Below are 60,056 nucleotides of genomic sequence, written 5' to 3'. Positions count from 1 at the left end.
AAGCAGTGTGTGTGGGCTTTATCCTCAGGGTATTGGGGAGCCACAGAAGGTTTGTGTGCAAGAGAGTGATATGGTTTCTTTCAGCAGGATCCCCTTGACTGCCATGTAGAGGATGGATTGCAGAAAAACAAGGAGAGCCAGGGAGGAGGCTGGAGGCCTAGAATAAGGGACAGTGGGGATAGAGAATGGGGACGTATTTGAGGGGGAGTTAAGGAGGGGAAGAAACTGACAGGATGTAGGGGTGGGGAGCAAGGGTCATGGCTCTGGCTGGTGGGAGGTCACAAAGTGGAAAGCCCAGGAACACGGGTTATTGGGGGTACCCGAAGTGTCTGGGCTTCAGAGCAGCAGTGGACATGGGGCTGGTGATCGGGGGAGAAGTTGGGCCTGTGGGGCTCTGAGCCCCTGGAGTGGGAGGTGTGTGACTGGAGGAGCAGAGACTTCGCAGTAGCCCCGGGGACCCCCATGAAAATGGTGAGGGAGCAGCCAGGAGCACTGGATGCAGAGGTTGCTGGACTCTGTAGGAAGAGCACTTAACTGGAAGCGGGTGGCTAACTGGTGGGAAGGGTGCAAATACCACAGGAACTGGCTTGGGGCTAGGGGAAGCCATGCCTCCCAGTGGCCCTGTCCTGCCTTGCCTCCATTGACTGGGGTCTGTGTCTACCTACCTCTGGTGAGCCTGGCCTCCAAGGGGCGGACAGGTTCTCCCTGTTGCCTGGCAACTGCTAGAGCTGTAGCCTGTTGCTAGGAGCAGGCTGGGGAGGCCCAAGGAGGGAGGATCAGCTCTCAAGCGAGGGGCAGGGCTGACAGGGGAAGAGGCCCGCCTTGGAGCTGGGTTTGTAGTCTGTGTGGACAGACTGTGTTCTTGGCTGTGTGCACCCATTTTTACAGTGTGTTCTGTGGATTTGAAGCATTTTGGAGGCTGAGCCTATGTATGGATGTATAGAGCATATCTCTGAATGTCTGTGTCCCTGGGTGGGCATTGTGTGTTTTCAACAGTTGCGCTGAGTGCTTATGGCAGGGCCTGCCTGAGCTTTGGCTCCAGGCAGGAGGGAGCCCTGCGGGAACCATTTGAGGACTTACAGGCCAATGCCCCCTCAACAAGGGAGCCATTCAGAGAGGGACACATGGACATTCCAGGGAGAGCAGACTGAGGATTGGGAGTGGAAACAAGGTGTGTATCAAGGTGGTAAGGAGGGAGTCTGTGCTGAACAGGGGACTGTGGGTGGCTAAGCATTGATGACCAAGCATTGGTGGCCAGCTCCCTTCCCAGCTTTGTGGACCTTCCTTGTCTTTGGACTGGGGCCTCCCCAACTCATGGCACTAGGGCCACACAGGACACCTTCCTGGGTAACCCTTGGCAGACTTTTTAAATGTCCATCGGAGGTCAGGGCTGTGGCCTCCTCCTGGAGAACAGGATCAGAAAGACTGAAATGTCCCCCTAAAAATGCTGCTGCCTCCACCCCACCTTTGTCCAGCCATGGGGTTGCAGCCACTGTCCAGGGGTGACAGGCCATAAGATCATGGCCACTTATGTTCCCAGAAGTCAGGGGGCACCTCTCTCTCTCTCTCTTTCTCTCCCTTGGGTCATGGTTGCTGGGTCCCATGATGGAGTCCAGGATGACTACCTGCAGGAGAATACCTCCTAGAAGATCAGAGAAGGATGGATAAGGCTTGGATGATTAGAGAAGGTACCCCAGCTGAGGGAGACAGCCTGGGCAAAGGTGTTGAGGTGGCAATAAACCTTTTTTTTAACTGCAACCTAGAGAGAGAAGGGGCCAACCCTGCTTTAAGACTAAGAAAGCCGCAGTCCAGAGAGTCTCCGGGGCTCTGTGGATCCTGAAACAAGTTTATTGGGTTCATTAACTTTAACAAGTGACGAAGACACGCCCCCTCTGCTCTGCTCGCCCAACTCAGAGGACTGGTTCCTGCTCGGCCCCTGAGGTGCACAGGATCCCCATCCTCAAGGCTACGAGATCAGCCCGCCCCCGCCGTCGGGCCGCGGAGCTCCAGACGCCCTGCACCCAATCGGAGCCCGGCCCCGCCTACAGCCCGTCCTGCGCTCAATCCTTCTGGGCTAGGCTCTACCCCTACCGCTCTCCCTTGGCGTGGCTCCGCCTCCAGCCCGAGCCGAGCTTGGGCCGCACCTAACTTCGCCTTCGCTCCGCCCTAACTTCGCCTTCGCCAATCACCGGCCCCGAATCTCCTATGGCCCCACCTCCGGCCCCGCCCCGGCCCAGTCCCGGGCCTGACTCGCTCCGGCCCCACCCCCTGCCCGCCCTGCGGTCGGTGCGCGGCGGCCTGGAAGGCACCGCCCGCAGACGCTCGGAACTGTCGACCTGGGAGCTACCCGTAGAGGGCCGGCGGCGGGAGCGGAGTGGGTCGGGCGGGGCCGAGCCGGGCCGGGGCCGTGTGGGGGCCGGGCAGCGGCCGGGCCGGCGGACGGCGGGATGGGCTGCACCGTGAGCGCCGAGGACAAGGCGGCGGCCGAGCGCTCCAAGATGATCGACAAGAACCTGCGGGAAGACGGCGAGAAGGCGGCGCGGGAGGTGAAGTTGCTGCTGTTGGGTGAGGCCGCACCCTGCGCTGGGACCCCCGATTCCCCGCCCAAATCCCCGACTTTGACCTGAGCACTAGGGCTTCGAACTCTCAGACTCGGCCTGGACCCCCACACCTGGACTTGAATCCCCCCAAACCCGCCTGGCAAGGACATACAAATAATGGATCAAAACTCTGGGTTGGCCTAGACCTGTGATCCATAGCCCAGACTCTTAGATCACATCCTCAACTCATCCCAGACCCCAAACCCCCAAATACAGCCACCAGTGCCCCAACACCCGCTGCCCAGAACTCTGCTTCACCATCCACCCTTGCTGACCAACCTCACAGATCCTCAGAGCCCCTGCCTGTCCTTCCATACTTCCCTAGACTTTACCCAACCCCCCAGAATCCCACTCGGCCCCCACCTTCAGGCACCACCTGTTCCCTCACCTGCTACCCCTATTCCTATTGGGCATGAGTATCTCCAGGGCCCCTCCCAAGCCCCCACTCACTCCCTCCTTCCCCCTCTGTGCCCCATCCCTACTCTGGACCTTATATCCTCCATCTGTGCACCTTGACCCCAAGGGACCTCTCAAGTGGGATGACTGCTTATAATCTCTCTCTCCAGCCAGAACCCCCAAACCTTTAGAGACCCCTGCTCCCTGCATCTGGCCCAGTAGCTCCCTGTCTGCACACGTCTCTCCTCAAACCCTCTGCTCCCCTGCTCCCCTGCTCTTAAGTCCTCTCCCACACTCTGGCCTTCTCCAGGTTCCCCCACCCCTCCTACACCAGGTGGGCCGGGCTGAGAGGACTGGTCCCAGACCTCTAAGGGGCTGGACTGAGGCTCCACTGGTCATGTTGGGGGAGGGGACCTGGCCTCAAGCTTCCCAGGGAGTTCTGCTGGCTATCTGTTTCCCAGTTTCTAAACCCTGTCTGGGCCAGTGAGGGGGGCGTCTGGGAGTAGGAGGGAGTGTGGAGGAGTTTGGGTTGCGTTGCCTCCAAGGCCAGGGAAGATGGTGGCTGCTTGAGGGGTGGGGGGAAGTGGAAGTGGTGAGACAGCCGACATATTGCTGCCCCCGGCGGGCGGGCCAAGGAGATCTGCTGATGGGTGCTAGTCTTCCTGCACCCTTTCTGGGCCCAAAGGCCTGGGACGTGGCCTCCGGGGGTGGGTGGGCCTGTCGGATCTTGAGGCCCTGTGAGGGGGGAGTGGTGGACCTGCTGGTTGAGTAGTTGGGGGCCTGCTGGGGGTGGGCTTCTGAAATGGATTTGTGCAAAGGCTGCGGGCCTGGTAGTTGTCCCTGTCCAACCTCACCCTGGGAGCAGGTGTGGTGCCCAGTGGCGGCCTGATTTGGGGGGGTTTCAGGCATGGGGGTGAGGGAGGCCCTCGCGACAGCGTTGGAGGCTGGACCTGTATGTGGGGGGGGTGTGGCCCTCAGCCCCAGAGCCGCGTGGGGTCCCCAGGCTGTGAAAATAGGGGCTTTTCATGCTGAGCGTTTGGCCGAGGGACAGCGTGTCTTCCATCCCGGGCCCATCTGTTGACTGTCCCTGGGGGCCTGGCCTCAGGGGCACAGCCCCGGAGGTTTCAAAATGGCATCCGCTCCTCTGCCACTGCGGGGAGGAAGAGAAGGGGCGGGAAGGGGCGGCGGCCCAGCCTCCTGGGCTGTTTTGCGTTGGGCGCTTGCCTCTTCCTGTCTCTGCTGCGAGTGCGGCAGCGGCAGCGAGTGGGTGTCGTCGACGCGGCGGAATGCCCATCGCTGCTGCCCGCTGGGCCTGGGGAGGGTGCTTCCGGTACTGCTGCCTCCCAGTGCCCGGCCAGGGGGTCTCTAGCCAGCCCCTTCCCAGGCCGATTGCAGTTATGGCAGTGCCCGAGAAGATGTGGGACTAGGCCATGGGGCTCCTGGCCTGTTCTGTGTCCTGACCCCATCCCACCAGACTTGCTCCTTGGAGCCCCACTCAGGTTTTAGGCCTGGCCACCCCTCCCATGCTGGGCCGGCAGCAACCAGGGGTGCAGGGTCCCCTAGAAATGCTCAGCATTTTCTAGACTGGGGAGTCCATCTCAGCATTCTGCCCTTCTGGCCTTTGCTTCCTCTGTGAAATGGGCTTCCTGGGTTTGGGCCAGAGGAGTGCTGTGCCCAGGATGGGGGGAACAGGGACCTCGTGGAGGTTCCTGTTGGGAGTGGGAAGTGGGGGCTAAAACCCTGCAGAGGATGCACTGTAAGGGGCTGGGAGACCAAACTTTGCCTGAAATTGAGGACTCAATCTGCCAGGACTGCCTGGAGGAGGATCCTGGCTGGCCATCCCTTTCCTATCCAGGTACAAGGAGGTGATGGGAGCCTAGGTGAGGCAGCTTCAGAGAGCTGGGTGCCTGTCCCACGTAGCGGAAAGACTCTGTCCAGGCAACGGAACTCAGGCTGGGCAATTGCCAGCCTTGCCTCCCAGCCAGAACCACGCCTGCTGCCCCACCCGCATACTGGCTCCTTCCCGTCCTGGGTTGCCCCGCCAGCAAGCAGGCATAGTCACTGTCACCGTCACCAAGGCAAAGGCAGATGTGGTACACACTAACTGGTGAGAGGGTTTTTTCTGGCAGCTTGGTAGGGGGAGCAGAGTTGCTGATACCACCCCTACTTCAGCGATACCCCCGCCTCTACCCAGTTCAACTTGACTGACCAGCTATCCCCAGGTAGAATTTGGGGACTCAGGCTGGGCACTTAGGGGAAAGTAAACCAGAGTGTATGTGTTTAGGGAGTGACTCTGATTTGTTTGGGCTCGTGTGGGCAGTCTACAGAGAAAGGAGAGACAGTGCCCATCGCTGGCCCCAGGAAGGCTTCAGGGTATAAATACAGCAGTTCTCTCTTGCCCCTGGGACTTTGTATCTGTTCCCTTCACTTGATGTACTTTTCCACCTTTTCACTCCTACTTGATTGTTCTTCAAGACTCTGCTCAGGGATCGCCTCCCAGGATCCTTCTTTGACAGACCCCCTTCTCCAAGGCTCCTCTGCCCCCCGCCACCACCCCCCCCCAGCGCTACCCCCATCAGAGAGTGGTATTTGTCCGTGTCACAGCTGCCCTCCCTTGCGACAGGGGCAGGGCCGCGTCCTGTTCATTTCTGAGCCTTCTGTGCCAGCATGGAGCCTGGTACCTGTTGGGTGCTTCTTGTCTGTTTGTTGAATGAAAGAAGTGCTACTGGTGTGAACTTGGTCTTGGGGATGGGTAGATGGAGGTGCAAGATGGCGGTCACTGAGCCATCGCCTGCCATATCATGGGCAGGTGGCAAGGGCTCAGTGTAGGGCCAATGACCAGGACTGGGTGGGGGGGAGACTGAGGGAAAAGTTCTTCAGGCTGTTTCCTCCTGGTCTCATCAGGCTATGCTGGCACCTCGGAGACAGCCCTTATCCCACTCCATGCAGATCTCTTGCTGACGAGTGTGCAGCCTGTCACAGGGCACAGCACACAGTAGGGACTTCAACTGTTCATATGGGAGACTGGCTTTACATTCTTCCTTTCAGCTCAGGCTGTTTGGGGACTGTTGCAGGCCCGCCATCTCTGCCACTCCAATAGAGCCTGTCTAGCTCTTAGGGCTGGAGCTGCCCCATAGTCATGTGGCTCAGACCAGAGTAATGCTGCAGGAGTTCTTGGCCTGGCCAGTGCGGAGACTGCACATACAGGGGCTCAATTAGGTTTATCAAATGAAAAGGAGGGGAGTTTTGTGACCTTTGTCCTGTCTGTGTCTCTCACAAGGGGCCTGGCACACTGTAGGTGCCTATTCAGTGTGTATGAAAAGAGTGAAACTATTGCGAACATCCGTGAACAGGGATAAATAATTCTGGGGCTGCTGCTTGGAGCTTGGTGTAGCTGGAGTTAGTGGGAAGGGCTAGCCCAGGATCCTGGCTGGCTGGGTAATGGGTAGAGGCTAATGATGCCTATGAGTGCAGGGGGGTTGCTTCCTGGAGAAGGGGTCCTCTGGGTAGCCTTGAAAAATTAGCAACATTTGCCAGGCTCAGGCATTGGGGGCAGAGGGACCAACTCGGTTCCCAAGCCTTTGGGTGGGTGTTTCCTGGCCTGTGGCGAGGAGGGCTCACCCTCCTTAGACTGGCTCTTGGGGTCACACAGACCTAGGTTCAAATCCCAGCTCCACCTAGTGTACTGGCTGAGAAACCCAGTGACAGGTGAAATCCTAGTAGGTGACCTGCTCTCCATCCATAACCTGGGACGTGGTGCCTGCCTATAGCCACAGGTGTTGTGGGGACAGTACACCAAAGTCTGGGGGTGTGAAAACAGGTGGGGGACCCTCTGCTGACTCACGCAGAGCTGAGAGTTTGGTGGGGAGGGATCTCCCCAGCCTGGAGGCTGCCTGGCCACAATATGGAGCCCCTGGGAACCCCCTCCCTTTCCCTTAGGCAGCTGCTCACAGCAAGTGGGAGACTGAGGCTTGCAGACATTGGGTGCCATCTGGAGTGACACACTGTCCTGGGGACCTTAGGCCCAACCTCTGGGGACTGAGCCACCTTCCTGGGGGTCTAGGGTTGGGGGTGTGGCAGGACCCTGGGTACCACGTGGGCTGGTACCCAGGCCAGCCTCCAGCCTCCCTATTCTCCCCATAGCCTTCACCATCCCACCATCCCGCTATCCCGCTATCCCGCCGTTGGGCTGGAGCTCATTAGCACTTGAATGGGGGGCGGGGCAGCTTGGGCCTCTGAGTCTCTTCTTCCCACCCCTCCCCCAGGCTAAGCCAGGCTTTGTCTTCCTGAGTCGGTAGTGCAGTGCTGGGGCTCCCAAGTTAGGGAGTGAGTAGGGGTCTAAGCCATTTCTGACCCCCTCTGCCTGGGTCCTGCTCAGGCCTCCTGGGCTCAGCCCCTGCCCATGACTCCAGTGTTGGTGCAGCCAACATGAAAAGTTGTACCTCTAGGATAGGAGTGAAACTGGGTCCTTCAAGTGATACCCCTGAGCTGGGAGACTGGGTGAATAAGGGCAGTTTTGCAAATGAAGTGACGCTGGAGCTCAGCTGAGGGTATCCCAGGAGGGTTGGGGGTTGGAGAACCCCAGACAGAGGTCAGAGCGGGTGGTAAGGACAGAGGGAATGCCTGCCACTGTGGCCGGAGGTGGAAGTCAAGCCAGTTGGGGAGCTCAGGCTTCCATGCCAGGCCCTGAGGCAGCGTTAAGCCACCCACTGTGCTTGAGTTGGAGCCTAGGCTGCCAGATGGGGACTGGCATGGTCAAGGACCTCTTTGGGTTGGCCCAGGGTTGGCCCTGGGCTGGCCTGAGCTGCAGGATCCCTGGGTAGCATCATCGATACCCAGGCCTGCAAACGTTGCCCAGTTGCCCAGCAAGTGACAGCAGGTAGCACTGGGGGTGGGGCCTGATGGGATCCCAGTGAGGTCCCTAGGCTCCAGCAGAGCAGGGACTGGCAGTTGGGACAGCTTGGGCCAGAGGCAGGCACACTGGTCCTGTACACCCTGCGCTCGATCTAAGTCCCTAGATGTGTCTCTCTCGGTCTCTATCACTAGAAGCCACCCATTCTTTTGGCAGGAACAGGATGGAGGAAGCTTTGTCCACATAAGCCCTTAGCCTCTGAGGGACCAGGGACTTGCCTCACTTGCCCCAGCAGAGGACGAGACAGTCCGACCCAGAGCCTAAGTGCTGTCTCCCCAGTAGGATGGGGGCAGGGTGCAGGCCAGCTTCTGTCTCACCTTCCCTGTATCTCAGGGCAGGAGTCCTAACCTAAAAGTTCAGTGAGGGAAAGGAGTTAACAGGTTCTGGCCAGGCCACAGCTGATGGGCCTGCCTAAGAATGCCCTGGGGAGGGCAAGGACTAGGTCCTTTGATGGTGGCCCTACTACCTGCTGCTCTCAGGCAGCCCCTCCCTCAGCCACAGGTGCAGGGTGGGGCCCCCTCTGCCCAGCCCCACCCAGCCTCTCTAGCCTGTAGCTCTTGTTCTTACTAAACCCCAAACACTCCACCCTCACCCCGATGCTGCTTTTGGGGCTATGATCATCTTGGTGGTTGCAGGAATAATCTCCCTGGAATAACCACACATTCCCTAAACTGGGCTGGACCTTCAGTGTTGGCCTTCTGGGTACACTTCCAAGGCTTGGCAGTAAATGCCAGGCCAGTTTGAGCCAAAGCCTAGAGGTGGGATCACATAAGGCTTGTTGAGAAGGTGTCCTTATGGCTCGGAGGATTCCGGGGTGCCAAGGCTGCTACAGCCTCAGAATATCCAGAGGGGGTGTTGATGGCAGCACCTACTGTGCCCCAGGCTGGAGGAGGGGCAGTGAAGTCTGCATGGCAGGGCTGGGCCTTTCAGGGAAGTGGTGTCCACACCAGAGGAAAAGGAGGAAGCAGCTGGAGGAGGAGGAGCCCAAAAGGGGAAGAGGCTAGAGAGCCGCTCACACTCTGCACTGGGGTGCGGAGTGTGAGCCAGGTCAACTGGGGGATTTAGAAGGTGAGCCCCACCTGTGCAGGCTCATCTGCATATCCCTATGGTCGACCCTACTGGTAGTCACTGGGTTGGAGTCAATCTAGACAGCTCTGTCCCTCGTCCTGTCCCAGCAACCACTGGGCCCAAGATCTCAGAGAAGGTGGCGCCTCTGAGAAGGATTCCAGGCCCCTCCTTTGACCACAGGAAGTGGTGGATGGGAGAGGGATGCCGGCAGGGGGGCTAGCAGGAAAGCAGAGGGCTGCTCCTGTGTTCCCGAGCAGCCATTGCCCTCCAAAGCCGGAAGGCCGGCTGCAGGCCCAGATGAATACCCGGAAATGGAGCAGCAGCCCGGGGATTAGCTCACTCTGGGTTTCCCCTGCCTGGGGGTAGACAGAGGGGCCCTTGATCCAGCCTAAGGATTCCCCCCACCCCACTACTCACTGGGCCTGGGGGTGCCTTCACTGGGCCTCAGTTTCCCCTCTGGTGATCACAGCAGCTGCCTCTGATTGATGACTATCGTGTAGGGCTGGTCTCATCGTATTTAACCCTGCAAGGCTGGGACTGACATTACATCCATTTCACTGATGCAGAAACGGAGGGTCTGGGACATCATGTGACTTACCCAATAAGTGGAGACACCAAAATGCGACCCACGTAGTGACCCTGAGCACCTGCCCCCAACTATTGTCGCCCCTCAGGAGCCTGTGCCCAGTTGGCAAGAACTGCTCAGTCAGGATGACAGGCAGATGCTCTGGGTGCTCGTGTGTTCTGCATATGCCTGGAGGGGGGACCTCAATTCTTCTTTTAGGAGATTGAAAGGGGACCATCTGCCCAGGAGGATGGGACCCAAGACTCTGTGCGTGAATCTTTCTCCTGCTTAAAGCCAGAAATCTGCTGTGTGGCCATGGGGTGACCTCGTCCTAATATATCTGGCCCGTGTCCCCTCACAGGAATACTTAGGTCACAGTCAGGCAGCTTAGCGCTTTGCTCTTCCCCTAACATTACGCTTGTGCTTCCCACAACCCCCAGGCTTGGACTGAGACCAGGCCTGAGGAAAGCTCAGAGGCTGTCAGAGTCCAGCATGGGGGCCCCTGAGCCTGGTCTGAAGACTGGGAGTTGTCCAGATGAGGAGCAGGGAAGAGTGTTTCAGCAGAGGGTCCCCACTAAGAGCAAAGCCCGTGTACGGTACTGTGTGGCGACTGATACGTCTGTGGTGTGGGCTGGCTACAGCATGAGACGTGGTGAGGCCGGTCCTCATGCTACTTGGCCTCCAAAATCCAAGTTTTCTTGCCTTGCCTTCCCCCACGGAGGTTCCCAGGGTTTTGCTCTGGGTTGTCAGGCCAGGCCCTAGGGAACTGAGGAGCCTAAAAAGACTTAGGAGGGCTAGGGCAGAAGCAGCAGAAGCATCAAGGTGTCAGTGGGCCGTGAGGCCACACACAAAGCTGAGAACATGCATCCTCATGGCCAGTTAAGACTTCGGGGCCCAGAGCGCCCACTCCCCCGTCTTCCTCACTGTGTGACCTCAGGCTGTCCTCTCCTCTCTCTGTGCCCAGTGCTGGGACCTGCGATGTCTTGATTCTCAGCACGGTCCATGGCTTGTGAGCACATAGGCAAACTGCCCGCTTGGGCTGGACAGTTTGGGGTGGGTGTGAGGACCCAAGGGAGGCTGCTCAGGGCAGGCGTTGGGCTTGGCACACTCCCCTGAGGGGTACATTTCATAGATGGGGACACTGAGGCCCAGGCATGGGCATCTCACCCAGGGTCTACCACAGGGAATCAGGAAGAAAGGTAGGGGTTATTCAGATTCTTTGAAAATAGCAAAGCGATTCCTTAAATGAAGAAGCCTCAAGAAGAGGGGTGTGCCAGTGGCCTGGCTCCTTGTATGACCTGGGCCCTGTCCAGCACCGCCTGGCTCCTGTGGAGGGTGAGACCTGTAGCCTGAGTGGCCAACAGTGCACAGGTCTCAGGGCCTCCTCTCCTCCAGGGTGGCCTTCCTTACACGGTGCCTCAGTTTCCCTCTGTACAGTGGGCAGGGCCCCACTGAGGGAGACACAGCCCTGCCCTGGAAAGCCCTCTCCATGTCTGGCAGAACCCGAGGCCTGTTTCCCTTGCACAGAGAGCTCTGACTTGGCAGTAGCAGGCCAGGCCCTGGTTGTTGGTGCTTCCCTGATGGGCATCATGAAGCCATGGAAGCCGCTGGAGGCTTCCCAAGTGGCAGAGACTGGAGGGAGGGAGGTTCCGGGTTTGTTGGGGCACCTGGAGGAAGCCAAGGCCACGCACGTGGGTGGGGGTGTCACAGGGTCCATCCAAGACCCACTGCCCAACCCCTCACAGTGCCAGACCCCAGCTGAGCCTCCTTGGCGGGAGTGAGGGGGCCAAAGAGCAGCACCTGGAGGAAGGAAGAGACGCCAGGGGCGGGGCTTGGAGGGCCTTTGTCTGGCGGGGCCCTCTCCCCCTCCCTGCCGTCTCCATTGTTCCCTGGCGTGCCGCGTCTCTGCGGGCCGAGGGCTTCCCAGGCTCGGGAGGGGGCCGTGGCTGCGGCACCTCCCCCAGCTGCCCCTAGCCGCGGCTGCTTTCCAGAAACCAACGCTCCTCTGCGCCGCCCAGCCCCCACCTCCTCCACCGGGCCTCTGGCTGACGGGCTCCCCCTGGTGGTGGCGGGGCGGGACCCTAAGGCTGCAGGGGAGGGGCGGGAGCTATGGGGCCCCAGAACCGCAGGCTGCGGTGGAGACGTGGCACCTTCCTGGGATGACCGTGGGAGGTGCTGCCAGGGCTGCCTTAGGAGTGGGCTTCCCAGGGCTCACCCCTACCTTCCCCCAGTGCCCCCCCCCCAGGGTAGGCCAGTGGAGGGGGTTGGGAGGGGGGCGGTGGGGGCGAGGGGGCGGGCCCGTGCTGTGGGTTTGAGCTGGGCTGCTGCCCAAGTCTACCCTGTGGTCCCAGCCACTGCCGCTTCTGAGAATCTCTGCCCTCAGGCCTGCCACGTCAGTTGGCTGCTCTCCCAAGCCCCACATGTTCCAGGGGAGCCCACCAGCACAAAAGCCTCTGCAGGGAGGCCTGTTACCCAGCCTGCCCAGCCTTCTGGGTGAGGAGAGCCAGTGAGCAGTGTCTGCCGTGAGGCTGCTGGGCGGGAAGGAGTACCCCGCTGTGGAGAAGTGCCGGGTTGTGAAGGGAAGTGACAACTAAGAGCAAAAAGCCAGCAAAGGAGTGAGTGGCTCTGACTCTGGTCCCAGGTTACACAAGTCCCGCCAGGGAACCACCGCTGCTGAGTCAGCCTCTTAGCCACTGGTCATTGCCCTGTGCTGTGCTTTGTCTGAAAGCCTCAGAAACTTGCCTTCAAAATGAGATGGTCACAGCAGGCCCCTCTGCAGGCTGCGGTTGTAGTGACCTATGCAGCGTGGTCACTGTGGGTTGTAGGAAATGAGAGGTTTGGGGAAATCTGTCATCTTCCAAAGGGTAAAAGAAATAGTGATAATAACTTTGATCTGAATGCTCACCGTGTGCCGGGCACTCACCCGTCTCCTCGGACGAGATAATGGTGGTATCCTGTTTCACAGATGAGGTGCCAGAGGAAGGGCAGGATAGGGCTGCAGCTCTTGGAGATCTCAGGGAGAATCGGGGTGGACACCAGGGCTCTGGCAGGTCTGGACCTCCCTCTGGGAGAGGATCTGAAAGTGAGAGATGGGCCTGCTGGCCACTCGAGGCTTCACAGCTTCTGCAGAAGGGAAAGTGGGGCCAGAGAGGGAAGTGGCATGTCAGGGCCTCCCTGCAGGACAAAGGCTTGTCTGGGAGGTAGAGGGTTCAAGATAGACCACAGCAGAGACCTGATGTTGGGGCTTGGGATCAGCATCAAGCCATTGGACCAGTGGCCCTGTCTCTGCTGCAGAGGCCCTGCTGGCCTTGTTCAGGCAGGTGGAACCGTTCTTTCTCCCTTCCCCCATCTGTTCCCTCCTCTGTTGGGGCCCAGCGCTCCCAGAGTGGAAGCAGATGTTCTAATGCAGAGCAGCCGCTGTCGCCCAGCACATCTCGGCAATTACTGCCTGCCCGCTGGGGGCCCAGCAGCTGCGCCCCGGGGCAAGGGCTGCAGAGGCTTCTTCCTTGGTGGGAAGAGGTATGGCCCAGTGGGAACACTGAGGGCACCCCAGGGATCCTCTGTGGGTCCCTCTGGTCTCAGCTGGAGAAGGAACGCCTGGTGGGCCCGCTGTGGGTAGGAGACTCCTGGCACCTTCTACTGGCTGAGTTCCCCCCACCCAGCACCTTTGCAGCAATCCGGATCCAGCTAATGAAGACCCCTTCTCTGAAGGGAAGGTGCAGGGCTGGGTGGGGAGAACTGGGTGCCTAGGATTAGCAAGGTACAAGCAAACTCTGCTCCAGGTACCAGCCTATCTAACAGGGGGACATCATCAGGCCCCGATGGAAAAGGAGTTCCTGGGGCATCTAGCTTGTGGGCTGCCCGAGAACCAGGGTGTCCACCTGGATATCATGCTGTGGCCCCACCCACCTCTGTCCCCTGATCTGCTTGCTGTAGCTGCTCCTGGGCCATGCCTCTGATTCTGTCCTGGTGTTCTCCCCTGCTTTCTGCTTGGCTGCCAGCACCACACCCTTGTCCTGCCGCTTAACTCCTTCCCTCTTGAGTCACAGCTGCTGGAAGGACAACGGGACTGCTTTGAGTCCAGGGATGGGGGCTCCATGACCTTGGTTTGTCCACCTGTCAAATGGGAGTTGTTCTGCAATGACCCCTGCTGGGGGCAGAGAATGTCCTCCTAACTCTTTAAAGGGAGAGGAAGGGAGACTGAGGCTCGAAGGGGACAGGGAAGGGAACCTCAGTGTCTGCCAGGTCTGCCGCGGCTAGGAAAATCAGATGCAAAGCAAGTTTGTGCTGTCATCCCCATCTCTGGGCAGGGTCATGGAGTGGCCCACACCCTTTACCAAGAGAGTAATCAAAGGGCCAGACAAGGAGACTGGTGCCTCACGTGGACGGTGGTCCCAAAATCACCCTCACCTGTGGTCCCCTACGCCCTGGAGATCTACCCGCTCTGAATCTCAGTTCGCCTGGCTGGGGACGGCATGATCGATCTGACCCATCACTTTGTATCCTTGGCCTCCACTCTTGCACTGGGCCCCCAGTCCTGGCTGAGATTTGTGGCTCCTGGGTCTTCCTTTGCTCCAGGATGTGTTCCCTCCCTCCTGCTCTGTGGGAGCAAGTGACTAGGTGGGAAGGACAGCCAGGCGGTCACCTGGCCCTCGTGGTTAGCCAGTCCAGTGCTGTCCTCCCTGCCCCGTGGATATTCTGGGCCCTGGGAAAAGGGCCTCAGTGATTAGGCATCACCATCAGGCCTTCCCAGGCCCTCTCCCCATGTCCCCACTCTGCAGGTGGGAAGTGTTAGTGTGAGGGGTCCTAGCTGTTCCCCTGCCATGCACAGCCCAAGGGAAAGGGAGGGATGTTGCCATTGACCAGAGCCCACACCCAGGGGAATGCACTGGGACTGGGGCCACTAGTGCCCAGGGGCCGGACCGATAGAGGGGCTCGTGCCCCAGCCTGCCCAGAGCCTTCCCATTTGTGCCACCCCCAGTGCTCCCCTATCCTGGGAAGCAGGCCTGGGACAGTCAAGCCCAGTGACTCCAGGCAGCTGGTGGTGTTTGTGAGGCCTCCTCAGGGAGGCCCCTGGGTTGTGGACATGCCCAGGCTCACAGCTGTGAGAGCCGCAGCTGCACCTCAGGTTCGTCCTGGTCAATGTGGATCTGGGGTGGGAGGTAGTGGGGATGCAGGCAGGGCCTCAGCAGGGTCTGCTGCTTCTCGGAGGGCACTGCAGAGACTCGGACCTGTGTCTGCCTGGGAAATAAACCCAGTGGCAAGGACTGTGTGGCCCAGCCACAGTACCAGGCATGCAACATTGCGGGGTGGGCCACCTGCAGAGGGGCTATAACCGTGTGACAGCAGCCTCTCTCAGTTTCCTTTTTTTTTTTTTTTTTTAATTTTTTAATTTTACTTTTTGGCCACGCCCTGCGGCTTGCGGGATCTTAGTTCTCCGACCAGGGATCGAACCTGTGCCCCTACATTGGCAGCGCGGGTCTTAACCACTGGCCTACCAGGGAAGTCCCTCAGTTTCCTCATTTTCGAGGTGGTGGTGAGAGTAGAGCTACCCCCGGGGCTTGTTGTGAGGTTACTTAGTGGGCGTGATAGGCGTAGAATAGCATCTGACACGTAGGGAGCACCATTCACAGCTCGGCCATGATCATCATTGCTGATGTTATTGCTTGCTGCTCATGGTAGTTTGTGTGTTAGCACCTTCATCCTCTGAGGTTGTCTTAACCAACCCTGAGGGATATGGGGGCCAGAGTCCTCAAGTGTGACTTCCCCACAGACCCCACCACACACCCTGCTGAGCTGCTCAGAGGGACAGACCCGCCACAGTGATCAGGAGGGTTGGGACACACGTAGGTGGAGCATGGGGCAGGTGTGCCCAGCAAAGAGAACTGCATGGGCAAAGGCCTGGAGTTGGCAAGAGGAGATGCCTGGCGGTGATGGGGCAGAGCAAACAGTCTGGGCAAAGGCTGGGAGGGAAAGCCAGGCCCAGCTGAGGTGCGCTCTACTTGGAGCTCAGGACAGGGAGCGAGCCGCAAAGGGAAGAGGTGAGACCCTGCCTCCAGCCCCTCCATCCCCCAGCCAGGAGTTGAGTGGCCTTTCTGGTCTCACACTTCCCTGCAGACTCCCTGGGGAATGCAGATTTCTGGGCTGCACCCCTCGAGATCTGGCTGTGTGCCTGGGATGGGGCCTGGGAATCTGCTTTTAAAAAGACAAAAAAAAAAAAAAAAAACACCCTCCCAAGGCATCGTCCTGCAGCATCTGAGCCACATTTTGAGAAGGGCTGGGCAGGCCAGGCATCATCGTCGTACATGTCTCCCTGCCTTTCTGAATCCTGGCTACATGATCTTGGGCCAAGACTTTAATTTTCTGAGCCTCAGTGTCCTTGTCTGTAAAATGGGAGAAACAGTACCTATCTCTGGGGCTGCTATGACAGTCACAAGAGAGTGCCAGCAAATCCCTCAGCAATGGCCAAAGAGAAATACAGGATGGGGCTCTGCCAGGGAAGCATCTTGAGTCAGTACAGCTAGGGGTGTGTGTGTGGGTGTGTGTGTTTGTGTGAGTGACACTGCATGTTTCCCAAGTCCTGGTCTCTATCTGCTCAGAGCAGACCTGGGCCCAGTGAGCAGGGCGCTGGGCCTTGGGCCATGTCTGGGAGGCAGGGGTATGACGCCGTGCCCGGATCCAGGCCCCTTGGCAGCTGCGGCTCAGAGTGGAGGGAGAGAGGGCTGCTGCCCTGCTGGAGTGAGCAGGGCTCCTCTGCTAGCTGTGCCTAGGTGCCATGTTGGGGAGCATTAGCCACAGAGTGGCAAGCCTGCATGTGTGAGGATGACAGGGTGACTCCTGAGCCTCAAGTCTCCAGCCGAAGCCCGTGAACTCAGCCAGGGCAGTGGGGAGCCATGGTGGGCAATGGACCTTGTGGGAAGCGAAGGCCTGGAGTGAGTCCACCATGGGGTCCAGGTGGCCGAGGTTGCCTTCACCCCTGTGGCCCTGCCAGCTGCACCCCTGGTAGCTCTGCTGCCCGCCAGGCCCGACTGCCTCCATCTCACTGTGCAATTGATGGGGAGGATGAGTTCTGCCTCCAGGCCACGTGGCTGGCTTACCTCTGTAACCCCACTGGGCCTGCCCCCTGACCAACTGTGCCCTTTGTTCCAGGTGCTGGGGAGTCAGGGAAGAGCACCATTGTCAAGCAGATGAAGTAAGTGCTGTGTGCGGGAGGCAGCCTCCAAACCTTGATTTCCCCTCTTCTTCCTCTGGGCCTGTACTGGGTCCAGTATACCCAGCCCAAGTATAGGCCCAGCCGTGTCAGCCAGGTCCAGGACCTTCCCAGAGGCAGCATCCATCCTCAGGTCCCAGTGGTTTAGAGGCAGTTTCCTCCTTTCTTTTTTTTTTTTAAATTTATTATATTATATTATATATATAAAATATTATATTTTATTTTTGGCTGCATTGGGTCTCCGTTGCTGCACACGGGCTTTCTCTAGTTGCAGCGAGTGGGGGCCACTCTTCATTGCGGTGCGCGGGCTACTCATTGCGGTGGCTTCTCTTGTTGCGGAGCACAGGCTCTAGGCGATGCGGGCTTCAGTAGTTGCAGCACGCAGTCTCAGTAGTTGTGGCGCACGGGCTTAGTTGCTCCGCGGCATGTGGGATCTTCCCGGACCAGGGCTTGAACTCGTGTCCCCTGCATTGGCAGGCGGATTCTTAACCACTGCGCTACCAGGGAAGTCCAGTTTCCTCCTTTCTGAAGTAGGTCTCTCCAGGCCCCAGCAGCCTCAGGCAGCCATGTGAGGTCCCTGTGCCCTGTACACCCTAACCCCTGACTCCTGGCTGCCAGGATCATCCATGAAGATGGCTACTCAGAGGAGGAATGCCGGCAGTACCGGGCAGTCGTCTACAGCAACACCATCCAGTCCATCATGGCCATCGTTAAAGCCATGGGCAATCTGCAGATTGACTTTGCCGACCCCTCCCGCGCGGTACGTGGACTCCCCAACCCTGCCTCCCTCCCATAAGGCTTCAGCGCAAGTCTTGTCCTGGGGAAGCTGAGAACACCCCAATATGGGCCTCATTCCGGAGGCCTCCCTGCCTCTGACAGGTGGGGTGGGGGTGTGCTCCTGCGACTAGCTGACCACTCACTGCTGTGCCCAGGACGATGCCAGGCAGCTGTTTGCACTGTCGTGCACGGCTGAGGAGCAGGGCGTGCTCCCTGAGGATCTGTCCGGTGTCATCCGGAGGCTCTGGGCTGACCATGGTGTGCAGGCCTGCTTTGGCCGCTCGCGCGAGTACCAGCTCAACGACTCTGCCGCCTAGTGAGTACTCCAAGGGGCTGGGCTGGGGGTGCAGTGTGGGGAAACCTGGACTATAGCCTGAACCAGAGGGCCTGAGCACCCTTAAAAAGATACTGCCAGCCTCTGTTCGTGAAGCTGCTGACTGTCAGCCAAGGTCTTGGTGTTCTTGGGTTTGGCCTGGTGCAGGGCTGTGGAGGGACATCCAAACAGATGGTGCCACCCAGATAGGCTGCTGACCCTGTACTCTCATCTCTCCTCTCCTACCTCAGCTTAAGCCAGTCCCTCTGTCTGAACAGCTTTCCCAGTCTCACTGCCCATCCCATCCTGAGCCCACCCAGAGAGGGGCTGGACCTCTGTGAAAGTGGGTGGGAGGCTGGTCTTGCCTGGCCATGGCGCCTGAGCCCTGCCCGTCACATGGACAGCCGCCCCACTCTCCCTGCAGGGGCCTGAATGCACTTGTGAGTGCACGCCCCCCGCAGGAGCTGCAGAGTCACAGCCAAACACTGCGGGGGAACTCCCCAGAGGTCACAGGCTCAGTGCCAGCAGAGCTTTTGGGTCCTGGAGGCAAGGAGGGGTGGGTCCTATCAACCACTGCCATCTCAGTGCCCAGGATACTCAAGGAGGGCAGGGTTAGGGCCACCTTCCGGCTGCTTCCCACTCCTCCATCATCCTCATCCCTATTCTTCATTCACCAGACATTAAGTACCCACCTTGTGCCCAGCACCGTTCTGGGTGTGGGGATTCAGCCGTGAATGTGGGCCCTGCCCTCCCAGGCAGGTTTATGCCATGACAAGATCACCCAGAGGTGGGGAGCAGATTGGAACACTCCAGGGACCAGGCATACTCCAGCCCCTCCTCACAGCAATCCTCCAAGGCTGCTGTGGGGCAGTGGGTCCCTGGGGTGAGCCCACCTGTTGGGGACAAGGGAAAAACTAGTGTGGAACCCACCATGAGGCCTCTGGGCTGGAGGCTCTCAGTAGGGGGCAGGGTACAGTTTGCAGGTCACAGCACATGCGTCATGGTCCCCCATAGCCCTTCCTGTTTTTCTGTTCTGTCTCTGCATCTCTGAGGTCATTTCCCTCTGGCCTAGCTGCTGGTGGGAGCCAAGGGCTGGCCCCAGCAGCCCTGCCCCAAGAGCAAGACACTGGTACTGGGCAGTGGCTGGGAGGCCTGGACCCATCCCCCAGGACGCAGCAAGGATATTGAGGCAGGCAGCAGAGCTGGTCTCAGGGCTTGGCCGGGGCGGCTTGGATTCTAATTAAGAGAGCTGGAAATGAAGAGCCCCTGGGACCCCTGCCAAGCGAGTGTTGATGCCTTCCCCCTGAGGAGCCCAAATTTTACTGGGCACAGAGCCCACTGGGCCTGGCAGGCCCCAACCTGTCCAGCCCTGCATCGAAGGGCACGCCAGGCTGCTCTGTGGCGGGTGCCGTAATTACGCCGATTAGCATCCTGAATTTCTCACTGAAGGACTAATTTGCCCCCTCCCACCGCCCTTGCCTGTAGTTCCACCACCCTGGATCTTGTCTGACGCAGGCCTGCCTCAGACCTGGGTGCTGGGGCTTGGCTGGCTAGCCACAGAGCTGCCCCTCCTCCCAGGCCCATTCCACAGGCGGGAGGCAGGGGTTCTAGTGCAGGTTTCCTCATCTGAGCAGTGAATGCAGTGCAGGCAAGTGTTAAAGAGGCAAGGGCTATGCCTGGGAAATGAGGGGATGGGAGGGAAAGGGGCCTGGTGGCCCCCACTGATCCCCCACCCCCGATCCCAGCTACCTGAATGACCTGGAGCGCATCGCACAGAGTGACTACATCCCCACGCAGCAGGATGTGCTGCGGACTCGCGTGAAGACCACGGGCATTGTGGAGACGCACTTCACCTTCAAAGACCTACACTTCAAGTGAGCGAGCATGTGGGCAGGGTAATGGGGCAGGAGCTGCCAGCCTTGCAGGTGACAGGGTAGAGATCCTCACTCCAGGGCCTGCCAATGGCTGTTGGGAAAGAGGGCTGGTCCAGGATCCGCAGCCCCACTCTGAAGTTTCTCAAGGCTTTGTGGTTGCCAGCAGCTCACAGCCTCTGCTGACCCTGCCCCATGTGGAGGCAGCCTACCCTGCTGACCAGCCTGACCCTGCTGGGCCAGACATGCCCTGGCCTAGAACCCCAGGGGTAAGGTGGGCCAGTGTGGATGATTCCATGGAGGCAGCTGCCATACTCTGAGCAGGCCTCTGTCCTCAGTCGGTCAACCTGTGAAATGGGGCAGGGACCTTCTCCCAGAACTCCCTTCTCTGGAGCTAAGGTGCTGTGTCTGCAGGATGTTTGATGTGGGCGGTCAGCGGTCTGAGCGGAAGAAGTGGATCCACTGCTTTGAGGGCGTCACAGCCATCATCTTCTGCGTAGCTTTAAGCGCCTATGACCTGGTGCTAGCCGAGGACGAGGAGATGGTGAGAGGCCCAGAGGCCACTGGGGGAGGGTGGGGGCCGGGGTGGGGGAAGGGGCTGGTGCTGAAGGCGCTGTCCTGCCCCCAGAACCGCATGCATGAGAGCATGAAGCTGTTTGACAGTATCTGCAACAACAAGTGGTTCACGGACACGTCCATCATCCTCTTCCTCAACAAGAAGGACCTGTTCGAGGAGAAGATCACACACAGCCCCCTGACCATCTGCTTCCCTGAGTATACAGGTGTGGGGTCTGGGCCTCTGGGGAGGAGCTGGTGGTGACCAGGTGGCCCACGGGCGCCCCCTGCTGGACAGAAGGGTAACTGTGGGACACACGCAAGGGCTGGTGCCTCACAGGCTTATATATCGATACTTGTGTCTGTACACCCCAGGGCCCTTTTTAACACACTCAGGCATGTACTCTGTACGTCACTGAGCATCCTCCTTCACACAATCAGGTGCCCCTCTTTGCACACTCAGACGTGCCTGTGCCCTCTCACGATTGTCACACGTTATATGCTTGTCAGTTCACACGCATAGTACCTCGCTGTACCTGTGGGACAGGCCTGCCTGCCGCACATGCAGCACGAGTCCTCACCATTTTGTCTCCCACAGGGGCCAACAAGTACGATGAGGCAGCCAGCTACATCCAGAGCAAGTTCGAGGACCTGAACAAGCGCAAGGACACCAAGGAGATCTACACGCACTTCACGTGCGCCACCGACACCAAGAACGTGCAGTTCGTGTTCGATGCTGTCACCGATGTCATCATCAAGAACAACCTGAAGGACTGCGGCCTCTTCTGAGGGGCAGCGGGGCCTGGCAGGATGGTGAGCCAGAGGGGGCCGGGCAGGGAGGAACAAAGTGGGGCCACTGAGCCCAGAGAAGGGACACGGTTGGGGCTGGGGAAGGTCCAGGTGGGGGTGGTGAACTTGGACACCCACTAGGAGACCAGAGGGCAAGGGGAGGGAGGCACAGGGTGCTAAATCAGGAGGGTGATGGAGTGCAGGGCACTGAGGAGGTGGCACAGGTAAGCTTGGGCTCCGTTCTGCCCATTGGTCCAGACAGCAGAAATGCCTGGTTGTGTCCTAGGACAGAACTAGAGAGCTGTCCCGATTTTCCTTGGAGAAAACTCACTTCTCACCCACCAGGCCACTGGCCTAGCCTGAAGGATCTAGATGACAGAGGGGGCCCAGCTGCCCCAGCTGCCCGCCACTCAGTATGACCAGCTCTGCACTCATCCCTGCTGTATTCCCCTCGGACCTATCTGAGGGCCCTGGTCTGAGGCTGGCCCCACCAGCCCTGGGAGAGGTGGGGAGGATTCTGCCAGTGCTACAGACTCCCCGCCCCCACGTAACCCAGCAACACATACTGGCTTCTGGGTGGCCACTGTGTCCCTGGTAACGAGTGGGTGGGGAAAAAGGAGAAGGGTCATTGTCTAGGGAGGCGGGAGGAGAGACACACACTGGCTACCTCCCTCCCTCCCGACCCATGCCCTGACTGTCCCCCACCTCCAGGGCCACCGCCGACTCTGCTCCCCCCAGCCCCTGAGGAAGATGGGGGCAAGAGGACCACGCTCCCCGCCTGTCCCCCTGGCCGCTTTTCCCCTTCTCTCCTCTCTCTGTTCTTGGCTCCCCCTCTCCCCTCCCTCAGCTCCAGAGACTTGGGGGAAGGGTTGCCACAGGCCTCCCTGTTTGAAGCCTGCCCTTATCCCAGGTGCAGGGAATGGCCGCTGTACCCCCTCCTGGCATCTGTTCTGGTTTTAACTGTTGTCTTGTTCTGTGATGGGGGAGGGGAGCACATGCTGAGTCTCCCAAGGCCTGTGTTTGGAGGGGCACCCACTTCTCCAGCCTGGGACCCCTGGCTTCTCCCAGCACCAGCCCATGGCCCAACCCAAGTCCAAATGTTTACAGGGAGCCTCCTGCCCCCACCAACCCCCCCGCCCCCCCCGCCCCCAAGACACTCGGAGGCCCCAAAGGAAAAAGCACAAGAAGCGTGAGACGCCACCACTCCTGGAGACCACAGTCCACCGGCTCATTCTCGTAGCTTTTTTTTAAAAAAAAGAAAGGCAAAGGGAAAAAAAAAAAAAGAGAGAAAACTGCAAACCTAGAACACTTTTTAGAAAAAAAACTATTTAAAACTGTCAGGTCCTGACCAGCACCCACCCAACACCTTTCCCGTGATTCCGTGCCTTGAGTGTGTCTGCGTGTTTACACCCATCCCTCTGCTGGTTGCCCCCTGTGCGGGCGGCGCCCCTGCCCTGCCCTCTACAGAATTGGGTTTCAAGGGCTGTTCCAGACAACTGCCAACGTCACTGAGGGCCCCGCCCCAGCGGCCCTGGGCCCTGGCTCCATTAACCTAAATGTAGCTCCTTAGCGCTAACCTAGGAACCGCCGCTGCCTGCTGAGGGGCCATGCCCCTCATGCCCTCACCCCAGGCCCGGGTCCTTCAGCGTTGAACACTTCCTTGCTTTTTTCACATGTTTTATGGAATTGTTCACCTGGTTTGAAATAATAAAATGTAGAAAGAAAAAATACCAAGAACTGCTCAGCATTCTTCTCTCCAGGGGGCAGAGACCCAGGCTAAGATGTGCCAAGGTGATGGTAGTCTGGACCTGGATCCTCACTTGTGGCAGGGCCCTGGGCACTCAGCTCGCAAGTCATACTCAGGCCCAGTACTCATCACTTTAGTTTTCCCCCTTGGACTAGTCATCTTACATGTTGGGGCCTCTGTGTCTCCCCCTCTTCCCTCAGCACCTCTGCAGTCTTGGGTCTGGGGCAGCCTTCTGGAACAGTGGGGCAGATTTCTTAAGGAGCTCTTCTCCTAAGGGATTCTTCCACATTGGGAGCAGGAGGAGTGTCCAGTGAGTCTAGTGCAGAAGGAAATGTGACTTCTGACCTCCCAGGCCCAGGGCCCAGGGACAGTGTGTGTTGCTGAGGCCACACAGCCAGGTGGGCTGCAGCCCCCTGCATACCCTCCCTTCTTCCTGTCTGAGACATTGCCCAGAGCCCTGCCCAGAACTGAGGCCCCTTGGGCTTGACTAAACAGAAAGTTGAGGACAGCAGGGGCCTTGAGACATGTTCAGAAAGGTCTCTGACCCAGAGGTCCCCCTCCAAACCTGAGGAGGGCAGGGACAGGCAGGTGGCTACACTTCAGTGTGACCGTAGCCACCGGCAGGGCAGCTGGATAGCTGCAGGGCTATGGCTATGTTGGGACCAGGGCTCTCAGAGTGCAGAGCCTTCCATGAGGCTATGGGAAGTGCTCGTGCATTGCTGGAGGAGGGAGCAGCAGATGACAGGGCCGAGGTGCCTGTGGGGTGAGCCCCTAGCTCCAGGCAAGGCACCTGGACCTAGGGATCTGCAGCCCTCTGAGCCTGTGGGAAGGGCTCGGTAAAAGGCCCTCCTCTGCTGGGCGGGGCTCCTAGGCGAGCTCTTCCGCCTTCGGCCGCCAGAGGGCGCAGCAGTCCGTGCTCGGCCCCGCCGGGCCGGTCGCGGAGGCTGACGTCATCGAGTCCTGCGGAGGCCGCCGGGCACAAAGGCAGCTTTGTAGGGCGGCGGCGGTCCCGCGCCCTCGGCGGGACAAAGCGGCCTGGGCCGGGGTCGGCGCCGCGGAGGCGGAGAGGGCGGGGCGGGTGGGAGGGTAGGGCCGGGGACCTGGGACCCCTCCTCCGCACACCTGCCAGTCCCCCTTCGGCCTCGGGGCCCCGAGTCCTGGCGAGAGATGAGAGGCTGTGGCCACCCCCTCGGAAGGAGTTGAACGGTCCCCACCCCCGTCCCCGCCCCAGTCCCTCGGGCCTTTCCTGCTACCCCTGCCACTGAGGGCTGAGGATCGCCGACTGACAAGGAGAACAGAATCCCACGCCCAAGCCAGGATCCCTTCCTGCCCTCAGCGGTCAGCCCTGGATCGCGCTGAACCCCAGATATGCGGGCGGGGTGGGAGCTCCGGTGCCCTGATATCCGCCCAGCAGGAAGCGGGAGACACAGATGGTTCCTTCCTTCCGTCCTGAGGGAGAACCCCGCCCCCGCCGCACAGAGGGACCATTGAGGAGCTGGCATTGTCTGCCTGATGAACCCAGTGTCTCCCTCCCTGAGTGGGCCACGCAGGATTCTGGCCAGGATCCCCTTGTACCCGGCGTGGCAGTGGGTCTGGGTGGGGTCCTGGCAAGCAGTACTTCCCTGGGGGCAGACAGCTAGGCCCCCACCTGCCCTTGGCCTTCCTACCCCTGCTCTGATTTTGAGAGCATAAAGCTTCATTGTCCCAGCACTGGCTGGGGCGGCCTCTCAATTCATCCTTGTCTTTCTTGGTTGGGAAATTCCCAGCCATGGGGGGCGGTAGGCAGGGGGGTGCATCCCAGGTGTCCTGCACCCCAACAGGAGGGACTCAATGAAAGTGACACCTGGGGATCCCCCCATTGCCTAGAACTGTTCAGGGCTGTACCTCAGCCATCCCACATCCCTGGGTGAGGAGAGCCAGAGATTCAGTGCTCCTTGGCTGTGTGTCCCCCAGCGTTCTCCCAGCCTAAGAAGGCCCATCTTCCTGGCCCCACCCATGGGTAGCTGCAACTATGAGGCTCAGGACCCTTAGACAGGCAGAGCCAGGCAAAGGACCCAGGCTCCTGCTCCCAGACCAAGCCGTGGATCCCAGTTTGAGGTAGGCTGTCTCCAGCCAGTGGGGACCACCACAAGGCTGATCCATCTCCCAGAGGGCCCGCCCCACTCCAAATAGTTGCTCAGGCTACTGATGTGGTAGCAGCCTTGCTATTTTTAACCCATTTGGGAGGGTGGGGTGGGTGGGGAAATGGCTGGGAAGAGAGAAAGAGACAAGCTCTGAGAGAGAGTTCTGAAGAGGGAAGGATGTAGGGAGACCCTGTGGGGAGAAGCCAGTCCTGGCCTGCAGCCACTTTCCAGCTCCCCTGGGCCAGACCTCCCACCCCCAGCAGGGGGGTGGAGACCCAGATGCCAGGTGCAGAAGGGGAGGGGGCCCCATTAGGACTGGAGCCTCTGAGGCTGCGGGAGATTCCAAGACCTAGAATAACCCCTTACCATGTTTCAGGGCAGCCCCATAGCTCCTCCTGAGGTCAGGAAATCCTCCCACTCCCCTCAGAGCCCCTCAGAATCATCCCCCCCTACCCCAGAGTGCCAAGCCAGCCATGAAGGCTGTAGAATACAAGTCCTGACTCCAGCCACCTGGCCTGTGGCATGGCCAGCCAGGTCCTACTTGTCCTGGGAGTCAGGGACGGGACTGCAGCTTCTCTTGGCTGAGTTCTGGGTCCAGGCCCACTCCCAAACCACTGACCCCAATCCTTGGGTCTGTTTCCCTAAAAGAGATCCTAGGCGACCTCATCCCTGCCGTGAGGCTGTGCATTCCCCCAAGTCCGTCCACCCCCCCCCCCCCCCCGCCTTTTAAAAAGATTAATTTTATTTATTTATTTTTGGCTGCGTTGGGTCTTAGTTGCTGTGCGCGGGCTTCTCATTGCGGTGGCTTCTCTTGTTGCGGAGCATGGGCTCTAGGCACGCAGGCTTCCGTAGTTGTGGTTCGCGGGCTCTAGAGCGCAGGCTCAGTAGCTGTGGCACACGGGCTTAGTTGTTCTACGGCATGTGGGATCTTCCCGGACCAGGGCTCGAACCTGTGTCCCCTGCATTTGCAGGCGGATTCTTAACCACTGCACCACCAGGGAAGCCCCCCAAGTCCCCCTTGAACCCCCAAAGTGGAAGCCAGCTCCCAGCACACCCCCAAGGAGAGCCTCAAGCCAGCTGAGGTCTGCGTGCAGCTGTGTGACCCCAAGTATGTCCATGCCTGCCAGCCAATCAGCTCCTCAGTTAACCACACAGCGACGACGGGCACTGGTATCCAAGGGGGCAGGGGTCAAGGCCATGGATCTCTTTCTTTTCCCTGCTTTGGTTTCCCCCCTTACAGGAGACTTGACCTCACAGGTGATCTTATTTAGGAGAAAAATCGGTTTGACATTCTTTGGCATTTACTCTGTTTTCTGACCTCATTGTGGGTGCAGGGAGTCAAGGCCTGAGTGACTGAAGCCTGAAGGGGCCTGAAGTCTCTCTTCTCCATCAACCCCCCATCCTCACCCAGGTTCAGCAGGCCCAGGAAGGTGGCAGGGCTTCCTGCGGGCACTCTATCTCTTGCTTCCATGTGCCTGGGGCCCCCAAGGGATTGTGGCTGCTGGGGAACCCAGAGCCCTGCAGAGAGGCTTGGACCTGGTGTTATAAGCACCTGGGGCTTCACAGAGAAAAGTGGGTAGTGGGTGATGAGGAAAAGTCCAGCAGGTGGCAAAAGGGCAGAGGGCACAGCCCAAGCTAAGTCCTAGCAAAGGAACAGATGCCACCTCCCAGAGATGGGGTAGCTGGAGCGCTGTCAGGGTTAGCCAGGGCCGAGCCAGGGAGGGGTGTGTGAATGCCTGGCTAAGAGCCTGGGATGTCCCCGGGCTTCAGCAAGTTCTCTGAGTGAGGAGCTGGGGAGGCAGGGTACTGCAGTGGGGAGGCACTGGGAGGAGAACTGGCAGAAGGACCACGGGGACCCCCAGGCTGGGTACCTGGGGAAGGGGTCAGGCTTCAAGCTGCAGGGAAAGGAGCTGGGGACTTGTTCTATCTTAAAGGAGACAGAAGTCCTCCCTGAGTTGGGGGCTCTCTGGAGGGAGGAGGGTGTGGGCTTGGGCACTGCTGGGGGTGGGTTGGAGACCTGTGGAGTAAGAAGACTGAGGAATCCGCAGCAGCTGGGGAGAGAAGGAGGTTCAGGTGGAAGGTCAGGGTGTTGTGCTGGGGGCTGGACTTGTGGCCGGGGGTGGGGGGGGCGGGGGGGGGGAGGGAAGGGGGCAGGAGGGGAGTCAAGCCTGAGAAAGGGCCCCATGAAGCTGGGCTGGAAGAGGCAGCAGTGACTCCCTCGAGGCCTCCAGGCCTGCATGCCACAGGATGCCCAGCGCTGAGATGGCAACTGGAGTGCACACCTGTGTACCCCACGGTGTGCCAGACCTGCCTGGCCCACCATTTTCAACGGCGGGGCAAGTGAGGAGAGTGATCTGAGAGGTTCAGTCTCCCCCTAGGGACACACAGCTAGCTGGTGAGCAGCAGAGTCAGGATTCAGCCCCACCCCTTTCTGGCTACTGGGGAGAGGATTCTTGGGGCGGGCTCTGGTCTGCCCTCCCAGAGCATCCCGAGCCCCCAGCCAGTACTCCTGGGAGTCTCTCCCCCTGACTAGTAAGGGATTGTAGCATTTATGTTAATGTATGTTAATGAGTACAGGGTGCCTCCGGAGTCTACTTTGCTGCATTCCTGACACCTCCTCCCCCCCTCCCCCAGGCAATGGAGAAGGAGGGGAGAGGGAGGCCCCACCCCCAGGCCCCTCTTCCCCCCGCCCCGCTGGGCAACGAAGAAAACAGAAGTGAGTGAAGAGCTGTGATGTGGCTGGTGGGGGGGGCTCCCCCATCCCGGAGGGGCTGACCTCAGCCAGGGAGGAATGTGCAGGAGGCGGAGGGCAGGGGCGGAGCGGGTGGGGGTAGGGCCCCAGCTAGAGGCCCAGGGTTCTGGGTGGCCCCTCCCTCAGCCCCTCCACCTCAGCTCTGACTTGGCCCTCAGAAGGGAACAGGCAAGGAAGGAGGGGAGGAGCTCATCTTTCCGAAAAGGTGGGCTGGGGGTCCTCGGGGAGCCTGGAAACCAGGTGGGGGGTGGATGGGGGAAATGCCAGAAAGACCCTTCCCGGGAGATCCCCTGGAGTGGGTAGCAGATTGTCAGGGAAGTTAGGCCTCAGCTGGGCTTTCCAGGGCCCACTTTCCACCGCTTCCCTCCCCCCATGCCTAAGTCCTCAGGGTAGCACGTCCTAGTACCCACGTGACCGGAAGAGGGAACGGTCGAGACTTTGGAGCCACCAGCCCTGATGGCTAAAGCAGGTGTGAGTGGGGAGCCAAGGCCCAACCCAGCCCAGGCTGGGCACTGGGAGTGTTGGCTGTAGCCTTCCTCAAATGGATGTCTCACCCCAGCCCAGTCGCACCACCCAGAGTCCAGGCAGGGTGCAAGGGGCAGGCCCAGCTGGCGATGAGGCCTGGGGAGGCAGGTGCTGGGACTTGGCACAATCCACTTATTTCCAGAAGGAAAAACCAAGGCCTTGGCAGGCTGTGCCACTGATAGGCAGCACCAGAGACCCAAGCTGCCTCCCCTGGTTTGTTCCATTCTGTCGAGACCCAGGCCCAGGCTGCATGATTCCAGAATCCTTGGGGACTTCCAGAGCCCAGTGTGACCCACAGTCAGTGACCCTGCCCCTAGAGGGCTGCCTCCGTAAGTTTCCTACCCGGGGTCTGCATACACTGGGACCTGGGGCTGAGGAGCAGAAAGGAGACCTTGTGGGATGGGGACAACTTGAGCTCCCACTCCTGGGGATCTCCCTTCCTGCTCCAGGGAGGGGGACACATCTGGAAGTGGGAAGGCAATGCCAAGGGCTCAGGTGGGCCAGGAACAGCCCAGTCCCTTCGGCTGGGGGTTGAGTCCCAGGGTGTTGGACAGATGGGGTGGGGGGTCCTGGTCCCATTTTCCAGTATGGACACTGGGATGGGGGTGGGGATGAAACAGAGGCTGGGACCCTGGGCCTGAAGAACTAAAAGCAGTGGGGGCAAGTAGGGGGTACCGTGCAGTTGGGTAGGGACCTCAAAGGCACTTGCTGATCTTGGCTGCTTGGGTGGAAAATTGTAAACAGCCAAAGAATTTTGTTTGCTTGCATGAGGCCAGGGGACGCTGCCCAGGTCCAAGGCAAAAGAGCCTGGGAGGAGGGAGAGGCCACATCCTGGAAGCCCAGGAGCTCAGGCAGGGGTATGTCATCCCCACTCCCCCTCCTGAAGGCCCCTGGTCCTCCCACTAACCCCCACCCTTCACCTGCCCATCAGCCAGCCAGGCAGGGCCAGAAACACCAGGCCTGAAGTTCAGGAAAGAGGGGCATGGCCCCACCCTGGATGGGCACAGACACTTCTACTCCAGGGACTTGGCAGGAGATGGGCAGCAGAACCATGCACACTTGAAGTGCCCACATGGCCTCCCTCACAGACCCCTGAGGAGCTGCTGATAGCCTTGGGGAGGATGTAGGAGGATGCATTTTGGGGGGATCGAGGGGTGGAAGCCCACCTTCAAGCCCTGGTATGTTCACCCAGGTGGACCTGAGGGCCCCCCTTGACCATTGTCAACATTCAGTCCCTCCAAGGAAGTAGCCCTGGCAGTACAAACAGGGTGTGTCCACCAGACTCACCTTTAGGCCAAGACCCCAGACCCTTCCCAAATGAGGCGCTGAGGTGTAGGAGCCCCATCCTCTTGAAGCCCCCTTGGGTACCTCACTCTGTATTTGGTGGGGCAGTTCCTCCCACCTTCAACCTTGGAAGAACGACTGGAGTTCATGGAGATGGCATAGAATGCCCCTCACCTCCCAGCAGAGACATGGGACCACCGGTCAGGACGGGTCTCTGGATGGTCCCACACCCTGCAGTGCAGAAGTGAGACTTGCCGCCTGCCTCCCTGCCCTGCCTGCCCCTCTGGCCCTCTTCTCCCGCCCCAGACTGGCTGTCATCAAAGCCACTGCCAGCCAGGTGACAGAAGTACTAAGTGGCCCAAGCCCTAAGGAAGGACTGGGGCAGGGTCTTGGGGGCCCATCAAACCTCCACTTGAGAACCCCCTCTCCGACCTCTGACCGGCCCTTCCCAGCTGGCTCCTGGGGACTGAGGTGGCAGCTGAGCCCCTCATTACCCACCTCCAGCTCCCCAGCTATGGAGGGACAAGTGAAGAAACGAGTCCCTGGGGGTGCCCCGTCTGACCAATCCCTCTGCCGGAGCTGCCTGGGGCTAGGGGGTCTCTATTGCTTCTTCCTTATTTGCCTTGACTGCCGGCCCCACTTCCAGGACCGCTGCGTGGGGCATCTTGCTCTGAAGCCCTACGGGGGAGGGGTCGGCCCTACCCGCCCCTCCCTTGTGCCCGCTCCGCTCTGGCCACCAACTCCAGCCGGTCCGGCTGCCTGCCCAGTCACCCGATCCGCCCCGTAAACTTGACGGCGGGGCGCGGCTGGCTTGGTGGGGGCGGGGGCTGCTCCTTAAAGGAGCCGTCAGAGGGTGCCCTGGGGCCCCTCGGCTTCTCCCCTTCTGCAGGGTGAGAAGGGGCCAGGGTGAGGAGCCGCTGCTGCCGGAGCTCTCGGTGGAGTGTGGGAAGGCAATCTGGTGTTTTGTGACGTCGCAGACCTCACGGGCCTAGAAGAGGCAGCGGCAAGTGTCAGTGGAAGGAAGGAGGGAGGTGGGAGTCCTAGTGTGGGAGGGGTCTGGAAGCGGCGGAGCTAGGCGGGGGTTTGGGGAGAGCAGTCTGGAACGTGCCCCGGCAGCTGTGCCCCTTGCTTGAATGCACCCCAGGACCTAGCCCCACGCCAGGGCTACTCTGCCCGGCACCTGCCCAGCTAACTTCTGGGAAGGAGGGTGGGCATTGCAGCCAGAGCCTGGCCCCATCTGAGAGGTCCAGGGAAGGGCTCTGGCTCAGAGAAGTGGAGGGTCTCAAAGATGGGGAAACCCTGAGGGCGAAGACGGGATGGAGAGGCTCAGGGAGACTCTGGAGGCTGGAGAGGGAGGGGCAGCTCACCCGAGCTGGGGGTGAGAATCTGCTTCAGGACCTTGGCTCTCCCCACTTGATTCCTCTTGGGTCTGAAGTCTGAGCTCACAGAATTTCTGTGTGTGACCAGCCCCTCCCACCCTCTGGGGTGGGGAGAGAGAGGTCAAGCACAAAGCTGGGGCTGCTGGATCCAAGTGGGAGCAGCTCCCAAATCAGAAACTGAGGCGTCTGCCCAGCCCTGGGTCTCCCGGCTGCACTTCTCCCTCTGAGAAGTGGGTTTCTGGAGTGTCTCAGAGTTGAAGGCAGTGATTGACGCTGCAGTTATAATTTGCTCACCTGCATGTCCAGAGAGACTTGTACACTTGTGCACAAACACATACACACATGTGCAACACAAACACGTATATTCTTACAAAGTGTACACACCCCCAGACATGTACACACTGTGTAGACATGCATACAATGCCGTGTGTGCACACATGCATGCCACACCTACGTGTGTAATACAACGCACACGCCACATGGTTTCACATAGATATGTACACATATGCCTGCATACACACTACACACACACATACATACACACTGCGGAATACAGATACACAAAGGGATCCTTAGAAGCACATTCACACTCAAAGACGCCCACACCATTGGCTCCAGCTCCAAATGTGCTTCTGTTCCTCTGTGGGCCCGTGGGTGCACAGCTACCTCCAGAGGCCTGACCCCCCTCCTGTTACCCTCACGCCCGTGACTGTCTTGTTTTGCTCATTACACTTGGCACCACTGCAATGACTACACCAATCTGAGTCCTTGTTGGTACTCTGCCCCCTCCTGCAGGAGGACCTTGTCTGTGTGCCCCACTGCCCCCAGCCCCAGTCCCAGGCTGGCATGACGTAGGCACGCAGAGTTTGTGAATTAATGTCTGTGAGTGTGTGTACAGGAGGGCGGGTTACTGGGGAGGGTGACGTGGTGGGGCAGGCGCCTGCCAGTGTGGGGTTGACCCCGAGGGTGTGCCCAGCGTGGGTGTGTCTGTGATTATGGCCAGGCAGGGCACCCTCCAAGGGAGAGGAGGGCTTGCAAGTGGAATGCGACCCCCCAGCCTCTTTCCCCTAGGGGCTGTAATCTGATCCCTGGGGACTCCCCCCAGCCTCCCTCCCTCGCCCTCGCCCTCGCTGCAGCTCCTTCTCTTCCAGATCCTGGGGCAGAGTCCAGGGTGGCTCAAGGCTCCTCCACACACGCCCGCTGAACCCTGAGCTCCCTGAGCTGCAGGGATGGGGCGGGCTGAGGCCGCCGCCATGATCCCAGGCCTGGCCCTGCTCTGGGTGGCAGTGCTGGGGGGTGCTGCCCCCAGCATGCCACGCCTTCGCCTCTCCTTCCAAGGTAGGTGCACCTGGCAGGCGGGAGGGCCCACCTCAGCGTGGGCAGGAAAGGGGCCCAGTGTGGGTAGGGGGCATTGTGTTTGCTGTTGCACTGTGTGTGTGCCACCGGCTGGGTTGGATTGGGGGCACGCTCAGGCCATCTCCAATTAACCCTTTCCTGGCCTCAGTCCCCAAGCTCCCTGCCCACATTCTCCTCATGCTTTCCCAGGAAGCATGGCAACAGATCCTGCCTCTGTTCCATCCCCTGCTCCCAGGGAAGTTGAGATGTGGGGACCATTAGAGCCCCCTTCCCACACCCCCTACACAGGGTGGTTACTAGGCAGTGGCATCATACTGAACCTAGGCTGGTGGCAGAGAACCCTCAGCCTGACTTTGGGGTTGGGGTTCTGGCTGTCCCAACATGCAGGCCTACCCCAGAACCCTTGCCTCCTCGTGCGCTTGCCTGGAGACACTACTTGTCTGAGGTTGCCCTAGAAGCTCCACCTGCTTCCCCCCTGGGGGCAGGGGTGGGCTGCACTGCCCACCCTGGAAGCTCTGCCCCTGGGTGGGCCTGTCCCGAGTGTAAACTCACACGCGTGTAAATTCACATGTGTGTGGGCCAGGTCACATGTACAACCTTGGCCTGTGAGAGAGACAACAGGCAGGGCCTGGGAGAAGCTTCTAGCATGACTGGCGAATCCTCAGTGGTGTCCCCACCCCACAGAGCTCCAGGCCCAGCACGGTCTCCGGACCTTCAGGCTGGAGAGGACGTGCTGCTACGAAGCTTTGCTGCTGGATGAGGAGCGTGGGCGCCTGTTTGTGGGCGCCGAGAACCATGTGGCCTCCCTCAGCCTGGACAACATTAGCAAGCGGGCCAAGAAGGTGCCAGGGACCCCCAGCCTCAGCACTGCCCTGGGACCCCACTCCAGGCTTCCTGGAGGAAGGGCCCCCTGAGTGGACACCCTCAGCATAGAGAACATCCCGAGTCCCTGACCTGTGTTCTCCCTCCCCCACCCTCCCCATAGCTGGCCTGGCCGGCCCCTGTGGAATGGCGAGAGGAGTGCAACTGGGCAGGGAAGGACATTGGCGTGAGTGTTGGCTGCCTGGGTGGGAGTGGGGAGGGTCAGCCCCTCACTCTAGAGATGGGCAATGCTAAAACAGAGGCCTGCCTGTTCTGGCTATGATGGGGGCAGGAGGGTTGAGGTGGCTGAGGTCCAGAGGTAGTGAGTCAGGGTGGGGGCTATGTGATTCTTCTTGGAGGCCTCTGCGTCATGGGGAGCAATGCAGGCATGCTTCCCAATGAACCCATTCTGGTGAGAGGTGAGCCGGGCTGGTCACCAAGGGCACCTGAGTCCCTAGAGCCCATGTTAGTACTTGCCTGGACTAATGCAGAAAAGAAGAAGGGGTGGGAGTGCCACTGGTGAGCTGGGAGCCCTTAAGGCCACCTCCCTGGGGGAGGCCTCATTGTTCCTGCCCCTGCCCGCGTGCACGCTAGACTGAGTGCATGAACTTCGTGAAGTTGCTGCACGCCTACAACCGCACCCACTTGCTGGCCTGTGGCACAGGGGCCTTCCACCCAACCTGTGCATTTGTGGAGGTGGGCCAGCGGCTGGAGGTAAGGCCAGGTCTGGTCAGGGAGGGAGGTTGGGAGGGTAAGGAAGGGCCTGCAGTAACAACTGCCCCCTGCCTCCCAGGAGCCCATGCTTCGGCTGGACCTTCGAAGGCTAGATGATGGCAAGGGCAAGAGTCCTTATGACCCCAGGCATCGGGCTGCCTCCGTGCTGGTGGGTGAGTCCAAAGGCTGGGGCCCCAAGAGAGCTCCTGGAACCCCTCAGAGACTCTAGTATCTCACAAAGTCCCAAGACCCTCCCTAGAGCCCCAGGGATCCCCCATAGCCTCACTGGCTCCCCAAGAGCCCCCAGAGCTCCATAGTGCCCCCAACCCACCACAAGAGCCTTTGGTTTCACTAAGCAGCCTTGCCATGTCTACAGGGGAAGAGTTGTACTCGGGAGTAGCCGCAGACCTCATGGGCCGGGATTTTACCATCTTCCGCAGCTTGGGTCAGCGTCCAAGTCTCCGAACAGAACCACACGATTCCCGCTGGCTCAACGGTGAAAGGCTGGTGGGACTGTTGGGAGGGGGCCCTCATCTCCAACAGAGCAGGTGCTGAGTAAGGCTCATAAAGGGAGTGAGCAATGAGTGCTCACCAGGTAGCTACCCTGGGTCAAGCCCTGCACTAGGCACTGGGTCGCAGGGCGGACAAGATAGGTATGGCCCGTGCCCTCTTTGAGTTCACAGACCTCAGAATGAATACACAATAAGATCAGTTCCAATGGCCAGGAGATATAATGACAGAATGGAGAGGAAGGGAAAAGGAGACGAGGCAGCTGTGGTGGTGGTGGGAGGGTTGGGGAAAGGAAGCCACCCTGCTGAGAAAAGGTATGCGCTAATGCCCAAAACACAGCAGGATTGCGGGACGAGCATAAGACTATTCCAAGCAGAGGGAATAATTAGTGCAAAGACCCTGGGGGCGGGAACAAGCCAAGGAACAGACTCATGAAGGGAGCAATGATAAGGGGTCCGGACTGTCAGCACAGGGTAGGGCCAGGGTAGATTATTCTAAGAGTGATGAGACCCAGCAGAGTATTTGAAGCAGGAGTGGGGGCATCTACTTCCTGCAGAGAGAGGAAGATTCATGAGTGAAGGTAAAACCAGATACCCCATATCCCTCCTTTCTTGGCCCACTGGCATAGAGAACTGCCAGGGGAGAGGCGAGAGGCCCACCACTGGCCAGGGTCGGCCTGCCTGTGGGGCCAGGTAGCCATGGTCTCTGCTGCCCTCTCGTGGCTGCTTCTTGACTCGCAGGCCCTCTTCCTTTCAATTGTGTCCTCCGGGAGCACCATCTGAACTTGGTCCTAGAGGCTGGGTGGTCAGCTGCTGCCCTGAGGGCTTCTGCTGGCACGAAAGGAAGGGGAGGCAGTGCCTGGGCCTCCTAGCAGGGGGCAGGGCCAGGACCTTGCTCACCCCACGCCTCCGGCTGTGGCCAGAGCCCAAGTTTGTCAAGGTCTTTTGGATCCCGGAGAGTGAGAACCCGGACGACGACAAGATCTACTTCTTCTTCCGTGAGTCGGCAGTGGAGGCCACGCCGGCCCTGGGACGCCTGTCTGTGTCCCGCGTTGGCCAGATCTGCAGGGTGAGGAGTCCCTGGGCCACATTTGGTGATCTTGCCACCGCCCCTTTGCCTGTCTGTCGGGGCCTCGCCCTCATCCCCTCCTACTGACCCCGCAGAACGACGTGGGTGGCCAGCGCAGCCTGGTCAACAAGTGGACTACGTTCCTGAAGGCGCGGCTGGTGTGCTCAGTGCCCGGTGCTGAGGGCGATACGAACTTTGACCAGCTCCGTAAGTGCCAGGAGTGGAGGATGGGGGTGTGGGGAGGGGATGCAGGGGCGCAGACCCTGAGCCTGGCTGTGCACCCTCCCCCAACTCGGTCCCTTCCCTGCAGAGGACGTGTTCCTGCTGTCCTCACGGGATCGCTGGACCCCGCTGCTCTATGCTGTCTTCTCCACGACCAGGTGAGGTGTGGGAGGTAGTGGGGCAAGGCTGGCTAGGCCCCACTTGAGCCCCTTACTCCACTTACATCTTCACCTGCAGCAGCATCTTCCAGGGCTCCGCAGTGTGCGTGTACAGCATGAATGATGTGCGCCGGGCCTTCCTGGGACCCTTTGCACACAAGGAGGGGCCCGTGCACCAGTGGGTGTCCTACCAGGGCCGTGTCCCCTACCCCCGACCTGGCATGGTGCGTAGCCCAGGGACTCCCACCACAACCCACTTAAAGCTTCAGGGGTGGAGAACTTGGCCTGGGGTTTTCTTGGTGAATGTTGTGTCTTCTTTTTTTTATGGGTGGGAAAACATCATCTTCATTAGACAGGGCTCCTCAGGGGAAGGCCATGTTTCCCCCTCAGACCCCCAAAGGCAAGGCTGGAGTTCCTCTTCAGATTCCCAGGGCAGGGTTCTGTCCAACACCCGCCCCCTGTGCGCGCGTGCGCACACACACACTCACACATGCTCCAGGTTCCGGGAGGTGTCCTGTGGACGGCTGCCCACCAGGCCTTCACATCCACATCCTTGTCATGCCTCCTTCCCACCCCCCAGTGCCCCAGCAAGACCTTTGGCACCTTCAGTTCCACCAAGGACTTTCCTGATGATGTCATCCAGTTTGCCCGGAACCACCCCCTCATGTACAATTCGGTCCTGCCCATGGGGGGGCGCCCCCTCTTCCAACAAGTGGGTGCCGGGTACACCTTCACCCAGATCACCGCGGACCGTGTAGCAGCTGTTGACGGATACTACGACGTCCTCTTCATTGGCACAGGTCAGTGTCCTGCCATGACCACCCACAAGACCCAGCCCAGGCTCTTTGGCCTGTTAGTGGAAGCTCCCCCTGTTCAGTCCCATCTCCATATTTTTCCGGGGGCTACGCCCCCATCTCCTTCTGGATGCTGCTCTGATTGCTCCAACCCACATTCTTCACCATCCCAACCATGCAGAGGGTGGAGGCCTCAGAGGTGAGGAGACCCCTGGCCCTGGCTCTCAGGGAACACAAGGAGTCACTCACCCTTCTCATCCCTGCAGATACTGGCACCGTGCTGAAGGTGATCTCCGTCCCCAAGGGTGGCCGGCCTAATGCTGAGGGGCTGCTCCTGGAGGAGCTGCACATGTTTGAGGTGAGGCCTAGCCCCCGTTGCCTGGGGTACCCCCACCCCACGGAGCCCTGATCCCAGCACCCCTCCTCCCTCTCAGGACTCAGCTGCTGTCACCAGCATGCAAATCTCCTCCAAGAGGGTAAGTGACCAGAAGGCTTGGGGGTGGAATGGACCCAGCCTGTTCCCAGGTGCCCCCACCCCCATTCTTCTCTTGGTAATTACAAGCCCCAGTTTCCAGTACAGGCTCTGCCCTCACTAGACTGTGGGACCTGAGACCTCAGTGTTCCCTTTTGTCAAATGGGGGAAGGGATCCCTGACCTATGGGAGGCGGGCACGGGGCCACCCTCGGTCAGCCTGGAGCCCCCTGTACCCCTAGCACCAACTGTACGTAGCCTCTCGGAGCGGGGTGGCCCAGATCCCGTTGCACCGCTGCGCTGCCCACGGCCGCGCCTGTGCCGAATGCTGTCTGGCACGTGACCCTTACTGTGCCTGGGATGGGGCCGCGTGCACGCGCTTCCAGGCCAGTGGCAAGAGGTGGGTAGGATCAGGGGCGGGCTGCCTGGAGGGAGTCTTTATCCGCCCCTGGCTAAAAGAAGGGCTCACGGAGGCTCTAATGTCCCCCCTCCCCAGGAGGTTCCGACGGCAGGATGTAAGGAACGGCGACCCCAGCACACTGTGCACCGGGGGTGAGTGTCCCAGCTGCTCCCACCCCCCAACCCTTAAAGATTGCCCCACCCTGCCCTGCCTTGTCTGAATCTGACATTCCCTTTGCCCCCAGACTCATCCCATCCTGCGCTGCTGGAGCGGAAGGTGTTCGGTGTGGAGGGAGGTAGCGCCTTCCTGGAGTGTGAGCCCCGCTCGCTGCAGGCGCGCGTGGAGTGGACCTTCCAGCGCGCGGGGGAGGCGGCCTACACTCAGGTGAGCCTCCCGTCACTCCCCTCCCAACCAGGCCCTTGTTCCGACTCCTACGTCCAGGAAGTGCCCGCCCTGATTAATGAGGCCCTTGGCCTGCTCCGCACATCTAGATGCGATCCAGCTCCGCCCAGTGAGTCTCCGCCCAACCAGACCCCTAACGCCTAGTTTGGCCCCTTGCCTGCACTCCGCATCCTGGTGAGGCCCCATTCCTCTAACTAGGCTCCTGACGCCCGCGCCCCAGCCCAGTCCGAAGGAAGCCCCGCCCTTGCCCCGCCCACTGGGGGGGGTCTCTGACGCGCCCCCACGATAAGGCGAGCCCCGCCCCGTTTCCTAACGCCCCGCCTCACGCTGATCCGGCCCGCAGGTACCCGCAGAGGAGCGAGCAGAACGCACGACGCGGGGCTTGCTGCTTCGCTGGTTGCGGCGTGGGGACTCAGGCGTGTACCTGTGCGCAGCCGTGGAGCAGGGCTTTTCGCAGCCAGTGCGTCGCCTGGCGCTGCACGTGCTGAGTGCTGCGCAGGCTGAAAGGCTGGCCCGTACCGAGGAGGCTGCGCCCGTCGCGCCGCCGGGCCCCAAGCTCTGGTACCGGGACTTCCTGCAGCTGGTGGAGCCGGGCGGCGGTGGTACGAACTCCCTGCGAATGTGTCGTCCGCAGCCCGCGCTGCGCCCACCGCCTCCCGAGTCGCGGAGGAAGGGCCGCAACCGGAGGACACACGCCCCAGAACCGCGTGCTGAGCGGGGGCCGCGCAGCGCAGCGCACTGGTGACTCGGCCGTCCTCACGCTGGGGACTGGAGAGGTGGCAGCAGCAGGGAGAGGGGGCGGTCAGACCCTGGGAAGCAGCAAGGGGCCCGGCACACAGCGGTTCCTGGTGGAGGGAAGACACCGACCCGACAGGCCCTGGCCAAGAGGCAGCCATGCCGGCTTATTTATTAACAGAGAATAATCCTTGAATGTAACCCCGATAGGGGCGGCCCAGGCTGCGCAAAGGGTCCAGCTGGTCAGGAGGAGGCAGAGAATCAGGGTCCCCGAGCAACGACCTGGGTGGGGGAGGTGCCCAGAATGCCCACCCTGGGGTAAGGGCCACCTCTTTGGGCAGTGAGCAGAAAGCTGTGAACAGGCTGGGGGGGTGGGGGTGGGGCAGGCCGACTGTACTAATGCAATAAACATGTTATCAGCTGAAGCTGGAACGGCCCCATCAGACAGCCGCTGGTCTTAGTGTTACTGACCCAGGTTCTTGGACTCTTTAATCAATAGAAGTTGGTAAGAGGTCAGGTGAGAAATTCGGGCAAGGCTTTATTGGGGCTCATGCTGCAGCACAAGGGAGTGAAAATAAGAAACAGGTGCCCAACAAGCAACAGGTGCCCTTGCTTGCTTGCTGGGGGAACAAGGGTTTGGGGGAGGGTGGCTCCGAGCTGGTTCCTTGAGTGAGAGTAGGGGCACATCCATGGGTCAGGCCAGAGGGGTGGCTTAGGTTGTCTACCCACCGTCTTGGTGGTGTCGTGTGCAGGAATCATGAGTAGTCCCCTGCTTTTCTCCCAACACCTCAGAAGTGGCAGTTGGGTTTTTGGTTTTTTTGCGTCTTGCTCATAATTTGCCTCAGTTGCAGGTGTGTGTGGTTATTTTTAGTCCCTTATAGTTTCTTGTATTCTGTTGCTCCAGGAGATGTTTGTCCAGGTGTAAGCACTGCAGCAAAGGGACCCAGGTCCCAGCCTGTCTCATTCCCCCCTGAGGGATTCTACACCCTTTATTTTTAAGGATTAAGGGACCGAAGGTCTCTTCTTCTGAAATGTCTTCCTGCTGGACAGGGGCTGCAGATCCTAACATGCCCTAGAGGTATAGAAGTCCCTTGCTGACTGTTTTAGGGACCTGGGTTACCCTTGTCTGGAATGGGTTGAAATCCTTGAGCCATCATGAGCCTTCCTTGAAACTGTTGGAGCCTAGAAAACACAAACAACCAAAAGCTTAAACAGACAAGGGCCAAAAAGGAGAAGAACAATAATAGCCACAAGAGAGCCTAGGAAGGGAAGGAATCATGTTAACTTTGGGAGGGCTTCCCTAACTGCTGACGAGACAACGGAGGCGATATCACCCCTGCCAAAATTGTGAAGCCATTCTGCTTGGGTGTATATTTCTTTAATATTAACTTCTGTCTGTCCTGTGACACTGATTTAGGTGCAGCAGGAAGTAATAGTTATACCACAGATTGTGCCTTGTTCTGTCAGAAGGTAATCAAGAGCTAGATGATTATCAAGAGCTGCATTAACCAAAGTAACGGGAGGTCTTAAGTCCTGTTAAGGCTTGCCCTGTCTGTGTTATCACATAACCAAGCTGTCTGGTGAGATTTCTCAGTGTTGCTTCATGATAAGGGAAGCCTCCCCATGGAGCTGCCAGTCCTGTGGCCAGCGCTGCCCCTGCTAAGATCATTCCTAGTGCTCTCCGGGTTTGGTGGTGAGCTAGAGTGGTCCTGTTATAGATCACAATCCCTCTTAGCCCTGTAGTTCCTAGAGGGCACTCTCCTATGAAGTGGACATTATCAGTGCACTTATAGGCCAGAGCTTGGTTGGAGAAGGACAGGGTCTGGCCATAAATTTTCTAACATATGATGGTTTGGATGTCCACAGAGGAAAACGAACCCTTCAGGGGTGCAGGCCTGAACGTCTGTCTCACAGGGGTTAAGATTTGATAGTCCTTGAAGGACATAGCTGTTGCTACTACCTGTTCGACTAGGGGGGGACAGCAAACTGTTGTTGGTAATTTAGATCATATGATGTTATAAGAATCTCTCTCTCTCTTTTATTTTTATCTTTGGCTGTGTGGGATCTCAGTTCCCCGACCAGATATTGAACCCGGGCCACAGCAGTGAAAGCCTGGAATCCTAACCACTAGGCCACCAGAGAACTCCTGCAAAGGTCTTGTTAATGCAGTTAGCTCAGCATTCTGGGCCAATGTCTGTGGTGGCAGGGCCTTGGTTTCTCTGACTTCATCTAGACCAACTATGGCATACCCTGCCTTCCGAGTTCCCATCTCTATAACACTGCTCCCGTCAGTAAACCATTTGACCTCAGGGCTGTCAAGAGGTTCATGTAGAAGATCAGACCTGCTGGAGTAAGTTTGTTCTATGATCTCTATACAGTGATGCAGTAAATCTCTACTCCCGACAACTGGAAGGAAGGTTGCCGGGTTCAGGGTTTGGCACACCTTTATGTCAAGGGTGTCCATGAGGAGAGCCTGATATCTTGTCAGTCTTCCTCCAGTCAACCAATGATGTCCTTTGACGTCCAGTACAGATTGTACTTGATGCCGGGTTAATACATCTAAGTGTTGTCCCAGGTTGAGCTTGGAAGCCTCATTAACTAAGAGACCTGTGGCTGGTATTGCCCGTGAAAATAAGAAACAGGTGCCCAACAAGCAACAGGTGCCCTGGCTTGCTTGCTGGGGGAACAAGGGTTTGGGGGAGGGTGGCTCCGAGCTGGTCCCTTAAATGGAGTGAGAGTAGGGGCACATCCAGGTTGCTGGGCCATCCCAGGGTTATTGAGTCCAGTTGTTTTGAAAAGTAAGCCACTGGTCTCTGATCTGGTCCCACATCTGATCCCAGCTTTTGGGTCAGGACTCCTAGCGCTATCCCTGACTTCTCATGAGCATATTGGTTGTTGAGCATATTTGGCTTGTCCAAATTTGGAAGTCCCAGTGCTAGTGTTCTGTTTAACTCAGCCTTTAGAGTCTCAAAGTCCCATTGGTGGTCCCTATTCTGGTGAAGGAGTTCCCTTTCTTTTCCCTTTAGAGCCTTATAGGGACTTTGCTGGTGGTCCAGTAGTTAAGACTCTGTGCTTCCACTGCAGGGGGTACGGTTCTATCCCTGGTTAGGGAACTAAGATCCCACATGCTCTGCGGTGAGGCCAAAACACACACACACACAAAACACAAAAACAATTATCTAGAGCCTTATATAGGGGTTTGGCTATAATGCCATAATTTGGAATTCAGATATGACAGAACCCAGCCATCCGGAGAAAGCCTTGGAGTTGCCTCTATGTGGTTGGAGATGGTAATGCACTAATTGCTATTCTTTTTTTTAAAAAATTTATTTATTTTTATTTATTTATGGCTGTGTTGGGTCTTTGTTTCTGTGCGAGGGCTTTCTCTAGTTGTGGCAAGCGGGGGCCACTCTTCATCGCGGTGCACGGGCCTTTCACTATCGTGGCCTTTCTTGTTGCGGAGCACAGGCTCCAGACGTGCAGGCTCAGTAGTTGTGGCTCACGGGCCTAGTTGCTCCGCGACATGTGGGATCTTCCCAGACCAGGGCTTGAACCCGTGTCCCCTGCATTGGCAGGCAGATTCTCAACCACTGCACCACCAGGGAAGCCCCTGTCCCTAAGCTTTTCAGGGTTCTCTGAGAACCTGCCAAATCACTCCTTACAGATTTCTAGGTCCCCCAGTGAGAAGGGATCACACACTCTAGTAATTCCTCTGTTTTCCTGGAGCGGGTAAAAGCCTGGTGGGGCAAAAGTGCGGGCAACTTTGAACCTGATCAGAGCCCCGTTGGGGAAAGCACCGCGGGTACTGATTTTGAGGTTTCTGATTTGACAGGGTAAGGTGTGGGGCTGGGGGCTGAGGGAGATGGTGAAGGGGAAGAAATGGGGGCCTGACAATGAGGCTCGGTGTGCTGACGGCTACTTGGCGGTTGAAAGAGGGGATCCGTGAGAAGGTCTGGCTTCACACCTTTTGGGGGAAACCTGGAAATAGAGACTAAACACACATGACAAGAATCCCTCAGACCTTAATCTTGATAAAGTTTTATAAAGGCCTGTACATATGGGACTTCTCCCCATTTGGGGGACTGTTAACAAAACAAGTCCAGTAGTAAAATGGTGTTAAAGATAAGGGATTCATTCTCTGACCACTTCTGATGGTCATCCAAAGCATTTTGGGGCCAGGCTGTGTTGCAAGAAAAAATCAGCTTATTCCTTTTTTTTCCCTTAATTTTAAAAAATTTTGTACTGGAGTATAGTTGATGTATAATGTTGTGTTAGTTTCAGTTGTACAGTTAAGTGATTCAGTTATATATATATATATATATATATATATATGTATATATATATATATATATATATAAGTATCCACTCTTTTTCAGATTCTTTTGCCATATAAGTGAATAATTACAGAATATTGAGTAGAGTTCCTTGTGCTATATATTAGTAGGTCTCTGTAGATTATTTTTTTTAACAATGGAAGACACTTTATTATTTTTTTAAAATCATCTCTCAACATTTCAACTCTGGGTAGAAATCAAACACATAGATCATCTTTTTGATAAAAAGTAGTGTGTATACTTAAATCCCAAACTCCAAATTTATCCCTCACCTGCATGTTTCTTCCTGACTCATCCCCAGCAAGCATAAGTTGGCTTTCCTTTTTTTTTTAAATTAATTAATTAATTATTTTATGGCTGCGTTGGGTCTTAGTTGCGGCTCGGGGGCTTAGTGGCCCCTCGGATGTGGAAACTTAGATCCCCGTCTAGGGATGAAAACAACGTCCCCTGCATTGGAAGGCGGATTCTTAACTACTGGATCACCAGGGAAATCCCACAGGTTGGCTTTCACGTCTGTGCTTCTGTTTGTGTTCTGCAAATAAGTTCATTTGTATCGTGCTTTTTTTCTTAAGCCACACTTAAGTGATATCCTATGATATTTGTCGATCTCTGTGAGTCTGTCACTGTTTGGTGAATCAGTTCATTTGTATCAATTTTTAGATTCCACACATAAGTCATATCCCATGATATATGTCAGCCTCCTTCCGACTTTACTTCACTTAGTTAGATCGTCTCGAGGTCCTTCCATGTTGCTGCAAATGGCAGTATTTCCTTCTTTTGTATGGCTGAGTAGGCTTCCATCATAGATATGTACCACATCTTCTGTATCCAGTCATCTGTCGGGGGACATTTTGCTTGCTTTGGTGTCTTGGTTATCGTATATAGTGCTGTCATGCACGTTGGGGTGTGTGTAGGTTTTTTTTTATTTTTAAATTAATAGCTACTCTATTTATTTATTTATTTATTTTTGACTGTGTTGGGTCTTCGTTTCATGCGTGGGTTTTTTCTAGTTGCGGCAAGCGGGGGCCACGCTTCATTGCGTTGAGCGGGCCTCTCACTATCGCGGCCCCTCCCGTTGCGGTGCACAGGCTCCAAACGCGCAGGCTCAGCAGTTGTGGCTCACGGGCCCAACCGCTCCGCGGCATGCGGGATCTTCCCACACCAGGGCCCAAACCCGTGTCCCCTGCATTAGCATTCAGACTCGCGACCACTGCGCCACCTGGGAAGCCCTGCGTGTAGGTTTTTGAACTATGGTTTTCTCTGGGTGTTTGCCCAGAAGTGTGATTGGGGATCAGATGGTAGTTCTATGTTTCGTTTTTGAAGGAACCTCCCAAGTGTACTTCCCAGTGGCTGTACCAGTTACATTCCCCTCAGCAGTGGAGGAGGGTTTGATTTCTCCATGCCCTCTCTGGAATTTATTGTTTGGAGACATTTTCATGATGGCCGTTTTGACTGGTGTCAGATGATACCTCGTTGCTCTTTTGATTTGCAGTGCTCCAGTAATTGGTGATCTTCAGCATCTTTTCATGTTTTTTTTTCTTCTTTCCCAACAGTGTGAGTGAAATGTACCTCTTGAAATTGTCTTCTGAGAAATCCGGCCTGTTCTGAAGTCTCTTCAATTACGTATCCTAGGACATTTCTTGAGCGCAGGTGTTATTTTTTTAAAGCCCTGCAGGCCTTGAGAATTGTAGTGCCCAGAAGCACCGGTTTCCAAGTTGTTGTTCCAGGAATCGTCCACAAGGCGGCAGGTTTCTTCGTGCCCATCTCTGGTCCCTCTGTCAACCAGAGCCTTAGGGAAAGAAAGCGGTGTTCCTGGGTTGTAACTTGGAGGGGCACGTGCAGAACCAACACCCAAGGGCTTGTGTCTCCTTCCTTTCTGCCTGTTACCCTTCACCCCCACACAAGTCGCAACCCTTGCCAAAGTGCTACACTGAGGGAGGGTGCCGAGGGTACTGTAGTTGGTACGACAGGAAGGCAGGAGGCTGGAGGTGGGAACCCCAGCACCAGGAGATGTGAAGATCAGGTGACGTTTGAAAGCTCTTGCAGCCCAGAGGATCCACCCTCCTTTGGGTGCACTATTCTTGGTTGAGCTATAGGAGGGCCTGCCCTGATTGGAGATTGTGGTTCCATTTTGAGTGGCCCAGACACTGCAGGTCCCAGGGGGGCTCATTTGCTGGCATATCCTCCCCAGTCCCCTCAGCCCCACGACAACCAGCCTTGAGACACAGCCTGCTGAGGCTCCAGGAATTTGACACCAGCCCAGGTCCCTGAGGCTGCAAAAAATCGAGTCCACGTCTTTTATTTTCTTCCTTTCTTTTTCTTTAACTGCATTTTTCTTTCATTTTCCAGCAACTTGACGGAACATGTTGTGTCTCTTGCAGGTGTAAAGCGTTGTGATTTCGTCGTACATATGCATATGTCTATTTTGTTTGGATCCTTTTCTTATATAGGTTGTGACAAAGTGTTGAACAGAGTCCCCTGTGTTGTAGAGTAGGTCTTTGTGGAGTGTGTATTGTATATATGTTCATGGATACATGTTAATGCCAACCTCCTACTGTATCCCTCTCCCCCATCTTTCGCCTTTGGTAAGCATAAGTTTGTTTTCTAAGTCTCTGAGTCTGTCGCTGTTTTGTGAATCAGTTGATCTGTATCAGTTTTTAGATTCCACATGTAAGTCATATCCCATGCTATTTATCGACCTCCACATGATTTACTTCACTTAGTTAGATCATCTCGAGGTCCTTCCGTGTTGCTGCAAATGGCAGTATTTCCGTCTTTTGTATGGCTGAGTAGTATTCCATTGTAGATATGTACCACATCTTCTGTATCCAGTCATCTGTCGGGGGACATTTTGCCTGCTTCAGTGTCTCGGTTGTTGTATATAGTGCTGTCATGCACGTTGGGGTGTGTGTAGGTTTTTTTTGATTTTTAAATTAATAGCTACTCTATTTATTTATTTATTTATTTTTGGCTGTGTTGGGTCTTCGTTTCGTGCGTGGCTTTTTTCTAGTTGCGGCAAGCGGGGGCCACTCTTCATCGCGGTGCGCGGGCCTCTCACTATCGCGGCCCCTCCCGTTGCGGGGCACAGGCTCCAAACGCGCAGGCTCAGCAGTTGTGGCTCACGGGCCCAACCGCTCCACGGCATGCGGGATCTTCCCACACCAGGGCCCAAACCCGTGTCCCCTGCATTAGCATTCAGACTCGCGACCACTGCGCCACCAGGGAAGCCCTGCGTGTAGGTTTTTGAACTATGGTTTTCTCTGGGTGTTTGCCCAGAAGTGTGATTGGGGATCAGATGGTAGTTCTATGTTTCGTGTTTGAAGGAACCTCCCAAGTGTACTTCCCAGTGGCTGTACCAGTTATATTCCCCCCAGCAGTGGAGGAGGGTTTGCTTTCTCCATGCCCTCTCTGGAATTAATTGTTTGGAGACATTTTCATGATGGTCATTCTGACTGCTGTCAGATGATACCTCTTTGCTCTTTTGATTTGCAATTCTCAAGTAATTGGTGATCTTCAGCATCTTTTCATGTTGTTTTTCTTTTTCTTCTTTCCCAACAGTGTGAGTGAAATGTACCTCTTGAAATAGTCTTCTGACAAATCTGGCCTGTTCTGAAGTCTTTTCAATTACGTATCCTAGGACATTTCTTGAGCGCAGGTGTTATTTTTTTAAAGCCCTGCAGGCCTTGTGAATGGTAGTACCCAGAAGCACCGGTTTCCAAGTTGTTGTTCCAGGAATCGTCCACAAGGCGGCAGGTTTCTTCGTGCCCATCTCTGGTCCCTCTGGCAACCAGAGGCTTAGCGAAAGAAAGCGGTGTTCCCGGGTTGTAACTTGGAGGGGCACGTGCCAGAACCAGCACCCAAGGGCTTGTGTCTCCTTCCTTTCTGCCTGTTACCCTTCACCCCCACACAAGTCGCAACCCTTGCCAAAGTGCTACACTGAGGGAGGGTGCCGAGGGTACTGTAGTTGGTACGACACGAAGGCAGGAGGCTGGAGGTGGGAACCCCAGCAGCAGGAGATGTGGAGATCAGGTGACGTTTCAAAGCTCTTGTAGCCCAGAGGATAGACTCTCCTTTGGGTGCACTAGGCTTGGTTGAGCTATAGGAGGGCCTGCCTGGATCTGGAGATTGTGGTCCCATTTCGAGTGGGCCAGACACTGCAGGTCCCAGGGGGACTTATTTGCTGGCACATCCTCCCCAGTCCCCTCAGCCCCACGACAACCAGCCTTGAGACACAGCCTGCTGAGGCTCCAGGGATGTGACACCTTCCCAGGTCCCCGAGGCTGCCAAAAATCGAGTACACGTCTTTTATTTTCTTTCTTTCTTTTTCTTTAACTGCATTTTTCTTTCATTTTCAAGCAAGTTGATGGACCATGTTGTGTCTCTTGCAGGTGTAAAGCGTTGTGATTTAGTCGTTCATATGCATATGTCTATTTTTTTAGGATCCTTTTCTTATATAGGTTGTGACAAAGTGTTGAACAGAGTCCCCTGTGTTGTAGAGTAGGTCTTTGTGGAGTATGTATTGTATATATGTTCATGGATACATGTTAATGCGAACCTCCTAATGTATCCCTCTCCCCCATCTTTCCCCTTTGGTAAGCATAAGTTTGTTTTCTAAGTCTCTGAGTCTGTCGCTGTTTTGTGAATCAGTTGATCTGTATCAGTTTTTAGATTCCACATGTAAGTTATATCCTATGCTATTTTTCGACCTCCATCTGATTTACTTCACTTAGTTAGATCATCTCGAGGTCCTTCCGTGTTGCTGCAAATGGCAGTATTTCCGTCTTTTGTATGGCTGAGTAGTATTCCATCGTAGATATGTACCACATCTTCTGTATCCAGTCATCTGTCGGGGGACATTTTGCCTGCTTCGGTGTCTCGATTGTTTTATAGAGTGCTGTCATGGAGGTTGGGGTGCGTGTAGGTGTTTGAACTATGGTTTTCTCTGGGTGTTTGCCCAGAAGTGTGATTGGGGATCAGATGGTAGTTCTGTGTTTCGTTTTTGAAGGAACCTCCCAAGTGTACTTCCCAGTGGCTGTACCAGTTACATTCCCCCCAGCAGTGGAGGAGGGTTTGATTTCTCCATGCCCTCTCTGGAATTTACTGTTTGGAGACATTTTCATGACGGCCATTTCTAACTGGTGTCAAATGATACCTCGTTGCTCCTTTGACTTGCAATTCTCAAGTAATTGGTGATCTTCAGCATCTTTTCATGTTTTTTTTTTCTTCTTTCCCAACAGTGAGAGTGAAATGTACCTCTTGAAATTGTCTTCTGACAAATCTGGCCTGTTCTGAAGTCTTTTCAATTACGTATCCTAGGACATTTCTTCAGCACAGGTGTTTTTTTTTTAAAGCCCTGCAGGCCTTGTGAATCGTAGTTCCCCGAAGCACCGGTTTCCAAGTTGTTGTTCCAGGAATCGTCCACAAGGCGGCAGGCTTCTTCGTGCCCATTTCTGGTCCCCCTAGCAACCAGAGCCTTAGCGAAAGAAAGCGGTGTTCCCGGGTTGTAACTTGGAAGGGCACGTGCCAGAACCAACACCCAAGGGCCTGTGCCTCCTTCCTTTCTGCCTGTTACCCTTCACCCCCACACAAGTCGCAAACCTTGCCAAAGTGCTACACTGAGGGAGGGTGCCGAGGGTACTGTAGTTGGTACGACACGAAGGCAGGAGGCTGGAGGTGGGAACCGCAGCTGCAGGAGATGTGGAGATCAGGTGACGTTTCAAAGCTCTTGCAGCCCAGAGGATAGACTCTCCTTTGGGTGCACTAGGCTTGGTTGAGCTATAGGAGGGCCTCCCTGGATCTGGAGATTGTGGTCCCACTTCGAGTGGGCCAGACACTGCAGGTCCCAGGGGGACTCATTTGCTGGCACATCCTCCCCAGTCTCCTCAGCCCCATGACAACCAGCCTTTGGACACAGCCTGCTGAGACTCCAGGGATGTGACACCATCCCAGGTCCCCGAGGCTGCAAAAAATCGAGTACACGTCTTTTCTTTTCTTTCTTTCTTTTTCTTTAACTGCATTTTTCTTTCATTTTCAAGCAACTTGATGGACCATGTTGTGTCTCTTGCAGGTGTAAAGCGTTGTGATATAGTCGTACATATGCATATGTCTGTTTTTTTAGGATCCTTTTCCTATATAGGTTGTGACAAAGTGTTGAACAGAGTCCCCTGTATTGTAGAGTAGGTCTTTGTGGAGTATTTATTGTATATATGTTCATGTATACATGTTAATGCCAACCTGCTAATGTATCCCTCTCCCCCATCTTTCCCCTCTGGTAAGCATAAGTTTGTTTTCTAAGTCTCTGAGTCTGTCGCTGTTTTGTGAATCAGTTGATTTGTATCAGTTTTTAGATTCCACATGTAAGTCATATCCCATGATATTTATCGACCTCCATCTGATTTACTTCACTTAGATCATCTAGAGGGCCTTCTGTGTTGCTGCAAATGGCAGTATTTCCGTCTTTTGTATGGCTGAGTAGTATTCCATCGTAGATATGTACCACATCTTGTGTATCCAGTCATTTGTCGGGGGACATTTTGCCTGCTTCAGTGTCTCGGTTGTTGTATATAGTGCTGTCATGCACGTTGGGGTGTGTGAACGTTTTTTTTATTTTTAAATTAATAGCTACTCTATTTATTTATTTATTTATTTTTAGCTGTGTTGGGTCTTCGTTTCGTGCGTGGGTTTTTTCTAGTTGCTTCAAGCGGGGGCCACTCTTCATCGCGGTGCGGGGGCCTCTCACTATCGTGACCCCTCCCGTTGCGGGGCACAGGCTCCAAACGCGCAGGCTCAGCAGTTGTGGCTCACGGGCCCAACCGCTCCGCGGCATGCGGGATCTTCCCACACCAGGGCCCAAACCGGTGTCCCCTGCATTAGCAGGCAGACTCGCGACCACTGCGCCACCAGGGAAGCCCTGCGTGTAGGTTTTTGAACTATGGTTTTCTCTGGGTGTTTGCCAAGAAGTGTGATTGGGGATCAGATGGTAGTTCTATGTTTCGTTTTTGAAGGAACCTCCCAAGTGTCCTTCCCAGTGGCTGTACCAGTTACATTCCCCCCAGCAGTGGAGGAGGGTTTGATTTCTCCATGCCCTCTCTGGAATTAATTGTTTGGAGACATTTTCATGATGGTCATTCTGACTGCTGTCAGATGATACCTCTTTGCTCTTTTGATTTGCAATTCTCAAGTAATTGGTGATCTTCAGCCTCTTTTCATGTTGTTTTTCTTTTTCTTCTTTCCCAACAGTGTGAGTGAAATGTACCTCTTGAAATTGTCTTCTGACAAATCTGGCCTGTTCTGAAGCCTTTTCAATTACGTATCCTAGGACATTTCTTGAGCGCAGGTGTTATTTTTTTAAAGCCCTGCAGGCCTTGTGAATGGTAGTACCGAGAAGCACCGGTTTCCAAGTTGTTGTTCCAGGAATCGTCCACAAGGCGGCAGGCTTATACGTGACCATCTCTGGTCCCTCTGGCAACCAGAGCCGTAGCGAAAGAAAGCGGTGTTCCCGGGTTGTAACTTGGAGGGGCACGTGCCAGAACCAGCACCCAAGGGCTTGTGTCTCCTTCCTTTCTGCCTGTTACCCTTCACCCCCACACAAGTCTCTACCCTTGACAAAGTGCTACACTGAGGGAGGGTGCCGAGGGTACTGTAGTTGGTACGACACGAAGGCAGGAGGCTGGAGGTGGGAACCGCAGCTGCAGGAGATGTGGAGATCAGGTGACGATTCAAAGCTCTTGCAGCCCAGAGGATAGACTCTCCTTTGGGTGCACTAGGCTTGGTTGAGCTATAGGAGGGCCTCCCTGGATCTGGAGATTGTGGTCCCACTTCGAGTGGGCCAGACACTGCAGGTCCCAGGGGGACTCATTTGCTGGCACATCCTCCCCAGTCTCCTCAGCCCCATGACAACCAGCCTTTGGACACAGCCTGCTGAGACTCCAGGGATGTGACACCATCCCAGGTCCCCGAGGCTGCAAAAAATCGAGTACACGTCTTTTCTTTTCTTTCTTTCTTTTTCTTTAACTGCATTTTTCTTTCATTTTCAAGCAACTTGATGGACCATGTTGTGTCTCTTGCAGGTGTAAAGCGTTGTGATATAGTCGTACATATGCATATGTCTGTTTTTTTAGGATCCTTTTCCTATATAGATTGTGACAAAGTGTTGAACAGAGTCCCCTGTATTGTAGAGTAGGTCTTTGTGGAGTATTTATTGTATATATGTTCATGTATACATGTTAATGCCAACCTGCTAATGTATCCCTCTCCCCCATTTTTCCCCTCTGGTAAGCATAAGTTTGTTTTCTAAGTCTCTGAGTCTGTCGCTGTTTTGTGAATCAGTTGATTTGTATCAGTTTTTAGATTCCACATGTAAGTCATATCCCATGATATTTATCGACCTCCATCTGATTTACTTCACTTAGATCATCTAGAGGGCCTTCTGTGTTTCTGCAAATGGCAGTATTTCCGTCTTTTGTATGGCTGAGTAGTATTCCATCGTAGATATGTACCACATCTTGTGTATCCAGTCATTTGTCGGGGGACATTTTGCCTGCTTCAGTGTCTCGGTTGTTGTATATAGTGCTGTCATGCACGTTGGGGTGTGTGAACGTTTTTTTTATTTTTAAATTAATAGCTACTCTATTTATTTATTTATTTATTTTTGGCTGTGTTGGGTCTTCGTTTCGTGCGTGGGTTTTTTCTAGTTGCTTCAAGCGGGGGCCACTCTTCATCGCGGTGCGGGGGCCTCTCACTATCGTGACCCCTCCCGTTGCGGGGCACAGGCTCCAAACGCGCAGGCTCAGCAGTTGTGGCTCAGGGGCCCAACCGCTCCGTGGCATGCGGGATCTTCCCACACCAGGGCCCAAACCCGTGTCCCCTGCATTAGCAGGCAGACTCGCGACCACTGCGCCACCAGGGAAGCCCTGCGTGTAGGTTTTTGAACTATGGTTTTCTCTAGGTGTTTGCCCAGAAGTGTGATTGGGGATCAGATGGTAGTTCTATGTTTCGTTTTTGAAGGAACCTCCCAAGTGTACTTCCCAGTGGCTGTACCAGTTACATTCCCCCCAGCAGTGGAGGAGGGTTTGATTTCTCCATGCCCTCTCTGGAATTAATTGTTTGGAGACATTTTCATGATGGTCATTCTGACTGCTGTCAGATGATACCTCTTTGCTCTTTTGATTTGCAATTCTCAAGTAATTGGTGATCTTCAGCCTCTTTTCATGTTGTTTTTCTTTTTCTTCTTTCCCAACAGTGTGAGTGAAATGTACCTCTTGAAATAGTCTTCTGACAAATCTGGCCTGTTCTGAAGTCTTTTCAACTACGTATCCTAGGACATTTCTTGAGCGCAGGTGTTATTTTTTTAAAGCCCTGCAGGCCTTGTGAATGGTAGTACCCAGAAGCACCGGTTTCCAAGTTGTTGTTCCAGGAATCGTCCACAAGGCGGCAGGCTTCTACGTGACCATCTCTGGTCCCTCTGGCAACCAGAGCCGTAGCGAAAGAAAGCGGTGTTCCCGGGTTGTAACTTGGAGGGGCATGTGCCAGAACCAGCACCCAAGGGCTTGTGTCTCCTTCCTTTCTGTCTGTTACCCTTCACCCCCACACAAGTCTCTACCCTTGACAAAGTGCTACACTGAGGGAGGGTGCCGAGGGTACTGTAGTTGGTACGACACGAAGGCAGGAGGCTGGAGGTGGGAACCGCAGCTGCAGGAGATGTGGAGATCAGGTGACGTTTCAAAGCTCTTGCAGCCCAGAGGATAGACTCTCCTTTGGGTGCACTAGGCTTGGTCGAGCTATAGGAGGGCCTCCCTGGATCTGGAGATTGTAGTCCCACTTCGAGTGGGCCAGACACTGCAGGTCCCAGGGGGACTCATTTGTTGGCACATCCTCCCCAGTCCCCTCAGCCCCACGACAACCAGCCTTGAGACCCAGCCTGCTGAGGCTCCAGGGATGTGACACCTTCCCAGGTCCCCGAGGCTGCCAAAAATCGAGTACACGTCTTTTATTTTCTTCCTTTCTTTTTCTTTAACTGCATTTTTCTTTCATTTTCAAGCAACTTGATGGACCATGTTGTGTCTCTTGCAGGTGTAAAGCGTTGTGATTTAGTCGTTCATATGCATATGTCTATTTTTTTAGGATCCTTTTCTTATATAGGTTGTGACAAAGTGTTGAACAGAGTCCCCTGTGTTGTAGAGTAGGTCTTTGTGGAGTGTGTATTTTATATATGTTCATGGATACATGTTAATGCCAACCTCCTAATGTATCCCTCTCCCCCATCTTTCCCCTTTGGTAAGCATAAGTTTGTTTTCTAAGTCTCTGAGTCTGTCGCTGTTTTGTGAATCAGTTGATCTGTATCAGTTTTTAGATTCCACATGTAAGTCATATCCTATGCTATTTATCGACCTCCATCTGATTTACTTCACTTAGTTAGATCATCTCGAGGTCCTTCCGTGTTGCTGCCAATGGCAGTATTTCCGTCTTTTGTATGGCTGAGTAGTATTCCATCGTAGATATGTACCACATCTTCTGTATCCAGTCATCTGTCGGGGGACATTTTGCCTGCTTCGGTGTCTCGATTGTTTTATAGAGTGCTGTCATGCAGGTTGGGGTGCGTGTAGGTGTTTGAACTATGGTTTTCTCTGGGTGTTTTCCCAGAAGTGTGATTAGGGATCAGATGGTAGTTCTATGTTTCGTTTTTGAAGGAACCTCCCAAGTGTACTTCCCAGTGGCTGTACCAGTTACATTCCCCTCAGCAGTGGAGGAGGGTTTGATTTCTCCATGCCCTCTCTGGAATTTATTGTTTGGAGACATTTTCGTGATGGCCATTGTGACTGCTGTCAGATGATACCTCGTTGCTCTTTTGATTTGCAATTCTCCAGTAATTGGTGATCTTCAGCATCTTTTCATGTTGTTTTTTTCTTCTTTCCCAACAGTGTGAGTGAAATGTACCTGTTGAAATTGTCTTTTGAGAAATCCTGCCTGTTCTGAAGTCTCTTCAATTACGTATCCTAGGACATTTCTTGAGCGCAGGTGTTATTTTTTTAAAGCCCTGCAGGCCTTGAGAATTGTAGTGCCCAGAAGCACCGGTTTCCAAGTTGTTGTTCCAGGAATCGTCCACAAGGCGGCAGGCTTCTTCGTGCCCATCTCTGGTCCCTCTGTCAACCAGAGCCTTAGGGAAAGAAAGCGGTGTTCCCGGGTTGTAACTTGGAGTGGCACGTGCAGAACCAACACCCAAGGGCTTGTGTCTCCTTCCTTTCTGCCTGTTACCCTTCACCCCCACACAAGTCGCAACCCTTGACAAAGTGCTACACTGAGGGAGGGTGCCGAGGGTACTGTAGTAGGTACGACAGGAAGGCAGGAGGCTGGAGGTGGGAACCCCAGCACCAGGAGATGTGGAGATCAGGTGACGTTTGAAAGCTCTTGCAGCCCAGAGGATCCACCCTCCTTTGGGTGCACTATTCTTGGTTGAGCTATAGGAGGGCCTGCCCTGATTTGGAGATTGTGGTTCCATTTTGAGTGGACCAGACACTGCAGGTCCCAGGGGGGCTCAGTTGCTGGCACATCCTCCGCAGTCCCCTCAGCCCCACGACAACCAGCCTTGAGACACAGCCTGCTGAGGCTCCAGGAATGTGACACCAGCCCAGGTCCCTGAGGCTGCAAAAAATCGAGTACACGTCTTTTATTTTCTTCCTTTCTTTTTCTTTAACTGCATTTTTCTTTCATTTTCAAGCAACTTGATGGACCATGTTGTATCTCTTACAGGTGTAAAGCGTTGTGATTTCGTCGTACATATGCATATGTCTATTTTTTTGGATCCTTTTCTTATATAGGTTGTGACAAAGTGTTGAACAGAGGCCCCTGTGTTGTAGAGTAGGTCTTTGTGGAGTGTGTATTGTATATATGTTCATGTATACATGTTAATGCCAACCTCCTAATGTATCCCTCTCCCCCATCTTTCCAATTTGATAAGCATAAGTTTGTTTTCTAAGTCTCTGAGTCTGTCGCTGTTTTGTGAATCAGTTGATCTGTATCAGTTTTTAGATTCCACATGTAAGTCGTATCCCATGCTATTTATCGACCTCCACGTGATTTACTTCACTTAGTTAGATCATCTCGAGGTCCTTCCGTGTTGCTGCCAATGGCAGTATTTCCGTCTTTTGTATGGCTGAGTAGTATTCCATCGTAGATATGTACCACATCTTCTGTATCCAGTCACCTGTCGGGGGACATTTTGCCTGCTTCAGTGTCTCGGTTGTTGTATATAGTGCTGTCATGCACGTTGGGGTGTGTGAACGTTTTTTTTATTTTTAAATTAATAGCTACTCTATTTATTTATTTATTTATTTTTGGCTGTGTTGGGTCTTCGTTTCGTGCGTGGGTTTTTTCTAGTTGCGGCAAGCGGGGGCCACTCTTCATCGCGGTGCGCGGGCCTCTCACTATCGCGGCCCCTCCCGTTGTGGGGCACAGGCTCCAAACGCGCAGGCTCAGCAGTTGTGGCTCACGGGCCCAACCGCTCCGCGGCATGCGGGATCTTCCCACACCAGGGCCCAAACCCGTGTCCCCTGCATTAGCAGGCAGACTCGCGACCACTGCGCCACCAGGGAAGCCCTGCGTGTAGGTTTTTGAACTATGGTTTTCTCTGGGTGTTTGCCCAGAAGTGTGATTGGGGATCAGATGGTAGTTCTATGTTTCGTTTTTGAAGGAACCTCCCAAGTGTACTTCCCAGTGGCTGTACCAGTTACATTCCCCCCAGCAGTGGAGGAGGGTTTGCTTTCTCCATGCCCTCTCTGGAATTAATTGTTTGGAGACATTTTCATGATGGTCATTCTGACTGCTGTCAGATGATAGCTCTTTGCTCTTTTGATTTGCAATTCTCAAGTAATTGGTGATCTTCAGCATCTTTTCATGTTGTTTTTCTTTTTCTTCTTTCCCAACAGTGTGAGTGAAATGTACCTCTTGAAATTGTCTTCTGACAAATCTGGCCTGTTCTGAAGTCTTTTCAATTACGTATCCTAGGACATTTCTTGAGCGCAGGTGTTATTTTTTTAAAGCCCTGCAGGCCTTGTGAATGGAAGTACCCAGAAGCACCGGTTTCCAAGTTGTTGTTCCAGGAATCGTCCACAAGGCGGCAGGCTTCTACGTGCCCATCTCTGGTCCCTCTGGCAACCAGAGCCGTAGCGAAAGAAAGCGGTGTTCCCGGGTTGTAACTTGGAGGGGCACGTGCCAGAACCAGCACCCAAGGGCTTGTGTCTCCTTCCTTTCTGCCTGTTACCCTTCACCCCCACACAAGTCGCAACCCTTGACAAAGTGCTACACTGAGGGAGGGTGCCGAGGGTACTGTAGTTGGTACGACACGAAGGCAGGGGGCTGGAGGTGGGAACCCCAGCAGCAGGAGATGTGGAGATCAGGTGACGTTTCAAAGCTCTTGCAGCCCAGAGGATAGACTCTCCTTTGGGTGCACTAGGCTTGGTTGAGCTATAGGAGGGCCTGCCTGGATCTGGAGATTGTGGTCCCATTTCGAGTGGACCAGACACTGCAGGTCCCAGGGGGACTCATTTGCTGGCACATCCTCCCCAGTCCCCTCAGCCCCACGACAACCAGCCTTGAGACACAGCCTGCTGAGGCTCCAGGAATTTGACACCAGCCCAGGTCCCTGAGGCTGCAAAAAATCGAGTACACGTCTTTTATTTTCTTCCTTTCTTTTTCTTTAACTGCATTTTTCTTTCATTTTCCAGCAACTTGATGGAACATGTTGTATCTCTTGCAGGTGTAAAGCGTTGTGATTTAGTCGTACATATGCATATGTCTATTTTTTTTGGATCCTTTTCTTATATAGGTTGTGACAAAGTGTTGAACAGAGTCCCCTGTGTTGTAGAGTAGGTCTTTGTGGAGTGTGTATTGTATATATGTTCATGTATACATGTTAATGCCAACCTCCTACTGTATCCCTCTCCCCCATCTTTCCCCTTTGGTAAGCATAAGTTTGTTTTCTAAGTCTCTGAGTCTGTCGCTGTTTTGTGAATCAGTTGATCTGTATCAGTTTTTAGATTCCACATGTAAGTCTTATCCCATGCTATTTATCGACCTCCACATGATTTACTTCACTTAGTTAGATCATCTCGAGGTCCTTCCGTGTTGCTGCAAATGGCAGTATTTCCGTCTTTTGTATGGCTGAGTAGTATTCCATCGTAGATATGTACCACATCTTCTGTATCCAGTCATCTGTCGGGGGACATTTTGCCTGCTTCAGTGTCTCGGTTGTTGTATATAGTGCTGTCATGCACGTTGCGGTGTGTGTAGTTTTTTTTTTTATTTTTAAATTAATAGCTACTCTATTTATTTATTTATTTATTTTTGGCTGTGTTGGGTCTTCGTTTCATGCGTGGGTTCTTTCTAGTTGCGGCAAGTGGGGGCCACTCTTCATCGCGGTGCGCGGGCCTCTCACTATCGCGGCCCCTCCCGTTGCGGGGCACAGGCTCCAAACGCGCAGGCTCAGCAGTTGTGGCTCACGGGCCCAACCGCTCCGTGGCATGCGGGATCTTCCCACACCAGGGCCCAAACCCGTGTCCCCTGCATTAGCAGGCAGACTCGCGACCACTGCGCCACCAGGGAAGCCCTGCGTGTAGGTTTTTGAACTATGGTTTTCTCTGGGTGTTTGCCCAGAAGTGTGATTGGGGATCAGATGGTAGTTCTATGTTTCGTTTTTGAAGGAACCTCCCAAGTGTACTTCCCAGTGGCTGTACCAGTTACATTCCCCCCAGCAGTGGAGGAGGGTTTGATTTCTCCATGCCCTCTCTGGAATTAATTGTTTGGAGACATTTTCATGATGGTCATTCTGACTGCTGTCAGATGATACCTCTTTGCTCTTTTGATTTGCAATTCTCAAGTAATTGGTGATCTTCAGCCTCTTTTCATGTTGTTTTTCTTTTTCTTCTTTCCCAACAGTGTGAGTGAAATGTACCTCTTGAAATAGTCTTCTGACAAATCTGGCCTGTTCTGAAGTCTTTTCAACTACGTATCCTAGGACATTTCTTGAGCGCAGGTGTTATTTTTTTAAAGCCCTGCAGGCCTTGTGAATGGTAGTACCCAGAAGCACCGGTTTCCAAGTTGTTGTTCCAGGAATCGTCCACAAGGCGGCAGGCTTATACGTGACCATCTCTGGTCCCTCTGGCAACCAGAGCCGTAGCGAAAGAAAGCGGTGTTCCCGGGTTGTAACTTGGAGGGGCATGTGCCAGAACCAGCACCCAAGGGCTTGTGTCTCCTTCCTTTCTGTCTGTTACCCTTCACCCCCACACAAGTCTCTACCCTTGACAAAGTGCTACACTGAGGGAGGGTGCCGAGGGTACTGTAGTTGGTACGACACGAAGGCAGGAGGCTGGAGGTGGGAACCGCAGCTGCAGGAGATGTGGAGATCAGGTGACGTTTCAAAGCTCTTGCAGCCCAGAGGATAGACTCTCCTTTGGGTGCACTAGGCTTGGTCGAGCTATAGGAGGGCCTCCCTGGATCTGGAGATTGTGGTCCCACTTCGAGTGGGCCAGACACTGCAGGTCCCAGGGGGACTCATTTGTTGGCACATCCTCCCCAGTCCCCTCAGCCCCACGACAACCAGCCTTGAGACCCAGCCTGCTGAGGCTCCAGGGATGTGACACCTTCCCAGGTCCCCGAGGCTGCCAAAAATCGAGTACACGTCTTTTATTTTCTTCCTTTCTTTTTCTTTAACTGCATTTTTCTTTCATTTTCAAGCAACTTGATGGACCATGTTGTGTCTCTTGCAGGTGTAAAGCGTTGTGATTTAGTCGTTCATATGCATATGTCTATTTTTTTAGGATCCTTTTCTTATATAGGTTGTGACAAAGTGTTGAACAGAGTCCCCTGTGTTGTAGAGTAGGTCTTTGTGGAGTGTGTATTTTATATATGTTCATGGATACATGTTAATGCCAACCTCCTACTGTATCCCTCTCCCCCATCTTTCCCCTTTGGTAAGCATAAGTTTGTTTTCTAAGTCTCTGAGTCTGTCGCTGTTTTGTGAATCAGTTGATCTGTATCAGTTTTTAGATTCCACATGTAAGTCATATCCTATGCTATTTATCGACCTCCATCTGATTTACTTCACTTAGTTAGATCATCTCGAGGTCCTTCCGTGTTGCTGCAAATGGCAGTATTTCCGTCTTTTGTATGGCTGAGTAGTATTCCATCGTAGATATGTACCACATCTTCTGTATCCAGTCATCTGTCGGGGGACATTTTGCCTGCTTCGGTGTCTCGATTGTTTTATAGAGTGCTGTCATGCAGGTTGGGGTGCGTGTAGGTGTTTGAACTATGGTTTTCTCTGGGTGTTTTCCCAGAAGTGTGATTAGGGATCAGATGGTAGTTCTATGTTTCGTTTTTGAAGGAACCTCCCAAGTGTACTTCCCAGTGGCTGTACCAGTTACATTCCCCTCAGCAGTGGAGGAGGGTTTGATTTCTCCATGCCCTCTCTGGAATTTATTGTTTGGAGACATTTTCGTGATGGCCATTGTGACTGCTGTCAGATGATACCTCGTTGCTCTTTTGATTTGCAATTCTCCAGTAATTGGTGATCTTCAGCATCTTTTCATGTTTTTTTTTTCTTCTTTCCCAACAGTGTGAGTGAAATGTACCTGTTGAAATTGTCTTTTGAGAAATCCTGCCTGTTCTGAAGTCTCTTCAATTACGTATCCTAGGACATTTCTTGAGCGCAGGTGTTATTTTTTTAAAGCCCTGCAGGCCTTGAGAATTGTAGTGCCCAGAAGCACCGGTTTCCAAGTTGTTGTTCCAGGAATCGTCCACAAGGCGGCAGGCTTCTTCGTGCCCATCTCTGGTCCCTCTGTCAACCAGAGCCTTAGGGAAAGAAAGCGGTGTTCCCGGGTTGTAACTTGGAGGGGCACGTGCAGAACCAACACCCAAGGGCTTGTGTCTCCTTCCTTTCTGCCTGTTACCCTTCACCCCCACACAAGTCGCAACCCTTGACAAAGTGCTACACTGAGGGAGGGTGCCGAGGGTACTGTAGTAGGTACGACAGGAAGGCAGGAGGCTGGAGGTGGGAACCCCAGCACCAGGAGATGTGGAGATCAGGTGACGTTTGAAAGCTCTTGCAGCCCAGAGGATCCACCCTCCTTTGGGTGCACTATTCTTGGTTGAGCTATAGGAGGGCCTGCCCT

The 60,056-nt window shown here is 55.5% G+C and overlaps 2 protein-coding genes across 17 annotated transcripts; both read left to right on the top strand.

The window, feature by feature from the left end:
* Positions 1 to 2,364: 2,364 nt before the first annotated feature.
* GNAI2 (G protein subunit alpha i2) lies at positions 2,365 to 22,588 on the top strand. Its single transcript, XM_068557244.1, has 9 exons — positions 2,365 to 2,565; positions 16,691 to 16,733; positions 17,370 to 17,511; positions 17,684 to 17,844; positions 19,587 to 19,715; positions 20,127 to 20,256; positions 20,341 to 20,494; positions 20,866 to 21,080; positions 21,768 to 22,588. Exons 1-8 carry the CDS (start codon positions 2,448 to 2,450, stop codon positions 21,054 to 21,056), a joined length of 1,068 nt encoding a protein of 355 aa, XP_068413345.1. The 5' UTR covers positions 2,365 to 2,447; the 3' UTR covers positions 21,057 to 21,080; positions 21,768 to 22,588.
* A 2,297-nt stretch (positions 22,589 to 24,885) lies between these two features.
* SEMA3B (semaphorin 3B) lies at positions 24,886 to 38,941 on the top strand. Of its 16 annotated transcripts, none has more exons than XM_068557395.1 (21): positions 27,818 to 27,883; positions 28,346 to 28,532; positions 28,975 to 29,060; positions 29,669 to 29,824; positions 32,018 to 32,204; positions 32,907 to 33,064; positions 33,208 to 33,270; positions 33,678 to 33,797; positions 33,877 to 33,970; positions 34,174 to 34,293; positions 35,230 to 35,375; positions 35,471 to 35,582; positions 35,686 to 35,755; positions 35,835 to 35,979; positions 36,336 to 36,555; positions 36,816 to 36,907; positions 36,984 to 37,025; positions 37,263 to 37,420; positions 37,517 to 37,572; positions 37,665 to 37,804; positions 38,166 to 38,941. In XM_068557395.1, exons 5-21 carry the CDS (start codon positions 32,096 to 32,098, stop codon positions 38,565 to 38,567), a joined length of 2,247 nt encoding a protein of 748 aa, XP_068413496.1. In that variant the 5' UTR covers positions 27,818 to 27,883; positions 28,346 to 28,532; positions 28,975 to 29,060; positions 29,669 to 29,824; positions 32,018 to 32,095; the 3' UTR covers positions 38,568 to 38,941. The 16 variants fall into 16 exon arrangements, with proteins under 16 accessions (XP_068413506.1, XP_068413496.1, XP_068413494.1 ...); XM_068557393.1 differs by having other exon boundaries at positions 29,596 to 29,824; XM_068557392.1 differs by having other exon boundaries at positions 28,980 to 29,824.
* The last annotated feature ends 21,115 nt before the right edge of the window (positions 38,942 to 60,056 follow it).

This window comes from Eschrichtius robustus, chromosome 12, assembly GCF_028021215.1.
Source record: "Eschrichtius robustus isolate mEscRob2 chromosome 12, mEscRob2.pri, whole genome shotgun sequence".
Taxonomy (NCBI): Eukaryota; Metazoa; Chordata; class Mammalia; order Artiodactyla; family Eschrichtiidae; genus Eschrichtius; species Eschrichtius robustus.
Note: the sequence above shows the minus strand (reverse complement) of the source record. Positions and strands in the feature narration are given on the sequence as shown.

Coding starts and splice junctions, on each gene's coding strand:
- GNAI2 (XM_068557244.1), top strand. CDS start 2,448: ATGGGCTGCACCGTGAGCGCCGAGGACAAGGCGGCGGCCGAGCGCTCC. Junction 16,734..17,369: donor ACCATTGTCAAGCAGATGAA/GTAAGTGCTGTG, acceptor CCTGGCTGCCAG/GATCATCCATGAAGATGGCT. Junction 17,512..17,683: donor TTGCCGACCCCTCCCGCGCG/GTACGTGGACTC, acceptor TGCTGTGCCCAG/GACGATGCCAGGCAGCTGTT.
- SEMA3B (XM_068557405.1), top strand. CDS start 32,096: ATGGGGCGGGCTGAGGCCGCCGCCATGATCCCAGGCCTGGCCCTGCTC. Junction 33,971..34,173: donor GGCTGCCTCCGTGCTGGTGG/GTGAGTCCAAAG, acceptor CCATGTCTACAG/GGGAAGAGTTGTACTCGGGA. Junction 37,421..37,516: donor TTCCAGGCCAGTGGCAAGAG/GTGGGTAGGATC, acceptor CCCCCTCCCCAG/GAGGTTCCGACGGCAGGATG.